Source organism: Microcaecilia unicolor, chromosome 1, assembly GCF_901765095.1.
Source record: "Microcaecilia unicolor chromosome 1, aMicUni1.1, whole genome shotgun sequence".
Taxonomy (NCBI): domain Eukaryota; kingdom Metazoa; phylum Chordata; class Amphibia; order Gymnophiona; family Siphonopidae; genus Microcaecilia; species Microcaecilia unicolor.
This window is the reverse complement of record NC_044031.1, coordinates 183,722,821-183,794,909: the sequence shown is the minus strand read 5'-3', so window position 1 is coordinate 183,794,909 and position 72,089 is coordinate 183,722,821. Positions and strand designations below refer to the sequence as shown.

The 72,089-nt window shown below is 43.9% G+C and overlaps 1 protein-coding gene across 1 annotated transcript; it reads left to right on the top strand.

The window, feature by feature from the left end:
* Positions 1 to 37,886: 37,886 nt before the first annotated feature.
* On the top strand, positions 37,887 to 71,852 carry LOC115470131 (retinoic acid-induced protein 3-like). Its single transcript, XM_030203070.1, has 4 exons — positions 37,887 to 38,121; positions 55,123 to 56,090; positions 64,804 to 64,865; positions 71,118 to 71,852. The coding sequence occupies exons 2-4, from the start codon at positions 55,169 to 55,171 to the stop codon at positions 71,208 to 71,210; spliced, it is 1,077 nt and encodes a 358-aa protein (XP_030058930.1). The 5' UTR covers positions 37,887 to 38,121; positions 55,123 to 55,168; the 3' UTR covers positions 71,211 to 71,852.
* Positions 71,853 to 72,089: the final 237 nt, after the last annotated feature.

Sequence of the window (72,089 nt, the reverse complement as noted above, 5' to 3'; positions counted from 1 at the left end):
ATAGATAGATAGATAGATAGATAGATAGATAGATAGATAGATAGATAGACATAGAAATATATCATTGTCAGTAAAATAACACAAATCAATGAAGCAATTGGTTCGTAATTATGTATAAGTGTTAATATGAATGTGGAAACTAGTGTTGGTACCAACAAGCATACAATAAAATATGAAAACACTCAGATGCGTGATATATGTGATCTAATATAACACACACAAAAAGCCTTTTTAGGAAAAGTAAGTGTAAATAGTATAGGTAAAATCAAAAAGCCTGTATAATACCTAAGACAGGTGTGAAAGGGTTTGTGTACCTATGCTAAACCCGTTATGATAATAGGTATATATGAGTAATATAGAAAGGAAACTGGTAGCTTATGCCCTCCTCTGTTTAGGAGGTATGTATATATATACATACACATTTTAGGACAACAAATCTGTTGCCACAAGTTCCGGAGATGATAATAAATTTGAAATGCCTGCAACAGAAATTTAAAATTGAATTTGAATTTCAAAAGGTACACTTCAGTTCTAAACATGTATTGCTTTTAGACCATAAGGTATAAAATAAGTAAATCATAACTTGATTATTGCTGGCAAAATCAGAAACCAAATTAATGCACAGAGTAAAAGATACTATGGACATAGGCAAAAGCAAAATTAAACCATGGTATATTTCCTTGTTATGGCATAACAAAAATCAGTGATCACACGCATGGCTAATGAAAATTAAAATGGTAAAAAGGGGTGCTCAATGGCACAAATGACTGTTGGTACCATGAATTCTAGGCACAATCACTACCTTAAAAAGAAAGATTTTCAAATGTGGTTTCAAAAATTGTTTTTTTTCTTTTACTTATTTTGCATCTGGCTGGACAGTGTAAACTTAAAGAAAAAAACAACAAGGGGGAAAAAAAATCAACAATACTGTGCTTAAATGTATAACACTAACAGGGCTTACTGGGTATTAATTGGTTAGTCATGGGACCACCCAGAGGATAGTGTTAGACATGACACTCTTTAAAATTAAAGAGAGTTAGGGCCCTGTTTACTAAGTCGCGCTGTAGGCATGATAACGTTTTAGCGCATGCTAAAAATTAGTGTGCACTAATGATAGAGACAACCATTATATTCTTATAGGTGTCTCTAACATTAGCGTGCGCTAAAAGTTTGCGTGCCTACAGCGCAGGCTTAGTAAAACAGGGCCCTTAGTGAATTAGTAATGTAAACTTTTTCACTCTCTTCTCAGGGTCTGAGATGTAGGCACAGAACCTCCCGATAGCTCGGTCCTCCTGTTGTGCGGTAATTAAATCAAATGAGGGTTCATCAGAGCAACAATGCAGCAGGGGATTGTTTGCAAGACATTTGGCTTGCTGTCAGGTAATAACTGCAACAGGGGCGGATCCCAGCTGTTTGCGTGTCCAGGGTTCCCCTGATAAAGCACTTTCCTTTGCTAGCTGATCAGCTAGATCATGCCCTATTCTGTCTGGGTGGTCTATTCTGGCATGCCCTTTTACATTCTTCTAATAAACAACCATGTTGTTGGTCCAGGGCCAAGGTGAGGCACCCCAACTAGTCAGGATATCTGCAATGAATATTCATGAGAGAGATTTGCATGCACTGCCTGCACTGCTGGCAAATCTCTCTGATGAATATTAATTGTGGATATCCAGAAAACCTGACTGCCTGGGGTGGCTCCAGGACCAGGTTTGGGAAACATTGACAGTGTGTATTCAATTGTAAACATCTAACTAGTCAAACTGAACACCAGCATAGTTGCTGAATTTGCTCTGGGCCTCAGTTAATGTGGCAACACACCAGGGTATGTCATGTCAACATATTACCTCAATTGTATTGAACATGAAGGACACTTTGTACTGTAGATAGCGTGGCTATATATACATTTTACTGGTCAACATAAAGGGAAAAATGGTCTATCTTATATAATAATTCTTACCTCCAACGTTCTAATGTGCCTGGGACCGTGGCTTCCTCGAAGGTGGTCTGCTAGGCAGCTTAGAAACGCACTGACATCAGTGACGTCACTGACAGCTGATTCCAAGGCAAGGGGAGGAGTAGTGCCCCCCCTCGGTGCAACACCCAAGCCCCTGCCCTGCAAAACCGCGAGCCAGGCAGGGGGAGGAGTAGGGACACATGTCACTGCCCCTGCAGGAAGACCCCGGAGGAGCGCAGCGACGTCAGAGGGGAGAGGAGGAGCAGCTGCAGAGACGACAGCCAATGCCAGATGGCTGTCTACGGAGCCATGTTTCAGGTTTAAAATCTTTTTTTGGCTTTTTTATTTTTGTACCGGCCGCTGCTGCACAACAGGAGACGCAGCAGCAGCCAGACAGCGTTAGTATTGGTGGCTGCAGGTGGTGAGGGGGTTGATGTGCCCGAGGGGGGCGGGTAGGGGCTTGGGTGATGCGCCTAGGGGGGAGGGGAGGGTCGCTGGACATGGGTGGCTGGAGGGGGCAAGGGGGAGGGGAGGGTCGCTGGACATGGGTGGCTGCAGGAGGGGGCAGGGAAGAGGGAGGTGGGGAGGGGGTCCTGAGACCAGATGGGTGGCTGTAGGGGAGGGCAGGGGAGACAGAAGGGATGCTGCGGGGGGGGCAGGGGGAGAGGAGGGTCACTGGACATGGGTGGCTGCAGGGGGGCAGGGGAGAGAGGTGGGTCATTGGAAATGGGTGGCTGCAGGGGCAGGGGAGAGGAGGGTCGCTGGACATGGGTAGCTGCAGGGGGGGGAGGGGGAGAGGAGGGTCGCTGGACATGGGTGGCTGCAGGGGGGGCAGGGGAGAGAGGAGGGCTGCTGCACATCCGTGGCTGCAGGGGGAGAGGAGGGTTGGTAGGGAGGGGGTCCTGAGACCAGATGGGTGGCTGCAGGGGGGGCAGAGGAGACAGGAGGGACGCTGCAGGGGGGGGGGGGTTACCTTGCTAGCGCCCGTTTCTTTGCCTACCGAAACAAGCCTTTTATACGGCATGGGGGGGGAGGGATTGCTGTGGTGATGGTGGTGGTGGTGCCACCGCTTCTGCTGCAGGCCTCTCTTCCTTTGCCACCATGGCCTGAACACACTGCTGAATAGTTTCATTTAGGGTCCCCAAGCCAGTGGAAATAGCCTCCTAGATCCCCTGCAGCTGCTACTATATCCCAAGAAGTCAGGCCACCAGCCTCTCTTGGGCTGTGTTGTGCTGCTCCTGCATAGCCTATAAGATATTCAGTATTGCTGCAGTAGCAGCTGGGGCTGGCACAGGTGGCTGGGGTTTCTGTCCCTGTCTCACGCCCAGCTGCACCTAGAACTCTGGAGCCAGTGGTAGGCTCTCCTGTGGCTCCTCCTGTGTCCCCAGGGAGAATAGGGACACAGAGTCCAGTGGAGTGCTCCTCTCAGAGGAGGCACAGCTGGTCTCTGTAGAGAGGTGGAGGATTATGTGGTCCTCCTCCTCCTGTGCTGCCTCTTCCTCCTACTGCTCCTTCTCCTGGCCCTGTGCCTCTTCTGGCTGTGCTGAGGCCAGAGTAGATAGGCCTACAGGTAGACTGGCCCCTGAAGAAGCAGATGCCTCACCACTGGGTCCTGTAAAAGAGAATGTAAAAAACAAATTCAGTCTTCAGAACCTCAACTGCTTTGGGAAATTACATGCATGACATATTTTTGGATACTGCTCATATATAATGAAGGTAACATGATATGGTCTGTCATCACTGCAATTAGCAGGCAGGTAAGGAATGACTTTTTTCTGGAGCCACTGGCAAGATCTCCAAAAACCAAACATTGAACATTGGAAACTGAGCAACAGCAGGGTTAACTAAGTTGTTATTACACACACACAAAAAAAAAAAAACACTAGGGGGGAATTGAAGATAGGTTGTCAAGGTCAGAGAGTGTTTTGCTAACCACTGTGCTATGCCTGAAGTCCTTTAGGGTCTGTGCTCTAAGTAGGTATCTAAAACAGGCATTTTACATATGCTACAAACAGGGAAGACACTGGTCCTACTGACACCCCCTGGATGTCTGGGTTAGCCAGTATATCTCAGAGCAGCAGATTTAGAGTTAGAACAAAAAGAAGGTGAGACAGGGGACAACCCTATGTTGTCACCCGAGTGATTATAAAATCCGGTGAATCTATGCCATTGACCATCAGCTGAGGCTGAGGGGATGACTACAGGGCCTTAATGACCTATATAAAGGCACAACAAAACCCGTATTTGTCCAGGACTGCATAAAGAAAATCCCAATGCACCCGGTCAAAGTCTTTTTCCATGTCAAAGCTGATAAGTAATGAATCCCCATCCTCCCGCCTGGGATATTCCATTGTGGCCAGGAGCTTATGAAGGTTCTTATCTATACAGCGACTGTGAACAAAACCTACCTGGGAGTCATGCAAAAGGGAAAGTAGTTTTGCTAAGCGATTTGCTATGATCTTGGCAAACAATTTCACCTCATAATTCAATAAGAAGATAGGTCTATAAGATTCGGGGACAGTGGGATCTCATCCTGGTTTGGGAAGTACAATAATTTGGGCCACGTTAAGCGATGGCAGTAGTGATTCAGATGTTATTACTACATTAAAAATGTTTGATAAAGGAGGCACCACTTCCTTTCCCCCCCAAATTTTTTTAATTATTTATTTAAATTTTCCAATACATCACCACTTAAAGTGAATATGCAATCGGCATTATTTAACATTAGGAAACAAAAGTAATAAGTATATATCTTTACAGCCCATTTGTCCACAAGTTAAAGAAATTTGATTCCAAGATTAAGGAAATTAAAAAAAAAAAGAAAGAGAAAAAAAAATACAAAAATTAACAATCAATAGATGCTTCCTCTGGTTCAGACCCCAGCCTGCTGATTAGGGAAGGTTTACTATATTCACATCAACTCTTGCATCAATAAACTCTTTCAACTGTTTTGGGTCTACAAACTGAAAATGTTTACCCTCAAGCATCACATTAGAAAAACAAGGAAATCGCAAGACAAAATTTGCTCCCAATGCCACCACCCTGGGGCGAAGTTCCAAAAAGGCCCTTCGTCTCATCTGTGTAGGCCGTGAGAGATCTGGAAAGATACGGACTTTGAGCCCAAAAACAGATTTTCTAAATGTCTCAACGAAAGCCGTAGTACGGCATTCCTATCAGGCTCCAGCGCAAAAGTGACAAGCAGAGTTAACCTCTGAGAAACTATTTCTAATGAGCTTTCTAGGAATGAGGTAAGATTCATTCCTTCCCCTATTACGGGGGGGGGGGGGGGGTTCCTACCACCACTCCAGTACTCCCGATGTAATAAGCCCGTGTAATGGGAGGGAGGGAGTCCTTGTCCATTCCTAGGATGTCCACCAAATATTTTTTAACCATCTCCAAGGGAGAAATTAATGGCGATTTGGGAAAATTAAGAAACCTAAGGTTAAGTCTTTTAGTCTGGTTTTCCAAGTATTCAAGTCGTTTATGTAGGAAATTATTGTCTTTAACCAAAGCTGTTTCTATAGATCCCATTTCTTGAATTTTGATATCCACACGTTCCAATTTCTGGGTTTGCTGTGCAGTCACTTGTGCTTGAAGCAGGGCAGCCTCAGAAAGAACTTCAATATCAGAAGAATTCTGCTTTAAAGTAGTTTGCATAGAGGTTTGGATATTGTAAACCATATCCCATAGTGACTCCAGCGTCACAATTGCTGGTCTAATCACTCCACTAGCCACAGGAGGAGATTGAGATAGACTATCAGCACGAGCTAAGTTGGAAACAATAGTTTGAGGCAATACCTTTGAAGCCTGTTGTAGTAATGTTTCCCAAAGTTGAGAATCTATCTCCTTTGCTGCAGTCACACCCTCGGACAGGACCAGCTGAGCCACTTCGGCGTCTGTCTCTGTTTGAACAGCCAGCAACTCTCCTCCAGGCTGGGGAGGTGCAATTCGCTCCACAGGGCTCAGGGAAGCCCCGTTTCCACTCTCGATCGTCTCCGAAGGGCCGAGAGCTGCAGAGGGGGTCGAAGTTCCCTGAGGACCCAGTTGCTGCCTGGGAAATTGCAGGGTTGTTTGTTTCATCGTCGAGGAGGTCACAGGAACCGAGGGATATTCCTTTACCTTCCCCCTCCGCTTCCCCATCGTTGACAAGGCTACAGAGGCACCGAGGAAAACTCACAAACACAGCAGCCTCCAGGAGCAAACACAGGTGCGTCCATTCACAGCGCCATCTTGGAATCCATTGTCTCCTTTCCCAAAATTTTATAGAATTCAGCACGATAACCCCTGGAGCCTTCAAGAGAGTGCTCTGTTGTATTTCCCATACACTTCTTCATGGGTTATAGGCGCATTCAGCATTTCCCTGTCTTTCTGACCCACCTTGTAGGCCATTTTATTTATCACACTTCTATACCATCTAATGATCCAAAGATAATCTACATGATTTATAGAATAAACAAGCATAAAATACTAAAACAGATTGAAATAATCCCCAAAACCTGAGAGGGAAAATCCATCCCAAAATAACAATTGTTTCCCGCACTACCTCAACGATCTCACATCTACACAGCCCATCAGTTGCTTTCCACTGGAAAAATCCCCTTCTCCCGTTGAAGCCCCAGAAGAAGCAGACTCCACAACCCAGGAGCCACTACTTAACAAGTCCACCTTTTATAATGTTCTAGCTGGCTCTCCTGAACTGTTAGCACAAAAGTTGACTTTCCTGACTACAGCAAAGTGCCTTTTTGGACGATACCACAAAATACGTCTTAATAAAAAGCTGCAGTAATAGATAATATTTTTAAAGAGCTACTGGGATAAATATTCAGGTACAATAAGTACTGGACTTATTCCAGAAATATGGGCCTTATACAGGTTTCTGTGGCAGCCTCCACCCCACTACTAATGATGGGAATGCCCTAATTTCTTGAGTACAAATAAACATCCCTAAGGAGTCACCAGCCGGAAGCTTCAATCCAGCCCCAGCCCTTGTTTTATTTTATATTCTCAAGTGCAGATGAGATCAGCCTAACAATAAATTCCTGCAGGAGAGACTCAACTAGCACCTTTCCCCAATAACCAGTTGACTTGAGGGTGACAACAGCACACACTGAGCTGTTGCAGTGCCAAGCGGAAAACATGAGTCATGCAAGTGATCTGGCACAGGTCCCAGGTATTGTTAGAATAGTGTTCCACAAGTAATAACTAGCAGTGACAATGGCTAGTCTCTATCAGATCCGACACGTGCAAAGATGCCAAAATGGAGTCTATCCCAAAGAGTGAGATTTCCCTCCCCACTGAGGGAGGAAAGCCAGAGGGTGAGATATTTTAGGCAATGTGTCCAAGATATAAATTCAGAGGGAAAGTGTTCTACTACATTGCAAATGCAAAATTGGAGGAGAAGAGCTTGTAATTTTTTTTAATGGGTTAGAGCTTTTTCTATAACCAGAACATTTATAGAATTTTCTAGAACCAAGGACTCCTCCTATTCATTTGGCAATGCTTCTTCCTTCCATTAGTTTAGATGCAGGACTAGAGAAATTTGTGGTAATTATAGAATCTCTCTGGCACCATTTCTGAATAATTTTTCTAGTATCCTGATGCAAGAAATATCATCAACTCCTAAATTAAGGAAATATTTTTTTGTTTGTATTGTTTTATTGATATTCTTTGTTTACATTTTCATTGCAAGATTTATCTTTCTATGACAAATTATGCTTGTAATTTTACAGACATTATACAAAAATTTTTTTTTTAAGAGTTCCAGGATGTTTGTCATTTTGATGAACTAGCAAAAATGTTGACACCCACCCCGCTCCGAAATAATGGGAATCTTAGCTCAAGCAGTGATCCACTTTTTGAGAGATGTGGGGCTCTTTTACTAAACTGTGTTAAGTACATAAGTGTCCTTTTACTAAGCTGTGGTAGAAGGGGCCCTGCACTAGCGGCAGCGGCTGCTTTTGTGCGTGCTGAGGCCCTTATTACCGCAGTGGGTAAAAAGGCTAAAAAAAAGAAATGGCCATGCAGTAAGAGTGCACAAACCATGTGTCCGTGTGGGTGGGAGCACTTACCGCCACTCGAGATGGTGGTAAGAGCTCCTGCACTAACCTGGTGGTAACTGGCCTGCGCACAGCACTGTATGATTACCGCCAGGTAACTCCCTGCAGAAATATTTTTCAGATATTTCCAACAGCGCTGGGGGTGGAACTACCACCGGCGCCAGCGTTGGGCCAGTGGTAGTTCCAGATTGTCATGCAGTAAGCCTGTGGTGGGCTTACTGCTGCTTTTTAAACGTCCCTTAATGCGTGGTGTGGTAGTTGCTAGCACAGAGCCACGTTAAGGGTCTTTGCAGTAAACCACATGTGAAGTGCTTTTGATGCTGGGGGTGTGGCATGGAGAGTGGGCATGGAAGACATTTACCAGTTAACTTGCTGTACTTACCCCACATTAACTAATATGTAGTTAACGTGAGACCAGTAGCGTACCCAGAAACGTTTTATAGGGGGGTGTCTCCACCCACCCAGTAACCCCTGCTCCCCCTGCACTGCCATTCCCCTGTGCACCACTGCTCCCCATCACTCCCTCCCCCGCCGCTGCCACCTCCACACTGAGGCTCATTTTCATATTTAAAAGTGATCTCTCCTGTTGTACAACCTTACAAATTTTTTTTTTTAATTTCCAGCAAAGTTAGAGATAAACCCTGATGATCAGAATTACAGGTATCTTCTGGTCCCGACCAAGTTGGCACAATCACAGAAAGGTTAAAGGACCAAGAAAAGAGGAGTGTGAGGGTTGTGGAGTGGCCTTTTTGAGGACACAGCCGGACAACCGGACGGATTTTGCCAGCCTGCCCATTTGTCTGGATTTCCGGACAAACAGGCGGGCCTAGTGGTGTCCTATCCTCCACTCCACTCCCCTTACCTTACTATACTGCCCTGGTGGTCTAGTGACCTCTTCGGGACTGTCAGCAAGGAACAGTATGCAGGCGCTGGGGGCAGGAAAGAGGGGGCTCTTTCCTGCCCCCAGCGCCTGCATACTGTTCCTTGCTGATGGTCCCGGCGCCAATTCGCGCTTCAACTCTCGGTGGCCATTTTGAATCAGCGCCGGGACCGGAGTCAGCAAAGAACAGTATGCAGGCGCTATGGGCAGGAAAGAGGGGACTCTTTCTTGCCCCAAAGAGGTCACTAGACCACCAGGGCAGTATAGTAAGGTAAGGGGAGAGGAGAGGACACCCTTAGAGGTGTGTGATGGGGGGGGGCAGGGTGTGGGCGGAGGCGTGGGGCACGTGTCCTCTTTTTGGGGGGACCAAATATGGTAACCCTACAGACAGGTATATAACTGTGAAGTCAAAGGCCAGAAACACTGGGTGCAAAAATCTTTACAGTTCAATAAACATTCTTGAGCAGGCCTCTGGCTGGCAGGTCAAACAGTCTGTGGCTGGCAGGTCAAACACAGCCCGTGTGGTCTCAGTTCCTCTGAGACCCTGGTCTGGCTTCAGCCACACCTCAAAGCAAGGCTTGCAAATCAAGCAGTAAAATTGGCTTTCCTCAGCCAGATCACAATTAGTACACAGGAACTATGGCAACATCTGCTGGGCTTCTAGCCTTCCTTCCCTGGGCCTCCTTAATCTCAGTCAGGCCCCATTTTATATACTTCCTGGTTCTAGCTCCACCCCTCCTCACAGCTCACTTCCTCTAGAGCGGAACTAGGGACTATTCTTAAGAGTGAGAGGCAGAGTTCTATAAAACCCCTCACAAGGAAACTTAGAAAGGGCCATGGGTAACCTGGAGGGAGAGGGGCCATGGAATGGGGGAAATGAAAGTGAAAGCATAGGAGAGAAAGGGGACCACTGAAGGATGCATAGAGGAAAACATGCATGAGTGAGATCTGCATACTCTGCATGGTCTGCTTGGAGCCCTTGAGAACGGAACTTGGACAAGCTTGTCCTAATGAATGCGCAGGAGAGATTTGCATACAATGGAAGAAGTAGGTATGCAAACCTTGCTCACGGATATTCATTATTGCAGGGTAGCAGTAAGTGTGTCTAATAATCTGCTCTATTAATCCATCATTGTCCTGAAGTTATCATCTAATTTCCCTGCGATAATGGAGCCTTCCTCTTAGTTCCTTCTTTTCCAGCTCTCACCATTGTTAAATCCAGCCATTATCATCCTCTCTTCATTATGACCCACACTTTTTTTTCGTTCTCTTATTTTTCTCTCTCTTCCTTACCATTTGCACCTTTCCTATGCTGAAAGCTCCTTAGCTGCACTTATTTATTGGTTGGTGGGTTGCTAGTGTTCTCCTCTTCCTGCCAGCTCTGGAAACCTCTGAAAAACTTTCTGCCCAATATTTAAAATCATGTAAATGGCCAGAAGAGGCTCCTAGCCATTTAAACGGCTTGCCTGTGGCTATCTGGGGATATTCAGTGACACCAGTGGCATACGGTACCAAGGGTGGGGCGGTGGCGGCGGTCCGCCCTGGGTGTCAGCAGGTGGGGGGGGGGGTGCTGCACTCTCGCTGCTCCCACCCAAAGGCCGCTGGCACCACAGTCCCCACCTGCCTACCCTCAGCTCCGTGGACAGACGACAACCCTCTTCTCCTGCCACCCAGCACCCTGCCCTTAAAAAAAATTCTGTGAAGCGGCAGAGCAGCGCCTAGCATCTGTGTGTAAAAGAAGCAAATCGCCTCATCGGGCCTTCCCTGTGTCCCACCCTCGCAGAAATAGGAAGTTATATGAGAGGAGGGCAGGATGTGAGGGAAGGCCCGACGAGGCAATTTGCTTCTTTTACATTCAGACGCGAGGCGCTGCACCGCTGCTTCACAGTTTTTTTTTAAAGGCAGGTTGCCGGGTGGCAGGAGAAGAGGGCTGCCGTCTGTCCAAGGAGCTGAGGGTAGGCAGGTGGGGACTGGGTTGGGGAGGGGGGCTCAGATGGGAGAAGGGGCCTGGAGCTGGAACTGGGGTCTGAGAAGGGGGCAGGAGGGAGAATGGGGCCTTGCCTGGGGCAGGTGTGAAAATAGGTCTGGGGCTGAAAAGGGGGGGGCCCTAATGCAAGGCATGTGGATGAAGGGGACTGGAACTGGGGGCTAAAAAGGAGGGTAGGTGGGATAAGGGGGCTAGTACTGGAACTGGGGGCTGAAAAGGGACAGGGGCTGAAACTGTGGGGACTGGGGGCTGAAAAGGGGACAGGGAGAAGTGGCTGGGGCTGAAGCTCGGGTCTGGTGGGAGAAAAGGGCTGGGGCTGAAACGGGGGACTGGCGGCTGAAAAGGGGACAGGGAGAAGTCGCTGGGGGCTGAAAGGGGGGGGGGCAGAGAGAGGGAACAGATCCTGGATGGAAGGGGAAGAGGGCAGACCCTGGATGGATAGGAGAGGGAGGGCAAATGGTGGATTGAAGGGGCAGAGAGAAAGGGCAAACAGTGGATGGAAGGGGGAGAGAGAGGGCAGATGTGGATGGATGGGACAGAGATAGAGGGCAGATGTGGATGGAAGAAAGAGAGAGGGCAGACAGTGGATGGAAGGGGCAGGAAGAGAGGACTGACAGTGGATGGAGGGGACAGAAGAGAGGGCAGACACTGGATGGCAGAGAGAGAGTGAAGACAGATGTTGGATTGAAGGAAGACAGTGAAAAGAAGGTGAGGAAAGCAGAAACCAGAGACAACAAACTGTAAATAAAATATATATTTTTTATTTTTTTGCTTTAGGATTATTATTATTTGCTGCATTTGTATCCCACATTTTCCCACCTATTTGCAGGCTCAATGTGGCTTACAATGTTACAAGGATAAAGTAATATTTTAGCTGTGTTAATAAATGTTTATAAATAGAATATGTAAACAAGAATCTATATATTGGACTAATTTTAATCCAGTTTGACTAACTTTCGGAGAACAAAACCCCCTTCCTCAGGTCAGGATAGGATACTATAACAGCACTATACTGTATTGACCTGAGGAAGGAGGTTTTGGCCTCTGAAAGCTAAATGTATTAGTCCAATAAAATGGTATTATTTTATTTTTTATATTTGTTTTATTTCTATTTGTTAATTTGTAAAGTGGTGATTGGTATTTGTTTTTATTTCAAATTTACATCTGCTGTCTTTATATTTTGCACAGTACTAGGGGACATTTTCTGTTTCTGTGGTGTTGCATTGTATGAAGAGTCTGGCATCTTGGGGGTTCAGTTTAATTTTTGTCTAAATAGAAAGTTTATGATTACTTATTCTATAGTGGATTAGGGTGTATCTGTGTTTGTGAAAAAGACATGGCTTTCAGTTGGCATTGACTGTGCAGGATCGACGATCTGTACTGTTCTGTCTGGTTTCGTTTTACAATAGGTGAATTGATGTTCTAGTGCTCACTGTAGTATTTAAGATGCTTTCCTTTTCCTTGTGTGACTCGTAGAAATTACTGCTTATGGTATGGTAGAATTGCTCTATAGGTCCTGAGTGTTTGGTATGCTCAATATGCCTAGTACTGGATTTTGGAGGTGGGGTGTTAAAAAAATGACCAGCCCTGGGTGTCAACTACCCTAGGTACGCCACTGAGTGACATTTAACTGGTTAATACAGCTGAACATCCCTGCTAACCTGCCAGGGAGGTTGGAAAAAAAACAGAAGGTAGGAGCATGCTTGGCTCATTCTGTGGGCTGAAGCCAGTAGGCGGAGCTTGTAGCCATATAGAGTCACCCAAATCAATAGGAAATGGAGTAGCCTAGTTGTTAGTGTAGCGGACTTTGATCCTGGGGAACTGGGTTAAGTTCTTGCTGCATCTCCTTGTGACTCCAGGCAAGTCATTTAACCCTTCATTGCCCAAGATATAAAATAAGTACCTGTATATAACATGTAAACTGCTTTGATTGTAACCACAGAAAGATGTATATCAAATCCCACCATCTTTCCCTTATTAGAAATAATAGACTGCCTATGCATGGTCCATCTATAAAAAGTCGGATAGGCAATGCCTTAAAAGGTGAAGGATAAACGATTTTATTATTTATTTGACATTTTTATCCCACATTATCCCAAGCAAATTCAGTGATGGGTTGTTGTTACAACCCCCAACATGCCAAATGTTGCCAATAAATAACTCCAAATGATCTTGGCTTACTATAAAGGTACACAGGAATCTCATTTGATATTCAGGTTTACCAAACAGGAAGTCATAGAGCATCAGAAAACTATCAATACAAATTATAAACCCCTGAAATCCAGTTTTATGAACTAAGTTTAACATAGACTTGCCTTGTCTGGACTCAATACCTCTCTTTTAAATAGTTGTTATAAAAAATATCAGGTGTATTTTTATAATATACCTCTGCATTGCACAAAACAAAAGAAGTAAGTTCCCACATACCATCTTTCTCTTTTGATCTACACACAGGAAAAAAAAAAAAGATTTTAAATGCTCCCAGGTTTCAACCTAATTAAGGTTTTAAAAAATCCTTTATACTTAAAAATGTATTAAGTTATGTCCAATAAAAAAGGTATCATCTTATTTTCTTTTCCATGTTTTATTTTGTTTGATTTCTATTGATATACTTAAAAATAAAAACTCTAAAAGTTGAGCACCTGATTCTCATAACATGATGTCTGTTATGGTAGCCTTTTACTAGGTAAAAAATCTCAGTACCAATACAAGGCCTGCCCCAGCATTGAATATCTGGGGTCAGTTCAGTGTGCAGCTGTGAGCGGCTCAGACCCCGCTTACCACTCTGTGCTGAATGTGAATGGACAGATATAAATCTCTAAATAAGTTTTTTTTAAAACCTATAGATTTAGAAGTTAAACACCTAAAGACAGAAGCTCTAATTAGGATGTGGGATGGACCCTTTCAGCCCTATTTCTCTATGGTGATTCTCTTGGAAGCTGCAATCACTAATTTAGTAATTCCCTTATCTCTTATTTGTCTTGTTTGTCTATCCTGATTAGATTGTAAGCTCTTTCGAGCAGGGACTGTCTCTTCATGTTTAAGTGTACAGCGCTGTGTACGTCTAGTAGCGCAATAGAAATGATAAGTAGTCTGGCATTACTTGCTGAGACACCCATCCAGAGTTCTGCATTCTATTACAATTTTATTATGATTTATGTATTATGGTTTATTATACTTAATACACTGCCTATTCTTGAGCAATAGCAAAGGGGTGTTCAAACTTCAAAATAGTAATGAGAGGAAAGGAACGCCATTTGTCACAGGAAAGTGGAAAGGCAAGAAAACAGAGATTAGTAAGGGGCTAGGTAACATGGAGCCAGCCATGAGGCTGCCGAATGTAGTAGTAGTCAGTAGAAACCACACACATCTAAAGGGTATAAACAGGGAGAGACTGCAGAGGTCAGTGGATCCTCAAGGCCAAAGTGTCGCCTGAGTAAAGGCCAAAAGCTTTTTCAAATATGTCAATCAAAGGAGGGAGGGAAACAGAGAAATCAATCTGGTGTACTGTGAGAGGCAAAGAATTCCAAAGAAAGGATAGCAAGGGAATGACCTGGAGGAAATAGATAAGTGAACAGAGAAGAAAAAGGCAGAACGAGGAAAGAGCGAATAAGAGAGGGAGAGCAAGAGAAGGAAATAGGGAAGGAGGGACAGATGATGGGAGATACTGGGGGGAGACTCAGAAAGAGATGAAGAGAAAAATAAATGGAAAAATATGGGAGAAAGGGAAGAAAGATTAACAGAGTAAGGAGGAGAAAAGAAGACAGGAAAGAGAAGAAAGAAGGGTGAGAGAGATTTCCAGAGAGAGAGGAGAGAAGCAGTAAGAAGGGAAGAGAACAAGGGAACAATGATCACGTGTAGAGATTTAAAAGGAATGAATTCTAATGTGAAACTTCTCTCTCTGTGTTTCCAGAGTTGTGAGATTCCAGAGAGATGCTGAATGCCAGCAGTCAGTGCTGCCTGGGTGTGGACAAGAGGCCCACAGTGAGTGACTCATATAAAGATGCATTCATTGAAGAAGGATGCCATGTGACCTGCACTTCTACATGCTTGTTTAATCCTGGCAGACTCAAAGACTGTGGAGCTTAGAGGGCTCCTTAAGGCTGGCTGGAAGGTGGCTAGTGCTCTTCACAGGAGGCTGTCCCTGACTTCTTACACTGGTGGCATGTACCATCACCTGGAATAAGAAAACGTTCACAAATTACATTCTGCTCTTAAATTACATCTGCCTCAGGGCAGATGCATCTCTCCACTGCTGTGTTCTGTGGGTGCCTGAAGGCGGCAAAAGTTAAAGCAACAGCATTACCAAGTTCGCCTAAGATAACTCATCTGTTTTATGCTTTGTTTCTCACTGCGTTGTTTCTTTTTCTTGGGTTACCTTTCAGTTATTGTTGAAGACTATGGCCCTGACACCTAACACTTGAGACTCACGCGAACAACACAACCAAAAAGATGTTCTACTCCATGTGGACACTGAAAAGAATAAGACCGTTCTTTCCAAGATCTGTCTTCCGCAGCCTAGTGCAATCACTCGTACTCAGCCATCTGGACTACTGCAACTCACTATACGCAGGCTGCAAAGAGCAAATACTGAGGAAACTTCAATCAGCCCAGAATACAGCTGCCAGACTCATCTTCGGAAAGCCAAAATACGAAAGTGCACAACCATTACGTGAGAAACTACACTGGCTCCCACTCAAGGAACGTATAACTTTTATATTTCAACGTTTTTTATTGAAAACAGTACAAGAGATAAATACTTCAGTACACTGTTTCTCAGTTCAATAACATCCATTAACATATCTTTGCTGCATTACTAAGCTTTTTTCTAACTGTCTCCAAGTTTTCCCTTTTCCCCCCCCACCCCTCATCCCCCCCCCCCCCCCCCCCACTTATTTTTCAGCAGTTTTTATTGATGACTTTTCCAAAAATACAATTCCCCCTTACCATAGTAGTCTCAAAACATTTATACAGAGCTCAGTGGACTAGCATTTCAAACATTCAGCTTTATATACAGCCATCAAATTGTAACATAACACTTATCCCTCCCTCCCCCCACATCTTCTTCTGTATGTAACGGAACGTATAACTTTTAAAGTATGCACCTTAGTTCACAAAATCATTCATGGTGAAGCCCCTGCATACATGTCTGATCTAATAGACCTACCACCCAGAAATGCTAAAAGATCATCCCGAACACCCCTCAACCTCCACTTCCCTATGTGCAAAGGCATAAAATACAAAGTATTGCACGCATCAACCTTCTCTTATATGAGCACGCAATTCTGGAATACACTACCACGCAACCTGAAAACGATCTGCGAATTAACCGACTTCCGCAAACTATTGAAGACTCATCTCTTTGATAAAACTTATCGCAAGGATCAAAACGCATGAAGTCCATACAAACTAACAGAAGTGCATCAACACACTCTCTTCTGAATTCTCTTCCCCCATATCCTCACCGCACTTAGAACTCTACCTATAGTTAAATCGCTATACCCAAATGTTTCTTATTATCGTCCTATCGCCCTTATCATTTTCCCCATTGTTACACTCCACTGTTCTCTTTTCCTAATGATACTTTGATTTTGCCTCCCATAACCCTTCATGATGTAACCCATAATTGAATTGTAACAAAATGTACCTCCTTTATTCACTATGTATTGTAAGCCACACTGAGCCCGCAAATAGGTGGGAAAATGTGGGATACAAATGCTATAAATAAATAAAGCTCCAGCGCTGAAGCGATCAGCGTCAGCCTCATACCACAGGAGCAGTGCAGAAACATGGCCCTGCAATGCTCAAAGTTAATGGCATTCAAATTATATGTGCGCTGTAAAAGCAAAAGCAAGGGAGAGGAATGTGTTTGACGCATGTGCAGATAAGTTTTGCAGTAAGCACAGCTCTTGTGCACATGTGCCAGGCAAACCTGAAAGCGAAGCAATGTCAGCCACTCTTCTGGACCTTTAAATACAAGCTTCTCAAAACAAAATTATATTTAAGGGCAGTGTACAGTGCTGCGTACGTCTAGTAGCGTTATAGAAATGATAAGTAGTAGTAGAAGAAAATAAATAAATAAATAAAACATGGGGGAAGCCACTGCTTGCCCTGGGATTGGTAGCATGGATTGTTGCTACTATTTGGGTTTCCGCCAGGTACTTGTGACCCAGTATTGCTATTCTTATGTGCTTTCACTTTCGGGTTTGCTTGGACTCGCACACATTTCTTTTTCAGTATCAGTGCTTAGAAGCTTCCACGGGCTTCTTTCTGCTTCTAAAACAAATGAAAACTGGCAGGTATTAAAATCACAAGAAATTCTCTCTCCAAACTCCTCAATGTCAGCTCTGAGTTGGCATTATTTTTCCAGCAGTAAATGCAGAGTTTACTTGTGCGCTGTCTCTAAGCACTGGGTGGGAATAGTAAATGACCTCGTTTACATCCGTTTGACTACATTTAAAAACAATTTCTGGCCATCTCTGGCACACGTTTCCAGCGCTACAGCCCTCTGAGCATTCTGCGCAGATTAACGCCAGTGCTAGTCAGCTCTAATGCCGCTGTTAGATTTTGTCTCCAAAACATAAACCAGAGATTTCTTAAAGTGGATACCAAGCAAGGAGGAAGGGTGTTTTCACATATATTTAAGAAACTGATCATCAAGGCTTTTGATGATTAAAGGAGAGAATATAAAGTTTCGGTTGCAAGATGGATGGATAAAAGAGCAATTAAGAAAGAACATAAGAGAGCAGTTGCTCCATCCACCTAAAGGAGAACTAACTGACACCAAATGAACATGATAAGTGCCTCTTTTGTGATAAGACCTTTATTAGGTCCTTTTTTGATAGTAGAGTGATAGAGGATAAGTGGCTCAAGAGGTGGAAGTGAGTGGTTTTCACATTGAATATTTTAAGATTATCATTCGAATGTTTTGAACTATTATTAGAGCACTATAGAGTGGTTTTGAGAAGTGTTGGTGTAAAAACAAAAAATAATAAAAAACCAAGGAGAGGTTCAATGATTGAGATGCTCAACCACCCCTAGAGTCTAAAGCAAACCTCCGCTCACAGGACAAATCCCTCCTCTCAGTACCCTTCTCCACCACCGCCAACTCCAGGCTCCGCTCATTCTGCCTCGCTTCACCCTATGCTTGGAATAAACTTCCTGAGCCCTTATGCCAAGCCCCCTCCCTACCCATCTTCAAATCCTTGCTCAAAGCCCACCTCTTCAATGTTGCTTTCGGCACCTAACCTTTATACCTTTCAGGAAATCTAGACTGCCCCTATTTGACTGACTGTACATTTACCCTTTAGATTGTAAGCTCCTTTGAGCAGGGACTGTCCTTCTATGTTAAATTGTACAGCGCTGCGTAACCCTAGTAGCGCTTTAGAAATGTCAAGTAGTAGTAGTAGTAGTAGATCTCCGAGAAAAATTGCTCTCACAATATATATGCCCCTTGTTTCTAAAAACCATCTATACTATAGATAGTCTGGCTGTTTGTCATGTATGTAGCTGGGCAGTGCTAACATGTAGTCTTTGAATATAAAAAGCTATTTGTATGCAAAATGCTGATGACAGAAAAAAAATGGCGGTATGTAATATTTATGTTTATATATGCGTACAGACTCAATACCCTTATTCCTTAGTTAATCAGGACACTTCTGTTATCTTCGCTCTCTGCTTAAATCTCATAGAAATGTGATTGCAGATAGGAGCCAAATGGCCCGTCCAGTCTGCCCAATGCCCATCCATGGCAACCACTATCTCCTCCTCTCCCTAAGAGACCCCACGTGCCTGTCCCATGCTTTCTTAAATTCACAGTCCACCACCAGAAGTTGATTCCATGCATTCACCACCCTTTCCTTGAAAAGGTACTTCCTTAGATTACTCCTGACCCTATAACCCCTTAACTTCATCCTATGCCCTCTCATTCCTGAGTTTTCCTTCATTTGAAAGAGGCTCACCTCCCGTACATTAATGCCACAAAGGTATTTAAATGTCTCTATCATATCCCTTGTCTCCCACTTTTCTTCTAATGTATACATATTGGGAGCCTTAAGTCTGTCCCCATACACTTTGCAACAGAGTCCACTGACCAATTTTGTTGCCGCCCTCTGGACAGACTCCATCCTGTTTATATCTTTTTGTAGATGTGGTCTCCAGAATTGCACACAGTATTCTAAATGGGGGCTCATCAGACGTTACTGTATGATATTTTCTTGGTCCTTGATTTCAAAGTTCCTGTAGACTGTGGATAATATTGTAATCCCCTTCTTTGTGAAACATTAGCACATTGTCCACATAGACTAGAATGTAGGTCCATCTGCTTTCTCTTTTAAATAAAGGTAAGGAGCCCAAGAGTATCTGATGCCCCAAGAAAACTTTCATCCCTATACCCCTCTCCAGAGATGGCTCAAGGCCCTACCCTCCCCCTCCCCATAGTTCAACATCTCCGCTTCCTTTCGATACCTTCCATAGTCCAGCATCTACTCTTTCCTTCCCTTCCCCCATAGTCCAGCATCTCCCTTTCCCTTCACTAGTCTCCACCAGATGTCCAGCATCTCATCTCCCCTTCCCTACTCCCTTTGTCCACTTCACTTGTCCTCCCCCCATAGTCCATAAGGTAAAATTATGTCTTACCTGATAAATTTCTTTCCTTTAACGCAGCAGATGAATCCAGGAACTGGTGGGTTAAGTCCGCCTACCAGCAAGTGGAGATAGAGATAAACAAACTAAAGGCAGTGATGCCAGCCGGCCAACCCCTTCCTCAGTTAGTATGTCATTCGTAAGCACTTACCAAGGCCAAAAATATGAAACCAATAACAACAAGAAACCATCTTCACTATCAAAAACAGAGAACCAAATAAGAACTGTGAAATAACTGCAACTTGATCCCCAAAACCGGAATCCTTTCCGTGTTCCCATATCTGTCTGAACTCTGCAAAAGAGAACCCGGAAGAAAAAAATAGTCACTCTGCATGGCAAATAAAATCAACAGTCGACTGACTAGGGAGGGATCCAGAATTCATCTGCTGCGTTAAAGGAAAGAAAATTATCAGGTAAGACATAATTTTACCTTCCTTGTCACTTGCAACAGATGACTCCAGGAACTGGTGGGATGTACCAAAGAATTCCTAAGTAGGGTGGGAAGCCGGCGTTCCCCGCGCCAACACTCCCGCTCCAAAACATGCATCCTCCCGAGCAGACACATCCAGCCTGTAATGCTTCAAAAAAGTATGACGAGACGCCCAAGTAGCCGCCCGACAAATCTCTTCCAGAGGCAAGGCAGATGCCTCTGCCCTGCAGCAATACCTTCCCCTTGCCGCCTGATTCTTTCTTCTTTAGGTTTACTGAACTGGCTGATTGTAAGTGCAGCATCCTTGTGGTATGTCCTGCAGTGGCGTACCAAGGGGGGGGGGGCGGTGGGGGCGATCCGCCCCGGGTGCCAGTGGGTGGGGGGTGCTCTGCTCCCGCCGCCTCCTTTAAACAAAAATCGGCGAAGCAGCGTCGCAGGCAGCGCCTCGCCTGCCCTGCTTGTGAAAAAATCAAATCTCCTTCTCCTTGTCTTGATGTCTTGACGTCGACTCGGGCCTTCCAGTCAATCACTATGTCCCGCCCTCCTCTAAGGTAAATTCCGCGAGGGCGGGCGGGAAATAGTGATTGATTGGAAGGCCCGAGTCGACGTCAAGACGTCAAGACGAGAAGAAGGAGATTTGATTTTTACAAGCAGGGCAGACGAGGCGCTGCCTGCGATGCTGCTTCGCCGATTCAGACAGTAGTGAGAACGGGACTGAGGTGGGGAAGGAGAGGGGCGAAAGGGACTCGGGTGGGGGTGTTCAGAGGGGAAAAGGGGAGGGGAGAAGGGGACTGGGGTGGGGATCTCAGACAGGGGAGGGGGAGGGGGAGGGGAGAAGGGGACTGGAGTGGGGATCTCAGACGGGAGAAGGGAAGGGGAGGGGAGAAGGGGACTGGGGTGGGGGTCTCAGACAGGGGAGGGGGAGGGGAGAAGGGGACTGGAGTGGGGATCTCAGACGGGAGAAGGAAGGGGAGGGGAGGGGAGAAGGGGACTGGGGTGGGGGTCTCAGACAGGGGAGGGGGAGGGGAGAAGGGGACTGGAGTGGGGATCTCAGACGGGAGAAGGGAAGGGGAGGGGAGAAGGGGACTGGGGTGGGGGTGTTCAGAGGGGAAAAGGGGAGGGGAGAAGGGGACTGGGGTGGGGGTCTCAGACAGGGGAGGGGGAGGGGAGAAGGGGATTGGGGTGGGGATCTCAGACAGGGGGAGGGGAGAAGGGGACTGGGTTGGGGATCTCAGATGGGAGACGGGGAGGGGAGAAGGGGACTGGGGTGGGGGGTCTCAAACAGGGGAGGGGAGAAGGGGACTGGAGTGGGGATCTCAGACGGGAGAAGGAAGGGGAGGGGAGAAGGGGACTGGGGTGGGGGGCTCAGACAGGAGAAGGGAGAAGGGGAATGGGGTGGGGGTCTCAGACAGGAGAAGGGGAGGGGAGAAGAGGACCGGGGTGGGGTGTTCAGAGGGGAGAAGAGGACTGGGGTGGGGGTCACAGACAGGAGAAGGGGAGGGGAGAAGGGGACTGGAGTGGGGATCTCAGAAGGGAGAAGGAAGGGGAGGGGAGAAGGGGACTGGGGTGGTGGTCTCAGACGGGAAAAGGGGAGGGGAGAAGGGGACTGGGGTGGGGATCTCAGACAGGGGAGGGGAGGGGAGAAGGGGACTGGGGTGGGGGTCTCAGACAGGGGAGGGGGAGGGGAGAAGGGGACTGGGGTGGGGGTGTTCAGAGGGGAGAAGAGGACTGGGGTGGGGGTCACAGACAGGAGAAGGGGAGGGGAGAAGGGGACTGGAACTGGGGGCTGAAAAAAGGGGCAGAGAGAGAGGGGACAGATCCTAGATGGAAGGGGGAGCGAGAGGGAGGGCAGGCCCTGGATGGATGGGAGAGGGAGGGCAAATGGTGGATTGAAGGGGCAGAGGGAAAGGGCAGACAGTGGAGTGGATGGAAGGGAAAGGGCAGACAGTGAATGGAAGGGGCAGAGATAGAGGGCAGATGTGGATGGAAGGAGCAGGGTGAGAGGGCAGACATTGGATGGAGGGGACACCAGAGAGGGCTGACACTGGATGGCAGGAGAACGAAGACAGATGCTGGATGGAAGGAAGATGGTTGAAAAGAAGATGAGGAAAGCAGAAACCAGAGACAACAAACTGTAAATAAAATATATATTTTTGTTTTTTGCTTTAGGATAAAGTAGTATTGTAGCTGTGTTAATAAATGTTTATAATAGAACATGTAAACAAGGTAATCTTTTTATTGGACTAATTTTAATACATTTTGACTAACTTTCGGAGAACAAAACCCCCTTCCTCAGTTCAGGATAGGATACTGTAACAGCACTATACTGTATTGACCTGAGGACGGAGGTTTTGGCCTCTGAAAGCTAAATGTATTAGTCCAATAAAATGGTATTATTTTACTTTCTATATTTGTTTTATTTCTATTTGTTAATTTGTAAAGTGGTGATTGATACTTGTTAGTTTTTTTCAAATTTACATCTGCTGTTATATTTTGCACAGTACTAGGGGACAGTTTCTGTTTCTGTTGCATTGTATGCAGAGTCTGGCATTGGGGGTTCAGTTTAATTTTTGTCTAAATAGAAAGTTTATGATTACTTATCCTATAGTGGATTAGGGTGTATCTGTGTTTGTGAAAAAGACATGGCTTTCAGTTGGCATTGACTGTGCAGGATCTACGATCTGTACTATTCTGTCTGGTTTTGTTTTACAATAGGTGAATTGATGTTCTAGTGCTCACTGTAGTGTTTAAGATGCTTTCCTTTTCCTTGTGTGACTCGTAGAAATGACTGCTTATGGTATGGTAGAATTGCTCTAAAGGTCCTGAGTGTTTTGTATTCTCGGCATGCCTAGTACTGGATTTTTTTTTTTTGGGGGGGGGGGTGTTAAAAAATGACCAGCCCCGGGTGTCAACTACCCTAGGTACGCCACTGATGTCCTGTCAATCTGGCTCCACTGCATCCTTTCAACCTCTACACATATAGTTTTGAACAGAGATGGTTTCATGTATTACCCAGTTTCACACACTTCTTGAAGGTAAGAATATATCAAGTGCTGCCTGCTTTCAGGGGGTAAAGTGGAAAACAAGGGATACTCTGTCCTTTCAACTCCTCCAATCTCTCATTCTATTTCACTCGCCTCTCTCATCACCTTTCCATTCGCCAGCCCTATCTCCATGTAGTTTTTAGTTTCTTCTTTTCCCTGTCGCCTCTCTCTTTCCCTCCCCCATCTACATCTCACCTTCTAGTTCCCGCTACCCCGAAGGTCCTCTATTTCCTTGATCCATCCATCATCTTCTTCTAGGACCCCACCCCATATTCCTAAGCCCACTTCCAGGTTTCTCTAATCACTCCTCTTTTATCCTATTGAAAATTCTGCATTCCTGGAACTCTCACATTCATATCTCCAGGGCAAGTATTTGAGACAGCAAAACATTTTATAAAGGAGAAGAGTGTGGTAGCCGTGTTAGTCCACTCTTAAGGTTATCCATAGAAATCAAACAAAATAAAACATGGAAAAGAAAATAAGATGATACCTTTTTTATTGGACATAACTTAATACATTTCTTGATTAGCTTTCGAAGGTTGCCCTTCTTCCTCAGATCGGAAATAATGTAGTAGATCTCAGGCAGCAAGCTCCATGCTGCAGAGCTACAGAAAAAAAAAAACCCACAAGAAATATGATCATGTTTCCCCACTCTTTTAAAAAAATCTCATTGGCTTCCTGTTGAGCAAAGAATTGTTTTCAAGACACTCATTATTTCCGATCTGAGGAAGAAGGGCAACCTTCGAAAGCTAATCAAGAAATGTATTAAGTTATGTCCAATAAAAAAGGTATCATCTTATTTTCTTTTCCATGTTTTATTTTGTTTGATTTCTATTGATAACCTATAAAGGAGAAGAAAGACTAATCTAACCCCAACATCCTCACCATTTATTCCAGTACTAGGGCCCCACACACAGCTCTGCCGATGCACCTCAGGCAAGGCTGATGCACAGGTAGTAGGTGCACTAGATGAATCTTCAGACTTAACCCTCAACTTCAACTCTGAAACCCACTTACTTGCTATCAGGGGTTTCAGTACTCTCCTAGTGGTAGTGGCAGCTCTAGCACAGCTCTTCCTTCCTTAACTTAGAGACTCCAACATATCATGCCTCCTCTCTCTATATCCCCACCCACAACCCACTTCCTTCCCAAACCTTCCCTCTTAACCTGAAACAACAAATTATTACTACATGAAGACACCCCATGCATACCTTCTTTCTTTAAACAAGAAATGAATATAGGTTATGAAAATTATTTGTTAACACATATGCAGACTTCAGTGTTCCAGCTGATAACAGGAAACTGCAACATCATATTTCCCTCCTGAATCTACGTCCTGAGGTTGTCACAATGATACTAGGAGACATTCCACACCTGCTGACAGTAACACCCATAAACAGGAACATCCACAATCCAGCAGAATGCAACTTGGGGATATTCATTGACAGTAACCCTCATCCACACTCCAGCAGAATGCACCTTGGGAATATTTCATTGACAGTAACATTCTTACAAGGCCCAGCAGAATTCACCTAGGGAATATTTCATTGACAGTAATACTCATACACATACCAGCAGAATGCACCTCAGGAATATTTCATTGGCCATAATGCTCATCCACACTCCAGCTGACTGCACCTTGGGAATATTTCATTGACAGTAACATTCTTACAAGGCCCAGCAGAATTCACCTAGGGAATATTTCATTGACAGTAATACTCATACACATACCAGCAGAATGCACCTCAGGAATATTTCATTGGCCATAATGCTCATCCACACTCCAGCTGACTGCACCTTGGGAATATTTCATTGACAGTAACATTCATACACAATGCAGCAGAATGCACCTCAGAAATATTTCATTGACTTTAACACTCATCCAGCCCCAGTACAATGCACCTCCGGAATATTTTATTGACAGTAACATTCATACAAGCCCCAGCAGAATGCACCTAGGGAATATTTCATTGACAGTAATCATCATCCATATGCCAGAACAATACACCTCAGTAATATTTAATTGATAGTAACAATCATACAAACCACAGCAGGATGCACTTCGGGAATATTTTATTGACAGTAACGCCCATCCATACTCCAGAAGATGCACCTCAGGAAAATTTACTGACAGTAACATTCCTACATACCCCAGCAGAATGCACTTTAGGAATATTTAATTGATAGTAACGCTCATCCAGACCCCAGAAGAATGAACCTTAGGAATATTTTAGAGACGGTAAAATTAATCCATGCCCCAGCAGAATGCACCTTATGAATATTTCATTGATAGTAACACTCATCAAGAGCCCAGGAATGCACCACTGGAATATTTCATTGACCCTAACGCTCTTCCAGACCCAAATGAATGCACCTCAGGAATCTTTCATTGACAGTATTGTTCATAGGCGTGAACTCTGTGAGTGCTTGAGCACCACCAATATGTTTCCCCGTAACTCTGTAGATCTCAGGCAGCAAGCTCCATGCTGCAGAGCTACAGAAAAAAAAAAAACCCACAAGAAATATGATCATGTTTCCCCACTCTTTTAAAAAAATCTCATTGGCTTCCTGTTGAGCAAAGAATTGTTTTCAAGACACTCATTCTTGCTTTCAAAGCTTATCACGTAGTTCATCCCTCTTACTTAGCCAACCTTACTGTCTCTTACTCCCCGTCATGTCTTTTTCGCTCGATAAATGGTCACCGGTTGTCTCCTTAGTCCTCATTTTGCTCAACTGGAATCCATTAGGCATAAGGCCTTCTTTTTCACAGCCCCATTCTTATTGAATTCTATGCCGCTGTCCATCTGTTCAGAACCATTGTTTAAAAAATTCAAAATAGCTCTCAAAACCTGGTTGTTTCACCAAGCATTTAGTCCAACCTAAGGCTTTATTATCTCCCACCCAGTTTCCTGCAATACCCTCCTTCTTCTCCCTTTTCCATGACTGTATAAGTGATTGTGTTGTTCCTATCCTATAAATTATTGTAGTTCCCTTTCTACTTCTTTTGGTTTCAGAATTATACACCACTGTGATCTGCAATGTATCTAATGGTGTATAACAAATGTATTATTATTATTAATTACCCTTGTACCCCGCGCTTTCCCACACATAGCAGGTTCAATGCGGCTTACATAGTAAATAGAATTACAAAGTCTTGAAGGAGAATGTTGCAAGTTGTAGTAAACATAGTAGTAGTGGGGTTTTGAGGATATGTAAATTGAGCATGGAGAGGTAAACAAAGATAGGATGAGCAAAAGGAGAATTGATTGGGAGGGTTAAGAAGTAGGAAGGATGGAGAGGAAGAGATTGAGGAATGAGCATAAGCAGATTGTGAGACATGGTCAAAGGTATAATAATCGTCGGGGCAGGAATCATGTGGGTGGGCTTAAAAAGTTAAGTTGGGTCATTAGGGTAAGCTTTCTTGAAGAGATGGGTCTTCAACATTTTTCTGAATGGTAGATGGTCGTTGATTGTCCGGATGGATCTTGGCAGAGCGTTCCAAAGCTGGCTGCCCAAAAAGGAGAAACTGGATGCATAGGGGGTCTTGTATTTAATACCTTTGCAGTTGGGAAGGTGTAAATTGAGGTAAGTATGAGAAGACGATGATCTATTTCTGGTTGGGAGGTCGATGAGGTTATTCATATAGTTAGGGGATTCTCCATATATGATCCTATGAATCAGAGTGTGGACTTTAAAATTTATTCTTTCTCTGATGTAAATAAACGTACAACGTGCTGCAACGTCAGACTCCGAAACTGGATGCAGCTTTGAACAGCACGAGGACGAAAAAGAACTTCAAAGACTTCGGCTCAGCTGGCGGGGGTTGGGGTCCCCCACCAGCTGAAGGAATATTTTTAAAGGCAGCAGCAGGAGGAAGCAGACCTTGGCTGGCGGGGGTTGGGGTCCCCCGCAAGCAAAGGTAAGTGACGGCAGGGGAGGGTTGACGGCGGTAAGGGGGTCTAGGCCCCTGTGGCCCCATGCAGATACGCCTCTGGTCTCTTCATGTTCAGTGTACAGCGCTGCGTACGTCTAGTAGCGCTTTAGAAATGATAAGTAGTAGTAGAGATGGGTGGAGTTTGTTAGGTGGTAAGAGGTTCTTGGTTTGGTTTAGCCCTGGCTTTCCATTCACACTCCCAGCACAGCTCTTCCTCAGACTAGCTTTTGGGGTATGTGACCTGTGTGGTTGTGCAGAGCACCATGAATGAAGGGGTGCTGCTATAGTGGTGTGCCACCCCCCCCCCCCCCCCCCAATATCCTTCCACATCATGTGAGCCAGGGGAAAAGGGGAGTGGGGGATAATAGTGCTGGGCAGAGAATGGAGAAGGGGGTGTTTGGTAAAAGGAGAGAGTAAGAGGGATGTTGTGCTGGAGTCACTGCTATTAAAGGAGGGGACAGTATGCCAAAGCTGTTACCACCAAATGAGGTGCCAGTTTCCATTTTTGCAGATGGCACCAGAGTCAGTGGTAACTTAGCTCCCCAAGCCAATCACTTACTCTGTGACTGCTTGAACTTTAACAAGTGGGCTGGCACACAGTGGGCTGATATGAATGCATGCCTTTGGATTCACTGATTTCTGGGGGGGGGGGGGATATTAAGCATCCTACCCCAAAACAAAAGTCAAACTGCACTGGGAGAAAGAAGTGAGGGAAAAACAGATGAGAGGAGGAAGAAGACATTAAGGTGGGGAGAGAGTGAGAAAGAAGTGGGGAAGGTCTGACAGAACAGAAAGTTTATGGTGTGCACAGGTTAGGTAGGGAAGAGGGACTGTTGAGGACTAGCTGACAGTAGGAGAAAATGGGTTATATAGATGGGCCAGGGTGGACTGGAAGGCATTGTGTGAGTGTGGTGCAGTGGCATAGCTATGTGGGGCCACGGGGACCTGGCCCCCCTCCAAATTTCCTCTGGGCCCCTAGTTTTGCTGGTGGGGGTCCCCAACCCCCACCAGCTGTAGCCTTGTCCAGTGCCAGTCTCCAAAGCCGCCACGTTGCCTGCCCTGCTGTGTCTTCCCCTCACGTCTGGCACGCTTCTTTTAGTGAAACTGAGCATGCTCAGGGGGAGGGGATGGGAGATGCTAGACACCTCGGGGAGGGAAGGTAGGCATGAGGAATGATGGACACCTCAAGGAGGGGAGGTAGAGAAGGGGCGAGAGTTGGGGTAGGGAAGCAAAGAGATGCTGGATACCTTCTTGGGATGCCTGTTCAGGTGGCCCTTGCCCCACAGCCAGTACTTTCAAATAGGGCTTGACACTTTGTGAAATAACACAACCCCCTGCAGAAAGACACCCAAAATCTACACTGAAAACTTATACCATAACAGCCCTAACCTACATATGAAAAGATGGTGCTATAAATATTACAGTAGGAGTTAGAGAAGTGTTTCCTTAGGTGGTCCTGGAGTACCCCCTTGCCATTCAGGTTTTCAGGCTATCCACAATGAATCTGCATGAAAAAGATTTGCATGTAATGGAGGCAGTATATGCAAATCAATGTCATGCATATTTATGGTAGATATCCTGAAAACCCGACTGGCAAGGGAATACTCCAGAACCAACTTAGGAAACACTGCCCTAAAACACAAAACTTATCACACCATGACAGCTCTAACCTACCTATGAAAAGACAGTGCCATATATATTACACTGGGCACTGGAGCACCAATATGCCTACTATTGGGAATCTGGAACAAACTGCACTGTTACACATTCCTACAGACACTAAATGATAGCAGAATCTCTCACGTCAGTCACACATGCAGAACATGGACAGACTCTCATATATAGATGTGCTAGATGGACCATTGGTCTGACCCAGTATGGCTACTCTTTTATATATAGATGCCATACTGGGTCAGACCAATGGTCCATCTAGCACAGTATCCTGTTTCCAACAGTGGCCAACCCAGGTCACAAGCTCCTGGCAGAAACCCAAATTGTGACATTCCATGCTACCAATCTAATACAGAATAGGGAGCAACAACAACAACAACAACAAAACAACAATAACAATTGAAATAGAGACCACCTCCTCTCTGCCCAAGGAAGCCAGATTCTACAAACAGTGCAATGCTGGTAAAAAAAAGAAACAAATGCATTTTCTCCTGAACCTGGCAAAATAAAAATAGAAAAAAATGTATCTTTTACAAAGCAGGTATATCTCAGTCCTTACAAAGTATTAAATAAAAATAGAAAAAAATGTACCTTTTACAAAGCAGGTATATCTCAGTCCTTACAAAGTATTAAATAAAAATAATTTTTTTTCTACTTTTGTTGTCTGGGAATTTGGCTGCTCCCAGTCTTGTTTTCCATGATCCATGAGTCAGCCTTACAAATTCTTTTCAAGGTTGGCCTTTCCATTTCTTCTCTCTCCTCTTGTCTTCTTCCTTTCCTTCTCTACATCTGTTTGGCACTGATCTTTTGTTTTATGTCCCCATTATCAAATAGCTGTGCATAGAGCTGCCAAGTGATCCAGTTCCAGAAAGGAGATTTTTCAAGCAGTCCTAGTGTGAACTCACATCCCAAGTTCATGTGGGATTTGCAGTCCCTGATTCTACCCATCGAAATCTGAGCTGCAGTACATCCAAAATGACTTAAGAAAATGCACTCGGACCCCTGCAGGGTTACTAATTTGAAGACATCAGAGATGTGCATTTTTAAATACTGTCATATTCCTAATATCAAATTCAAAATAAAATACCTTTTTCTACTGTTTGAACAATTTATTTTCTCATTTGCTGTGGTCCCACTGTCTCTTTTTTTTTTTTTCTCTGTTTCTTCTGCCTTTACAGGTTCACTTGCCCATCTGACATTTCTTCTGTCTCAAAGTGCACCATCCTTCTTTCCTCTGCACCATTATTTTCCTGTCCAGTATCTCCCTTCTGTGTCCCTTGTCCCAATTCTACCCCCAAGTTCAGCATCTGCCCTTTCTGTGTCCCCATTTCCCCCCTTTTTCAGCACAAGACTACCTTGTCCCCTCATCTGAAATACAAAATTATGTGGTAACCCCATAATTATTTTATTTTAAAAACATCATCATACACTGTGTGGAAGTAAACAGTTAAAATTTTAGTTACTTCTCATTTTTTTTCAGAAGCCACACACAACTTACTCAAGCTTGTGGTTAGCTAGACCTATATTCTACTTGAAAGGTAATTTCTAAGTTATACCACTAAATCACTTTGTATTTGTTTATACCGGAATTGGCGATCGCCTTTACGGTACTGTGTAAGCCACATTGAGCCTGCAATTAGGTGGGAAAATGTGGGACACAAATGTAACAAATAAATAAATCTTCCCCTTTTCTAGTATCTGCCCTCCTGGTGTCCCCATCTCTCCCTTTTTCTAACACTGTCCTGTGTACCCATCTTTCCCCCTTTTCCAGCATTACCTCTTTCTCCCCATCTCACCCTTTTTTCACCGTTCTCCCCATATTCCCATTCCTCCTTCTGGCGGTGCCCCTCTGTGTCCCTATCTCCTCCTCCCCTTTTCAGTAGTACCCCTCTGTGTCCCTATCTCCTCCTCCCCTTTCCAGTAGTGCCCTTTCTGTGTCCCTATTGCCTTACCCCCTTTCCAGTAGTGTCCCTAGCTCCCCCCCCTTTTCAGTATACCCCCTATCTCCCCCCCCTTTTCAGTAGTGCCCCTGTGTTCCCATTTCTTCTTTTTCCAGCTCTGCCTCTTTGCATTCCAATAACCATACCCTCTCCCTGTCCAGTATTGACTCTGTGTCCTTCTCCTTCCCTGTCCAGCATTTACTATATCCTTCTTTCTCCCCATGTTAACCTTCTTCCCCATCTCTTTCAATGCTCCCCATCCTCCTTGGGGCCACATATCTCCCTGGCCTGCTCTCATGGTCCATCCTCTGGCAGCTCCAAGGAGGTTTAATAGACAAGAGACCAAATGATGTCAAAATGTTGAAACCAGTTAGGCCAGTCTCAGTTTCCCCTTCCCCACTCAGCTGTCATTGCCCTACTTTCAAAATAAAGCAAGCAAACCTATGAGATGCTGCATCCACGTTGTCACTCTTTATTGTTGGTAGCATTTGTATTTAATCTCACTTATATTTTCAAACATGCTGATTTGTGCAGTATACAGATGTACACAGAAGTATAATAACGGAATAACTTTTCATAGGTAGAGTAGTAATTTGTTATAAATCGTAATCAGCGTGTCATTTGGAGGGGCTGGTTATAAGGACACTCTAGCACGTTATATTCATGCAGAGATTTTTTTTCTCCTGGTAAAAGCCACTAAAACAGACATCACGTTATGAGAATCAGGTGCTCAACATTCAGAGTTTCTATTTATTACATTTATATCCCACGTTAAACATGAATTAGGTTGACACCTGGGAGCATTTTTTCCCTGTGCTTACATCAAAAGAAAAAGATGGCTGTGCAAACTTGCTCCTTTTGTTTTGTGGATTTCAAATGTATATTATAAAAATGCATTTGATATTGTTATTACTATTATTTAAAAGACAGATATTGAATAATGCGGGAGAGCTACCTTCATGCAGAAGTCCAGAGTCAGTCTAAATGTGCCAATATTGTCCAGTTCAGCACACTATTAGCAGCCACGTTCATACAAAGTTAATTATGTTCAGTGGAAAATAAATCTGTTGGCTCAGTCTGCCTGCTATGTGAATATTCCATCATTGTTTCATTATTGCTACCCCATATTACATTTGGGCATTTGCTTTAAACATTGATTGTTATAATTTGTTTATCCAGACCTTACATACACATGGTTTGCTTTTTAAACCCAAAGGTGAATCCTAAGGGAGGTTGAACAATTAGGTATAAACTGTGTTGTTTCTGGCTTTACTTGTTTTGGACTGCTTTGGGTCCTGCTGATCTGCACATCTGCTGTCTGGAATTTTGGGAAGACAGAAATAAGGAAATAAAAATTAAATTTTGGATGTACTCTGTAGAAGTTGTTGTTTATTTTTGCAATGTGATGGGTGCCTGTTCTGGTGTATGCATGTGATAATCTTTGAATAACTGTCTTTATTTATGGCTATGATTTCTGAACATGTGGTTATCATTAAAGGACAAACTTTTAAATGCCCAGTTGGGTATATATGCTAATCTCAACTTTGTTAAAATTTTCAGACATATCCAGCTATTTGTTCCTATGATATAAGTGAATTCTATTTTTCTGTCTCACCATATTTTCAAATGTAAGCCACATTGAATACGACTTCGTTTGGGATAATGTATGATATAAATGTTTTTTTTTAATCCTTTATCCTCCACCTTTCAAGACACTGCCTATCCTGCTGGATAGTGATGGCACAAGGAAAGCAAATTTGGTCCAGTGAAGCCTAATTCAAAATAACCTGTTCCTTAGATGGGCCCTAGTATTACCATATTAAAAATGCAGTCATACCAAGCCTCTATGGCTATGTTCCACTAATGTTAAATGATTAACTGGGTTTCTTGAAAGGATTATATAAACGTAGAATGCATGACTAGGGACACAAACATACATTTATTCCATATCACAATTCCTCATGCACAGCCACAAAACAACTTTTTATGGTGGACAGTGTTCCTTTTATTATTGACCAGAGATAAGAGTTTTCAGTTCTGGCACAGTATAAGTCATCACAAGCACAAAATATAATAAAACCAGTGGATTGCATTAGAGGCTTATTGCCCATTTATGTTTAAACAAAAGAGATCTGCATGAAACCAAATTTTGATTTATAAAACCACTTGCGCCTGAAACATGTTGAAAAACTGAATAATCCATTTGTGTATCTAAATGAACTTAAAATAGATAAAGATGTGATTCCATGTGCCCCAATGAAAGGGAAGTTTAATTCTACTTCCATTTAACTTCTATGTATGCTCTTACCTTTATAACACCTGCCTTCCCAAGGCAGATTACAACAGTTAAGATGAACCCATCAGGAACCAGGATATCCTCACTGAAATCTGGACACCTGTATTGTGTAGAACAGTGAAAAATAATGAACGCAACCTATAGAGTTTATAATTGTAGTTTCTACCGGCTACAATGATTTTTGAAGCTGTTTTAGTGATATTCAATTGTTATTTCTTTTCTCCTCCACCTATTAAGGCACTGCCTATCCAACTGAAATCGCTTTAGACTTGTTACAGATGGACCAACAATGAAAAATTACAAGGTGGATGCAGCAGCTCATAAGTTTGCTTGCTTTGTTTAGAGTGAATGGCAATGACGGCTACGCAGGGGAGTGGAAACAGATTAACCGCTTCCTTGCTTACAATGGACTAGAATAGATAGGCTCACTTCCACTCCTGTGTATTAAACCTCCTTGGGCAACTCTTTCTCCCTTCTGTACCCCTACACCCCTCCCCCCGGGGCCCCGAGTCTTACATCTTTCGCGTTTCACCCACTCTGTACCGTCCGTGTGGTCACCTCCGCTCAGCCCTTTGCCAGGGGCGGGGCCTCATGTCATGCGCATCCCGCCTACTAACGCAACTTCCTGTTTTCCGCAGAGGCGGGACGCGCACGCGGCTGAGGAGAGGCCCGGATGAGCCCCACCCACCTACGCCACGGAGCTTGCTCATTATTGTTCAGCGGCACCCACACAGTTTGTAGTTATGGTTGCAAAAATATCAAAGACGCTCGAGTATTATCAATTTCTGTCACCTGTGAAATGTTGAAAAGACAAATGGGGTTCACATGCTCCACAAGGACAGAACACAGCAGTAATAGGGTGGAAAGGAACCAATTCCAAGTGATCAGTCACCACACCAGGATAAGATGCTCCAATGAAATTTTATTAAGACCCTTTGAAATGTGCCCTCGCTTATGTTTCACCTGAAAAGTTCTACAATGTGGTTTCCCTCCTGGAGCAAGGAGCCCTTGTTGAGGTCTGGGGCAGTGAGTTTTGTCAGCTGTGTTATGCTGGAAGAGCTATTTGTGGCCCTCAAGAGGTCATTGTGGGGTTTCCTGAAAGTGAAAGCTGGTGCGGAGCAGTGTACCCTGTGTGGAACGACGCTGTGGGAAAGAACTTCAGTATGCTTATGCTCCTCCTTTTAAGTTAAGTGTTGCTGGCAAGCTTGCATTTTTGGACATATTTGTATTTTGCAGAACCCTTTCATTTGACACATTTATACTCATTCTCTTAGGACACATTTGGATTTTTGAATAGAAACAACAGATTTTTTTTAATCAGTTGTTTTTCTTCTGTTTGGAGTTTTTCACACTGATTCTTTTTTTCCAAGTCTCTGATGCCATTGACAGCAATGGAACTCCCTATGATAGAAGGTTCTTCATAGAGTAACTATTGTCCCCAATCGGGAGCTTTGAGGTGTCCGTTGTTTAATTCCATAAGAACTTTAGGTCGTTTTAAGTGACTTGAGTGTATGGTGTAGTCATCAGGAGCTTAGCACATAAGTTGCCATCTAACTTGGAGCTCACCAGCTCCCCTCTTCATCCTCTGATAGGAAGTCTTTATGTCTTCTGCTTCACTCACTAGTGTTATCTGGTATTGATTACTGTAAATCTCTCTTTCATGGTCTTCCTCAGTTATGACTTGCAGGTTGCAAGTTGTTCAGACTACATCAATAAAATTACTTTTTGGAGCCAAAAAATATGGTAGGGTTTCACTTCTTTAGTCCATGGAATATTGTCTTCAAGTAAATTATAGGATACCTTACAAAATTCATATTTTGACTCATGGAGCTTTCATACTGGAGCTTCTTCCATTTTTATGTAATTTTCTTATCCTTTATGTACCATCAGAATCCTTACAGTTTTCAAAACAACACCTACTAGTATTACCTACCCATATGAATTTACGTCTGGATTTGGTATGCCACGCTTGTTTTCAGGTAGTTGCACCTATGCTGTGGAACAATCTGCCCCTTTTTATTCATTCTGAGGTTTCAATCAGCAAATTTAAGATGACACTAAGGACTTGTTTTTATACACAGGCATTTTTATCCATTTTAGTTTACCTCTATGGAGCTTTATGCTCCCCTCCCTCCCCATTTGCATAGCTTTGAGTTTAATGCTTTTCCATACCCCCCCCCCCTTTTTTTTTAATTAATTGTGCTTTTACAGTATATTGGATTATTGTTGTAAATTTAGCCCTTTTGTCTGTCCCCTGTTTGTTCTGTTTTAGTCCTTGTCCACTCCTATGAATTTATTTTGTATTGTATCATTGTATTGACTTTGCAGTATCCTTTTTAATAAAACGCACCTCCAACATTCTGAAGCTGACTGCATGGCTGAGGCATTCCTGCTCTCTGTATCCATCTCCTGAATTGACATCACTTACTTCTGGGTTTGTCACAAGCAGAAGTGACCAACCACATGAGGTTTCTCGGCTTCAGAATGTTGGAGGTGCATTCTATTAAATAGGATTGGTCAGTTCCTTGAAGCATAGCCAGAGCTCAGTGTCCTGTACAGTAACGCTCAGACACCAGAGAGAGAGGGGGCCTGACACCAGAGAGAGGGAGGGAGGGGGGCCTGACAACAGAGAGGGGGGGAGGTATCTCTGTCACACACACACTCTCTCTCACACACTCTCTCTCTCTCTCCCTCACAGTCAATGTCTTTCTCTCTCTCTCTCACTCGCACACACTCTGTGTCTCACACTGTATCACATTCACTCTCTATGTGTCACACAGTCACTCACACACTCTCTTGGTCTCATACACTCAGTCTCACAGAGAGTTTGTGTCTCACACACTCTCTCTCTCTCTCTCTCGCACACACTGTATCTGTGTGAAACACACTCTCTCTCTCTCTCACACTGTCTCACATACACACTTGCACACACTCTCATTCTCACACACACACTCTCTCTCTCACAGACACACTCGCACCCAGACTCACTCTCTCTCTCTCTCACACACACACTCGCACATTCACTCTCTCTCTCATACACAGTCACTCTCTCATACACTCTCTCAAACATACACACTCCGAGGAAAACCTTGCTAGCGCCTGTTTCATTTGTGTCAGAAATGGGCCTTTTTTACTAGTATCAAATAAAGTAACATACATAGTAACATAGTAGATGACGGCAGAAAAAGACCTGCACGGTCCATCCAGTCTGCCCAACAAGATAAACTCATATGTGCTACTTTTTTTGTATACCTTACCTTGATTTATATCTGTCATTTTCAGGGCAAGTAGATGATGATTTTATTTTATTTATTATTTGTACCCTGCGCTTTCCCACTCATGGCAGGCTCAATGCGGCTTACATGGGGCAATGGAGGGTTAAGTGACTTGCCCAGAGTCACAAGGAGCTGCCTGTGCCTGAAGTGGGAATCGAACTCAGTTCCTCAGGACCAAAGTCCACCATCCTAACCACTAGGCCACTCCTCCACCAATAAACATCTCAGGGGGAGGGGATGGGAGATGCTAGACACCTCGGGGAGGGAAGGTAGGCATGAGGAATGCTGGACACCTCAAGGAGGGGAGGTAGAGATGGGGCGAGAGTTGGGGTAGGGAAGCAAAGAGATGCTGGATACCTTCTTGGGAAGGCTGAGGTGGTAAAGGGGAGATGCTGAACATCTCAGGGGCAGGGAGGGAATGGAAGACAAAGAAAACCTAGGGGACAGGGAGATAGTGAACAGCTCAGGGGTAGGGAGGTAGGGAAACAAAGAGATGCTGGATACATCAGTGGGGGGGGGGGGATGCTGGCCACCTCATAGGGAGAGGTAGGGAAGCTGAGAGATGTTGGATACTTCGGAGGAGGGCAGATGCTGGGCACCTCTTAGGGGGAGGTAGGGAAGCAGAGAGATGCTGGACTACACAGAGGTAGGGAAGTGAAGAGGAGGGTACAGTTTCATGCTCCCTAATGCTGCTGCTATACCTTGAAATAAGCCCTGTAGTTTTTCCTTACCCTACTTCTGGAGAAGTGAAGTATGGGGAAAGACCACAAATGATGATCCCAGGGGAGGCAGGGAAAGACTGACTGTGACTCTAGTGGGGGATGGGGGCTGAGAAACAAATTAAATGGGGTCCATGGTAGGGGCCCACAAATACAGTGCTAATGCAGCTCTGGCTCATGGTGATAGCAAGAAGAGGAGCGGGGAGCTGCTTCACCTGTTGGCTGTGCTCTCTCTTCAGCTGGTGGGGCTTGCAGATCATTGTGCTCCATCTTGCAGCACTGCTTTCTCTTCAGCTACTGGGCCTGGGGATCCCTGCTAGCCATGCTACTCTGCCCGATTGCTCCACTCTGTATTTGTTAGGAGAACCCCAGAGCAGCATGGTTTTACCACTCCTTAAATTCTGGCACTATGGATGGCTGCCTAGTTCACCTAATAGTAAAGCCCGCCCTGATCTCAGTCCTGGCTTGCTGCACCCCCTGCTATTCTGATAGACTCATTCACAGCTCTGCCAAAAGCATCTCAGTCCTGACCTGCAGCACACCCTGCTATGTATGTTTAACAGGAATGAGGAGAATCACAGAATAAGGAGTAGAAAGCCAGCTGCACAGAAATACCATGCAAGGGTTGTGTATATTTATGCATGTTAACAATGTCTTGTTATTTTTATTGATGTACATAAATAATGTAGATATTGTATGTGGTTTTCTTTTTTGGACTAGGTAAGAAATAAAACATTTTCAGTATGAAGTCCTTACACATAGCTCTACTAATGTCATGGCCTGCAGTGCTCCCTGTCATTTCAGTGCTGACCCCCCTCCCCTCCCCCAGCTCTACTAATATACCTCAATCCTTCCCAGCAGTGCCCTCTGTTATTCCAGTATTGAAACCCACACTGTTGTATAAATACACCTTGATCCTGCTCTGTGCCACCCCTTGCTATTCCAGTGTAACGAGCCTGAGGAACAGCATGAGAAGATTTTGCCTCCTCCTTGATAGCTTACGTCAGGCCCTCACACTCTCTCTCTCACATCCTCTCTTATTTTCCCAGTGCCACAGGTAGCTGTCAGACTGGTCCAGGTGTGTCACCTCCACTCCCCCTGTTTCACTGAGTTTTTATAGCTGCCTTCCTCAGAATTTGGCAGAAAATCTGTTGCTAGCACTTAGAGGTGTCACAGAGATCACACATACCCTCATACTCGGGGAAAGGATTTCAAGCAGATTTATTTCATCCTGTTCCTGCTACTGAAATTTCAACTTCAGAATCAAATTAGAAGACAGCCGTGCTGAGAAGGTAAAACAGCATACATTGAAAAATGAATATTGAAATTCTCTGGTGGCAATATTGGTTGATAGGATCAGTTATATGATGCAGAAGGCTTAGATTTAGAATTTGATGGTTGCATGGAATAGCCAGCCAGTGGAGGTGGAGGCAAAATCAATACCCAAGTCGTGAAAACTTAAGACAGGCACAGAGGATCCCTGGGGACCAAGAAACAAAGCCAGAAGTCAACTGGGATCTATCTGCAAGAGGAGCTAAGTTGGCAGACTAGCTTAGCCTGATGCTCCTGTTCTGCTCTCATATTTTGTCTTTCTATTGTAGATGGAGTTTAAGATCAACATTTTTTGCTATCCTCCTCTTCAGTGTAGTGGCAATTATCCCCCACCTTCTTTCATGTGGGAGACTGGGCCTCCATGTCCCAAATTTGGAAAAAAAGGAAAGCATTTCTTGAAAGAGTAGACCTAGGAAGAAAATCAGGAAATATTTTTGACAGAAAGGGTGATGAATGTGCAGAATGCTCTCCCAGAGTGGATAGTGGAGGTTAAAACAGGACAGGGACAACCACAAATTGTCATCTGTGTGTGGGTTTCAGTATTGGAATAACAGAGGGTACTGCAGGGAAGGACTGAGGAACATCGCAGAAGCATGGCCTATTGGTGCACCTTTAAGGGGTTAAAATGTTCTAGTCAAATAAATCATCAACTGGTTTGTGATTGCTAGAATGAACAACACAGTGCGAAATATGAAGCATAAAAAGTCCTAGGGGAAATGCGGGTAAGGGACTCAGGAGGTCAGAGGTTTGGGCAATGATCACGCTGATATAACTAGCTATTTAGGTGACTACAAAGTTTTGTGGACAGACATAGGAAAGGAGGGATATCAGGTATGAAGAGGGGGGTTTTTTTATGCTCAGATGATGAAGTACTTATGAGGAAAGTGACAAAATCTGTCCTGGTTAAGGAGATAAATCTTACAAGCAGTCATATTCTGGGGCTGGCACCAGGGATATATCCTTGGCAGTGTGAACTGGAATACCTGGGCAGACTGTTTGGTCTTTTTCTGCCATCATCTACTACGTTACTTTACACCTGAACAAGAATCAAGTATTCCCAGGACTCACTGGAGTGGTGGCACTGTTTTTCAGGCTGGAGTGCTGGAATTCAGACAGTTACTACTCAAAGCACAGGTATCATGTAAAACAGATGAATAACTCTGTGAGCAGATCTACAAAGAGAAGACAAGAAACTGTCAGGAACACCATTTTGATTTTGATTACTTTCTTTTAATGAACATTTGCCATGAGTAGTGAGTAGCTGTCAGACTGGTCCAGGTGTGTCTGGCAGGTACTGGGAAGGCTGGGAGGTGGTTTTGGGTTGGGATTGAGGAGAGAAGGAAGGTGCTGAGGTTGCTGGTATGTAGGATTGTGTAGTTTTATTGTATATGTTTTAGATTTTACTACCTTTTTTCTACGGGCTTGGCCCACTTAACACAAAGTTAACCATTGGCATTTAACTTTTTGTGTATATTCAGCAGAGATTACCATTTAAATGGTGCTGCTGAATATTCATATGAACGGAGACTGCATCACTGCTCGCACACTTAATTTAGGCCTGCAAGTTCTCTAGCCTAACATACCTGTATAAATTATCTAGAGAGTGGCTGAATTTCGCCATTGTCTGGATAACTTTTGTGCCAACCTCTAGCTCATCCGTAACCGCACTCACTTTACATATGGATAAACACCAGTACATAAGGATTTATGCAGTGGTATTTAATTATACAACTTCCACAGATTTTTTTTAAAAAATGTAACTTATGCACACTGCCATGGGCCAAACAAACGGCTTTGAATATCGGGCCCTATGTTTCTAGATTTTGTTATTGATTTGCTGTGTACATTGCCTTAGGTAGTCAGTTTCTTATTGGGATAACAGCTGATAAGTCTATTAAATAAATAAATTGCCGCTCATCAGCTGTTTATATGATTTATATGTAATAAAATATGAACAGAACATTAAGGAATGGTGCTAAGTTCTTTTCTTGCATGTTTGATAATAAAAACCTACATGACGATGGCAGATAATTTCCAGTGACAGTTTCAGAGCTGCTCTCTTCATACATTCATGTCCTGAGTTTTCATGCTTGCTGAATTGGTTTGCGTCACTTATGTTAGCTTATAAACCATGTTAATTTCTTCATGGGAAGGTGATCCAGAAATATTAATAAACAAATAAATACTGGAATACTGGGGAGGCTGAAACAGGAAAAAAATTATTTTTTTTAATATATATATCTACAGGGCAAGGCAAAAAAAAGTAACCTCTTGGAGGTTTGTGCCATTTTCTCAGCAACTGCTTTGAATTTCAACACCAAATTTTACATACTTATTTAGTCATCACACTTACATATTACTATTAAACAACATTTAAATTATCCTAAGCTATGTTGATGTTACTGACATTGTAGCATTACTACCTAGTGATTTTGCGGGTTAAAAATTTCAAGCTAAAACACAGTAAAAATAATGTCATTCAAACGATACAATTAACAATGTGTCAGAATTTCACAGTCACTGTGAATGCTCCGAGTGTCCACTCCCAACTTTAACACAGGCCTTCAGTCGCTTTGGGAAGTTCTTAACAACCTTGTCAATCGGACCCTGTGGCAGACTGTCCCAGATCACCTGCAAAGCTTCCTTGAGTTTAACAATTGTTTGTTTTACAGTGCAAACATTTTTAAACACACAAAAATCGCTGGGTGGTTACACTAAAAAGTCTGTAACATTGCCTTATTTAAAGATAATCTCATTCCACTTGGCTCATAAAAGTAGACAGGAATAGCAAATAAAGCTGTAAAAGTTCACTTTGAAAAGTCAAGAGGTTGCTGAGAAAACGGCAAAAAAAACTTAAGGGGTTACTTTTTTTTTTTTTTGCCTCACCCTGTATATATCTAGAACTGCAAAGCAACATCAAAGATGGGGATTAAGGGATGTGGGGGAGGGGGTATAGAAGAGTGGGATGTGTCTGAGGGGGTGGTGGGCTGAGTGTATATGTTTGGCTGTGAGTGTGGCTGAAGGGGATGGCAGTGTATAAGAAGTCTGCCTCGCCTCACCCTATGTTTGGAACAACCTTCCTGAGCCCTTACACCAAGCCCCCTCCCTGCCCATCTTCAAGTCTTTGCTTAAAACCCACCTCTTCAATGCTGCATTCGGCACCTAACTCTTACCGTTCAGTAAATCCAGACTGCCCCATTTTGACCGCCCCTATCGGACTGACCATTCATTTGTCTCTTAGATTGTACGCTCTTTGAGCAGGGACCGTCCCTCTATGTTAAATTGTACAGCGCTGCGTAACTCTAGTAGCGCTTTAGAAATGTTAAGTAGTAGTAGTATGGTATAGGAAAATCTTCACTCCCTTCCCCTTGCAATCTTCAAGCACCCCTTTTTACACTCTCCCCTGCTCTTCTGTTTCATCAGTGTGACAGACAAACAACAACATAAGCACTAAAAAGAAACCATAAGAAAATAGCAGGCTAGATGGGTATATGAATCTATATATGTATAGAACAGATGTCACCGAGTGGCCAGAGCCCACAGGGACTCCTGGGGCATAGGTCTGGATTTGGACTCTAGTGCTATTTGACTTTTTCCTGTTTATTCTTCTGTCTAAGCTTATCCAGCTGCAAGGAGATAATAAGAGTCTTAACAATACTAATAGTGACGATAATTTATCTTGTCCCTTCTCCCTCTTGGAACAGCATCTCCAAATTGGTTTGCTCTGAGCACAACATGACAGGAATGAACCACCCTCTTAGCCAGTCTGTGTTGGGTAAGATCTCAGTCTTGCAAGGTTAATCGAGTTTTTCTTAGTACTTGCATTGTACTAATGACAGCTTCCTTCTGGAGTTCACAGAGTGTAATACATAGACACAACCTAGCAAGGTGCATTCGGAAGATCTTTCTATCAGTACATAAGTATTGCCATACTGGGACAGACTGAAGATCCATCCAGCCCAGCATCCTGTTTCCAATAGTGGTCAATCCAGGTCACAAGTACCTGGCAAGATCCCAAAACAGTACAATACATTTTATGTTGCTTGTCCCAGAAATAAGCAATGGATTTTCCCCAAGTCCATTTTAAAAATGGTCTATGAACTTTTCCTTTAGGAAGCCATCCAAACCTTTTTTAAACCCTGCTAAGCTAACAGCTTTTACTACATTCTCTAGCAACAAATTCCAGAGTTTAATTACACGCTGAGTGAAGAAATATTTTCTCCGATTCATTTTAAATGTACTACTTTCTGGCTTTATTGCGTGTCCCCTAGTCCTAGTATTTTTGGAAAGAGTAAACAATCGATTCACATCTACCTCCACTCATTATTTTATAGACCTCTATTATATCTCCCCTCCAAGCATGTCTTTTCTCCAAGCTGAAGAGCCCAAGCCGTTTCAGCTTTTCCTTATAGGGAAGTTGTCCCATCCCCTCTTATCATTTTTGTTGCCCTTCTCTGTACCTTTTCTAATTCCACTATATCTTTTTGAGATGCGGTGACCAGAACTGAACACAATATTTGAGGTGTGGTCGCACCATGGATCAATACAAAGGCATTATGACATTCTCATTTTTATTTTCCATTCCTTTCCTAATAATACCTAACATTCTATTTGCCAGCAGTCCCCAATACAGTTGGGATAACATCTGTATTTCTGATATTTGAGGAGCTTCTTTCTTCCACAAGTCATACAGACTAGACATTTGGTAACAATGCTTCTATTAACGAAGCAATTAGTTCTCCTTTATCACTGCAATGTGCCTGGTTTTCTTACTCTTGAGCTTTTTATCAGTGGGGAATGGAAGTGTCCCAGATGAGCTCAACTTCTTCATTCTCTGTAGCTCTGTCAGGGTGTTTACAATTTCCAGTGGATTAGCCATGTTACTTTATTATATCTTTCTAAATATAGGTCTTCTGACATCAGTACGTCACACTCAGCAAAGAGATATGTAACCGTTTCCAGTTTTGTGCTACAGAATCTGCATTTATCTGTTTTTTTATTGCTGGCTGTGAATCATCTAGTCTGCTGTTGCCTTCTTCTCTTCAAATCTATCAACAGGATTTGATCTATATGTGCTTGCTGAAGTAACTCAGTATATCTCATATTTATTCATTTGACATTTGTTTTTTCCTGTTTGCTGGTTCAGCTCTTTGAAAATATTTTTCTCTTTGCAACAGAACAGTTTCCTGGTTTGCTTTTCTAGAGAGAACTCACTATATTTCTTTTTTTTTCCAGTTCAGGACTCTGCTTATGACTTAAATCAGCATTTGAGGTTAAAATCTGTGTCTTCATAGATTCTCACTTAAGTCCACATTTCACAACTTAAGGCTCTTCACATTTACCTGTCGGCAAGGCGTTTCCAATACATAGTTCAGAGGCTAAACTTGCTTTTTGCACAATAAACAAGCCTTAGTCCCTTTTACCTCTCAAATGGCCAAACTGAATGCCTCATTGAATTCCATTTTTCATATCACTCAAACAAATCTCCTCTTCCCAAACAGTTTGAGGTTTTCACTGTAGTTAAAACTATTCCAGTCAATGCCAGGTGGACAGTTACCTTCATTTGAGTTAACAGTTCCCACAGTCCTCTGGAGCTCTTCCTATACTGGAACTCTTGACAGAGGTGCCAAGTTACCTAGGTCCAGGCTGGAAACCTTATGGCCAGTCCTGGTTTCGAACTTACATCCCAAAGCAGTGTGGGATTTGTAGTGCTTGATCCTGCCCTTTGAAATCAGTGCTGCAAGTCCCATAATGCACCAGGATTGTCAGAAATCCAGGTCTGTCCCAAAATCTCCAGCCTGGAATTAGGTAACTTGGCATGTCTGTGTTGAACCTTCAAGAGAGGCACGACAATGTTTCTCATATCTTGTTTTGCAAATTCAGTTGCTTCTTTCTCTGTATGTGCAGGTGGATTCTCATTCATTCCTTTTATTCTTCTGAACACTTGCCCAGAATTAAGGGTAGAGATTGATTGTGGTCATTTATTTTCATACTGCAGCACTTGTTTCAATCTTTGAGACCTAAGGTAATTGTTCTGAATTTTTGTGAGAACCATGCCTTCTTCATCCTTGTTTTTATAGACCAGCTGTGGGCACGGAAAGGTTTTCTTCTTACATACTAATTGTTAGTATGTAAGAAGAAAACCTTTCCGTGCCCACAGCTGGTCTATAAAAACAAGGATGAAGAAGGCATGGTTGAAGAAGGCATGTTGAGAGTTTTCTGAGGCTGGCCTATGATTCTAAAACTGTGTGAGGATCGCAAGTTGATAGGTAGCTTGTATATTACTCCTTTCTGCCAAAGCTCTTTGCTGATATTTTCTCTCCGTGATTTGTGATTGATGCACCTTAACCTACTCCTAATTATATATCACTTCCTATTCAAATTCTTTTATATTACACCCACTTCTATCTTTTTCTGTCGCTGTAGATGGCATAGAGGGGCATAATCGAATGGAAACGCCTATCTCCATGGGCGTTTATCTCCGAGAACGGGTCCGTGAAGGGGCGGGCCGAACCGTATTTTCAAAAACATGGACGTTTTTGAGCTGGGCGTTTGTTTTTTTTAGCGATAATGGAAACTAAAAACACCCAGCTCAAAAACGTCCTAATCCGAGCCATTTGGTCGTGGGAGTCGCCAGGATTCGTAGTACACTGGCCCCCCTGACATGCCAGGACACCAACTGGGCACCCTAGGTCAGTGCGGTGGACTTCAGAAAAAGCTCCCACATGCATAGCTCCCTTACCAAGAGTGCTGAACACCCAACCCCCTCCCCCAAAACCCACTACCCACAAATGTACAACACTACCATAGCTCTTAGGGGTGAAGGGGGCACCTACATGTGGGTACAGTGGGTTTTGCAGGCCTCCCATTTACCAGCACAAGTGTTACAGGTGGGGGGGGGAATGGGCCTGGGGCCACCTGGCTGAAGTGCACTGCGGTACCCACTAAAAGTGCTCCAGGGACCTGCATACATGCAGGCCTCTAGGATTTGTTGCTGCTATATAACATTGGCACACCAGTTGACACCTGAAGACTAATCTCTCCGAAAACGTCCTTTATTGGAATAACCGCCTTTACTCACAGTTAACTGCAGATCAGAGGTTGTGCCCCACTGGCAACGAGTCTCCCTTGTACTGAGATGAGCAGTAGGTCAGAGCTGGCAGAATGCTGTACAATGCCCTCTTTCAGCCACCAAGTTCTGTAACGTGGCTAACACAGGAAAGGGAACTAAAACTGGCTTACAAAAATGGCCACTACCGCATGGACTACAACAGGAAACACAACAGGGCACACTCTGACCCAGTAGGCAGGGGGAAAAGCACCATGGGAGAAGAGCCTACCAACTACCAACATCGTGAGACTGTAGCACAAGCTAATGAAATCACGGAGCCCAATACCCTACACCCACCACAATGCAATGCTGATGTGACCCTGTACTGCACCCGAGAGCCACATCTGACCCAGGGAAAGGCTGTGAGAGGATCGAACACATTCTGCTGTCAGGGAGGTGGGTATGGCATTTGAGGCTGGCATATAGGCTGGAAAAAAAGTTTTTTTAAATTGGGGTTTTTTTTGGTGGGAGGGGGTTAGTGACCACTGGGGGAGTCCGGGGAGGTCATCCCCGATTCCCTCCAATGGTCATCTGGGCAGTTGGAGCACTTTTTTGGGACTTGTTCGAGAAAAAAATAGGGTCCAAAAAAAGTGACCCAAAATCGCGGTAAAAACGCCTTTTTTTTTCTATTATCAGCTAAAGACGCCCATCTCTCCTCGGCTGATAACCATGCCCCAGTTACGCCTCCACCACGCCTCCGATACGCCCCCATCAACTTTATTCGTTTCCGTGACGGAGTGCAGTTGGAAACACCCAAAATCAGCTTTCGATTATACCGATTTGGGCGCCTTTGCGAGACAAACGTCTATCTCCCGATTTAGGTCGCACTACAGGCGTTTTTTTCTTTCAAAAATAAGCTGGATAGTCATCCTTCCAGTTCCCTTGGCTCATAACCTTGGGGTCATCTTTGATACATCTCTCATTTTCTACACATATTCAATACACTAGTAATGTATATCATTTCTTTCTCTTTAACTCTTTCTGAGCATGTTCTTCCATTCTCTTATCACCTCCTGCTTAGGCTGCTGCAACTTGCTCCACTATCATCTATTCAAAATTCAACTGCATGACTTACTGTATTTGTCTTCAATGTTGCTACAACTTTGTAACTCCTCTCTTTAAATCATTATATTGACTTCTCATCTGCTTCTGACCGGGGCCAGCTCTTCCAATGAGTGACTGTGGTACTTTGCATATGGCCCCACTATGGACTTATACAAATGAAGGCCAACAGTGAGTCTGTGCACATGGCCCCACATCCCTTCACATCTCTCACAAGCCACCTCTGCTTCTGCCAAGGGTCCAGCTTCTTTTACTCACAAATACATTCACTCAGCAGCTCCTCATTGCCTATTTTCTTTCTCTCTCTCTCTCTCTCTCTCTCTCTCACTCTCTCTCTCTCGCCAACCTTTGTTGTGAACACCATTTATCAGGCAAGTCACCCTTACCTGTGCCCATCTCCATCACCACCTCCCAACTACATTCTTTCCACCTTGCCTGAAACAGAGTCGGTGTGTAAAGCTCCTTCTCTAGCCATATTCAGATCCAGGCTAAATCCTCGTCTTTTTGAGGTTGTTTTTACTTTTTAAACAGTTTTTATTGAACAAATGAATGAAAACTGCATACTGTTACAACATACATGTATGGTTCAGTGTTTTCAACCATTAACCCTCCACCATCTCCACACACTCCCCAAAACCAAACACAGCTTTAATTCTGAAGGACTTGGACTCTTACAGCTCTTCAGGAATCAAACAATATGAAACCTAATCTTTATTCTTCCCCTCTAGTCCTACAACCCTCCCATCCCCCTTCCAAAACAAATCTATAGATAACTAGGAAATAAAAAGACTTTCAAACCTTAAATAATTAGATTGTGACACATTGTATTGGAGTTGATGAGAGTATTTCTCCTATCTGATTCAAAATATAACTACATGCAGATGAATGTAATATCTGAATATATAGAGACCATATAGCCATAAAACGGGATTGTTGCTTAAAAGTTACACTTAACTCTCTTAGCTCCATCAAAAGAAGTTTGTGTAACTTATTTCGCCAATGACAGTAAGATGGTGAATCTACTTGTGTCCAATATTGCAAAGTACAAAGCTTCCAAACCATATAGACCTTTGTTACCCACCACCTAGAACCTTCCCCCTTAACACCAGCCAGTGAAGCCTGTCGTAACACAATGCCCAAGGGTTGAAAATGCAGTGTTGTATTGATAACCTTTTCCAAAAACCCCACTATCGCTCTCCAAAATGTTTTAATTTAGTGAGAGTTCCAGATGTTGTGGAAAAAACACAATGGGTTATCCACCCCCCCCCCCCCCATCATTTTATATCATTTGAGATTCAGACATATAGGCCCTGTATAGTATTCTATACTGACATTCTCTTAAAGATACACTGCTCACGTTCCTCGGTATTACCTTTAATTCTGTTTTTAAATCTTGACCGTTTCTCTATAATGAACACATTGGGGGGCACAATCGAACGGGGACGACCATCTCTAAGGACACCCATCTCTGAGGATGTCACCGTGAATGGGCGGGGCATCCCGTATTATCGAAATAAGATGGGCGTCCATCTTTCGTTTCGATAATACGGTTGGGGACACCCAAATCTCAACATTTAGTTCGACCTTAGAGATGGTCGACCTTAGAGATGGGCAACCTCGGTTTTCGCCGATAATGGAAACCGAGGACGTCCATCTCAAAAATGACCAAATCCAAGGCATTTGGTCGTGGGAGGAGCCAGCATTCATGGTGCACTGGTCTCCCTCACGTGCCAGGACACCAACCGGGCACCCTAGGGGGCACTGCAGTGGACTTCACAAATTGCTCCCAGGTGCATAGCTCCCTTACCTTTGGTGCTGATCCCCCCACCCCAAAACCCCCTCCCCACAACTGTACACCACTACCATAGCCCTTAGGGATGAAGGGGGGCACCTACATGTGGGTACAGTGGGTTTCAGGTGGGTTTTGGAGGGCTCACATTTACCACCACAAGTGTAACAGGTGGGGGGGGGGATGGGCCTGGGTCCACCTGCCTGAAGTGCACTGCACCCACTAAAAACTGCTCCAGGGACCTGCATACTGCTGTGATGGAGCTGGTATGACATTTGAGGCTGGCATAGAGGGTGGCAAAAATGTTTTAAAATTTTTTTGGGGGGTGGGAGGGGGTTGGTGACCACTGGGGGAGTAAGGGGAGGTCATCCCCGATTCCCTCCTGTGATCATCTGGTAAGTTCGGGCACCTTTTCAAGGCTTGGTCGTGAAAAAAAAAGGGACCAAGTAAAGTCGGCTAAATGCTCGTCATGGACGCCCTTCTTTTTTCCATTATCGGCCGACGCCCATCTCTTAACCACGCCCCTGCCCCGCCTTCGGTACGCTGCTGATATGCCCCCGGGAACTTTGGTCGTCCTCATGACAGAAAGCAGTTGAGGACGCCCAAAATCGGCTTTCGATTATGCCGATTTTGGCGACCCTGAGAGAAGGACGGCCATCTCCCGATTTGTGTCGAAAGATGGGCATCCTTCTCTTTCGAAAATGCCCCTGATTGTCATCCACACTCTTATTTGATATGTACATTGTAAACTCCATGAAACAGAGATTGTCTCCTACGTTAATATCCACAGCACTGCATATGTTGAGTAGCAATTTAGTTTTACTTAATTTTCGTATAAGGAAAGTGGCCTTAGAATATTTGTTCAGGTTGAATATCACCATCGTGTCATCAGAGAAGCTTTTAATTACTTGGGAGTTGTTCTACTAAATGATCAACACAGGAACTGTAAAACTTCAAATTATCTACAAATAGTAGGTGCAACGTAACTACAGCTTAGTAACTTTGGGATTAAGGCTAAACCCATAGCCCAAGGAGTTAATAAGAGTACTCAGTGGATTTAGTGTCAAAGAAAATAATGTGGTGACAGGGAATTTCCCTGAAATATTCTTCACTTGATCCTGGTGTTAGGAATGACAACTTTCTCATCTTCAGATGGAGTATAGTTTGCTACATTTGTATGGTAAATTTGTTGTACTCAATCAAACCAGTGTATAAGTATTTGGTACATTTCAAGGCCATTTATTATTCCATATTTATGTAATATCGTTTCCATTTCTGTGCTCCTAACAGGCTACAACAATAACAAAGGTAACTTATAAAACATAACACCAACATTTAACACCAATAAATATCATAATTATTCCAAACAGAACTTAAAAAGACACTGTGGGGGAGTGAGTAGTACAAGGCAGGGTTTCCTTAAGGCCACTCCCTCATTGAGGCTGGAACTGAGCTACCTTAAGGCAGGGAATAGCTTAGTCTGGCCAGGAGGGTGAGGCTCAAGCAGAGAGCAGAAAGTTACAGTCCCACTGGCAGAACAGAACAGGGAGGCCCTGAGCAAGAGGAAGGGATCCTCCCTGGGTGTTCCCCACTGAGGCTGCAGTACTTGAGGAAGATGGAAACAGAGTGGCCTTGTGGCAGATGCCTGTATCCCTCAGCTGTAAGCAGCAGAAGCTTATTCTAGGTAGGAGAAGGTTTATCTGAAACCTATGATTTATTAATCCTTGAGGCCAGACTAGAGGTGGGCTTGGGTATGTTTTATTGTAGAGCCTGTCAGGGGCAGGGCTGGGAGACGTTTACAGGAACCCTGAGTGCATATTGAGACTGTGGAACCTGTGGGGGGGGGGGGGGGGGGGGGGGGGGGGAGGACAGGACTATAGTAAGACTGCAGGAAATTAAAGACATTGCTTTATTCAGTTTGTGAGCTAAACAGGCTTGTATGCATGAAAATACAATAAAAAGTGTTTTTGTTTTGCTTCCTTCCCTTTGGCTATAATTCTGAGGATTCCAAAACTGGCCATGGGTCCACGTTACCATAGCTACTTCTAGGGATGGGCAGCCAAGTAATGTTTGTTTCGGGGGGTTTTTCATACCAGAATGAATGTCATCAAGAGTGTGCATTCCTTTTGATGAAGTGCGCACTATCCCATGGATTCTATATATGGCATAGAAATTTAAGTGCGTGTCAAAATGCATGCACAAATTAATTAGCTAACAAGATAGTAACTAACAGTAAATTGATGTTAACAATCAATTATGGCAGTTAATTGACAGATTTTGCATGAGCATATTCCTGCATATTATTCTATAACCCGGCACACCTAAATCCCCTAACGTGCAACGTAAAAGGGGATGTGGCCAGGGGTGTGGTAGAGATTTTCCAAAAAATTGCATGCAGAGTTATAGAACACCACCATTCCCATGCCTAAATGCCAAGAGTTGGGCGTCAGCTAGAGGCCAAGCGAAACTGCTTTTTTTTTTTCAGTGTCGGCCGAAACTGAAACTGCTACCGAAACTGTCTAAACACTTTTTCGAATCCGAAACTGCGGCCGAAATATATCACCCAGTTTCGGCCGAAACTGAAATTAAAACTGAAAACTAAGATTGACTGTGTGAATATGAGCTAATAAGGCCCACTGGGGATTGTCGGAGCTTGCAGTGGCAGCCCTCTGCTAAACCCACAAGAGATTATTACTCTCCAGTCCTAGGAACTGCAAGCACAGGCTGACAACTGGGAGAGCCATTTTAATAAGGACTTCTCAACAAGTCTAGCACATTTAAGTTCTCAAGTCAATGCAGACGTTATTAAATATCTTCTGAGACAGGAACTTTGTGAGAACTTGTTAAAGAAATCATGATTACCCACTTTTTATGCTTACCCAAATTGTGCACAAGTAACAAGAGAAAGCAGCACTGAGAGATGTTTCCCATTTTGTATTTAGTTGTAAAACTGATTAAGAACAAGCACAGACACTGGTCTATACTGTAGACATTATACCAGCCTGATGCACAATCCAGAATAAACAAGCACATTGACGTTACTGAATGAGAGGACTATATGCTCTGAAAAATTAAAATCAAGAGCAATACATTTCTCAATTTATTTTCTAATATAAAAACTTCATTTCGTTGTATTATCATTTCCCTACTAACACTAAAATCTGACCTGTACTTCTACTTGAAAACAATCACCATTAGTTCATCTCATAGAATCTAGTTTCTGCACGCCACAAATTTGATTTAAATGTTGCATCTTCATCATACCCAACAGAGTCTGGAAATTCTTTCACCCAATAGTATCCAAGCCAGAATATATTTAAAAATTTAAATAATGAAAACCTATTTTACCTCCAAGTAAAACAGCATCCGCACGCATGGACCTCAGCTAATGAAAACTGAGGGGCCCTTTTACTAAGCCGCATAAGTGTCTATGCACGCCATAATGGAGTTACAACACGGCTACCACATGGCCCTTGTGATAATTTCATTTTTGGCGCACGTCAGAAAAGTATTTTTTATTTTCTGGCGCCCAAGTTTTCCTGAGGACGTCCTCGCAGGACGTCCCCGCGAAGGGGCGGGGAAACCCATATTATCGAAACAAGATGGGCAGCCACCTTTCATTTCAATAATACGGTCAGGGACGCCCAAATCTCACCATTTAGGTCGACCTTAGAGATGGTTGTCCCCTATTTTCGGCGATAATGGAAACCGAGGACGCCCATCTCAGAAACGACCAAATACAAGCCATTTGGTCATGGGAGGAACCAGCATTCGTAGTGCACTGCTCCCCCTCACATGCCAGGACACCAACCGGGCACCCTAGGGGGCACTGCAGTGGACTTCAGAAAAAACTCCCAGGTGCATAGCTCCCTTACCTTGTGTGCTGTGCCCCCAACCCCCCCCCCAAACCCACTCCCCACAACTGTACACCACTACCATAGCCCTTAGGGACGAAGGGGGGCACCTAGATTTGGGTACAGTGGGTTTTGGAGGGCTCACATTTACCACTACAAGTGTAACAGGTGGGGGGGATGGGCTTGGGTCCACCTTCCTGAAGTGCACTGCAGTACCCCCTAAAACTGCTCCTGGGACCTGCATACTGCTGTCATGGAGCTGGGTATAATATTTGAGGCTGGCATAGAAGCTGGAAAAAATATTTTACATTTTTTTTTTTTTAGGGTGGGAGGTCATCCCGATTCTCTCCGGTGGTCATCTGATCATTTAGGGCACATTTTTGTGGCTTGGTCGTAAAAAAAAAGGACCAAGTAAAGTCGTCCAAGTGTTCGTCAGGGACACCCTTCTTTTTTCCATTATCAGCCGAGGACGCCCATGTGTTAAGCATGCCCCAGTCCCGCCTTCGCTATGCTTCCGACACGCCCCCGTGAACTTTGGCCAAAATCGGCTTTCGATTATGCCGATTTGGGCGACCCTGTGAGAAGGACACCCATCTTCGAAAGATGGGCGCCCTTCTCTTTCGAAAATAAGCCTGCAAGCGGCATTTGGTGCATGTAGGTCATTACCATCCGGTTACCACGTGAGACTTTACCTCTAGGTCAATGGGTGGTGGCAGTAAGGTCTCAGGTTTCATTTTGCCGCGTGTCTATTTTTGGCAAAAATTTTAAAAAAGGGCTTTTTTACAGGCGTCCTGAAAAATGGATTGGCACGCTCCCAAAACCCGTGCCTACACTACCGCAAGCCATTTTTCAGTGCACCTTAGTAAAAGGACCCCTGAAACTTAAAGCCACAAATTTGGGCACGGGAATGGGCTCTAAGCATTATTCCATAAAGAGATCTCAAGTCGGAGCACTGTTTGTCCTGTTTGTCGGTCCTAATTAGATTGTAAGCTCTGTTGAGCAGGGACTGTCTCTTCATGTTCAAGTGTACAGCGCTGCGTATGTCTAGTAGCGCTATAGAAATGATAAGTAGTATTAATAGTGTTTATAGACTAGCATTCTGTGCTGATTTTTTTCCTTCCATTTACTTATCTGGGCCTCTGTGTAAAAGAGGGCACACTCTGACTGCGAACTCTTCCCAATAGTTAAGAAGAATACACCCTCTTTACACATAGGGCCCTTTGTACCAAGGGGCAGTAAAAGGGGCCCTGTGGTGGTGTCAGCTCATGGCACCCCCCCCCCCTTTTTTTACTGTTGCCCGGAAAAAGGAATTTCTGGGCAGGGGGGTGGAAATGGCCATGAAGTAAGTGAAACACTTGCTGTGCAGCCATTTCCCGGGGGAACCCTTACCGCCACCTAGTTAGGAGATGGTAAGGATTCCTGTCTTACCCCGGTGGTAACCAGGCAGCGTGATTACCGTCAGGTAAGCCCCTGGCACAGGGCTCGCACTTAGTTCCTCACTTCCCTCTCCCCCCAAACCCTGATCACACAAGGATTTCTGATTATACGGCCCTCTATATAAAAACATTCATATAGGCTGATCACAGCAATTCTTACTGTCTCCTCTTAAGGTGGTGGTAAGATCAGTTGTGCTAGTGACAGTCAGGATAGCTAGTGCCTGGTAAAGACTGGTGCACTAGCTGTCACAGCTGGCCTCACCTCTGCCCACCCTTGTCACGCCCAAAACTGGCACACTCCCACTTTAGGCAGCTAAAGCAGGGTTTTTAATGCACAAGATTCCATTTTAGTGTTGTACATATTTGGGCCTGCGCTGCTGTCTACTGCAATGAAAACCCCATATTTGCTAACACAGCTTAGTAAGGGCTCCTTACCGCAGCTTAAAAGGACTTACCACTGGTCGTGCTGAAGTGTCCCGCGTTAAATTTGCAATCTATGCACACATACTGCACACTAAAAAATAAATGTAATTTTTTCACACAGGGGATGTGTCGGGGGGGGAAGGGCGGAGAGTGGACATTTCTGCACTAATCAGTGAGCGCGTCTGCAGTGAATTTGTGCTGATTCGTGCATGATTAGCGCGTGAGCGCTTACTGCCTACAAAATAGGTGACGATAAGGGCTTGTGCGCTAAATTTTGTTAAGGGCTGCACACTAATGGCAACATTAGCACATGCGAATACAAAAAAGAACCAATTTCCACAAAAATATAGCCCAGCAAATAACCAAAAATGTGGAGAAATGTGCACTGAAACACACAACTTCTTAATTGGTGTAGTTCTGGCTTACTTCATACAAAACCACCCTAATTATTTTTCATTATTTTTAATGCAGTGAGGGACCCTTTTACAAAGGCACGGGAGGGCTAAGGCGCGGGTTGCGTGCACTAAACCGGCACTACTGCCGGGCTAGTGCATGCACCAGGCAGTAATTTCGAGTGTGGCGTGCTCCGAATCCTGTGGTAGAAAATAATTTTCAATTTTCTACCACGGGGAATGTTCCCAGTGGTAATCAGCAGTTGGCGCAGGTAGCATGTGAGCTCTTACCGCTAAATCAATGGGTGACGTTAAGGGCTCAGGCCACAAATAGGCGCACGCTATTTGCCGTATGCCCATTTCTCGGCCCATTAAAAAAAAACTTTTTTCTAGACGCAGTAGGTTTTAGATAAACAGTCCACTAGTTAAAGGGGGGCATTATTTGAATCTCCCTTTGGAAGGAGAAGAGTTCTTCCTCTTGTTAGTCATTTTTATGAGCCAGAGTAATAACAATAATACAATTATTTCTTATTCTTTCTCCCTATGGATGTTGTCCTAGTGACTCCTTCCTTTACTCCTTCCTCTGTCTCTCTCTAAAATGCTGTAATTCCTAAATGGCTTGAAAGACATTGAATATATTCCCAAATTATTTCACTTGGCGATATGTGGCCAATTCTGATCATTTGGAATTTTTTTCTTTTTTTTTTACTTTTGCAAATCTTTGTTATATTTTATTTCTTGCACATTGATTTTTTTTTGTACAAATGATATGTACTATGGTTTTTTTCCTATGCAGTTAAAACATGCGAATAAAATTACTTCTTCTTGCAAATATACTTTGTGAATTCATGAATCATCCAGAATTAACCTACTTATCTTTTTCTCTTCCTACAGGCTTCTCTGGAAGATTCTCCTGGTCTGAGCTACCTTCTTTAGCTTGATGGCTGGGTGTGGCGCTAACCTCGCATTAGACTATCAGTTCCTCTGTGACAAAAATGCAGCATGGGGTATCGTTCTTGAAACTCTGGCAGCAGCTGGAGTTGTCGCTACCATCCTCCTTCTATTAATTCTCTTTTGCCTTATACCCCGTACCTCAAATTTTAACAAGCGCTCCATTATCCCCATCCAAATAATTTTTCTGCTGGGAACCCTGGGAATTTTTGGCCTCACCTTTGCCTTCATCATCAGAATGAATGATCAGACTTGCCCAACACGCTTCTTCCTCTTTGGAGTTCTCTTTGCCATTTGCTTCTCCTGCCTCCTGGTCCATGCCTTCAAGCTGATTAGCCTCGTAAGAGGTCAGCAAGGGATCGGTTGGTGCCTGATGTTAATGGCTGTCTTTGCCCTGTCGATGGTCCAGATCATCATTGCCATTATATGGGTAGTAATTGAACTGGCAAGGAACGGGATGCCATGCAACTTTTTAACCAACTCTGAAGAAAACTACATTCAACTCAATGAGAACTTTGTATATATTCTCATCTATGTCCTGTTCCTCATGGCCCTAACTTTTCTTGTCTCCATGGTAACCTTCTGTGGGTGCAATAGCAACTGGAAGATACATGGTGTCAACATCTTCCTCACTATGCTTTTCTCCATATGTATCTGGATAGTCTGGATTGTCATGCTTCTACGAGGAAACAGGCAGTTGGGCCATGGCCATATGTGGGATGACCCTGTCATATCTATCGCCCTAGTCTCCAATGGCTGGGTATTCATCATCTTCTATCTAATTCCTGAGTTCATCTACCTCACACGGAATCCCGCTGAGTTCCCAAAGGACTGTGCCCCCACCCAGCCCCATCTCCTGCGGCAGACAGGTGGAGTAGAGAACCGTGTCTTCGGACAAGATGATTGCCAAGGTAAGGTCATGTCATGCTGAAGTATCACTAAGAAATTCCCCCCTGGTACAAAGTTACTGACATTTGAAATTGATTATTAACCAAGATTTTCTCTAGTTGATAATTGCAGTGAATTTGAGAGATCCTTGGATATTGTAAAGTATAGTTTATGTTGGGGTGGTCAGCTGGGGTTAAGATGTAAGATGAAGATTAGGGCTGATGTGTTCTGTTTGGTTGTATTTTATACTACTATGATTTTGTTTTGATTGTTTAGAGTGAATTTTTAGAGTTGGGATGGAATAAGTGTGTGGCAGAGTTTTAATTATGATAATAATGTATTTATCATATCTATTTTGTTTTGTTACATTTGTACCCTGCACTTTCCCACTCATGGCAGGCTCAATGTGGTTTACATATTGTATACAGGTACTTATTTGTACCTGGGGTAATGGAGGGTTAAGTGACTTGCCCAGAGTCACAAGGAGCTGCCTGTGCCTGAAATGGGAATTGAACACAGTTCCTCAGTTCCCCAAGACCAAAGTCCACCACCCTAACCAATAGGCCACTCCTCCACTCCAATAGTTTTGTATTGTACCAATACTTCATAGTAATTGGTGAAGCATGTAATCACTTGCACATTCCAAAGTAATCAAATAAAAATGATCACAATTTTTTAACCTAAAGACCTTATTCTATAAAGGTTATGCTCCTAAAATTTATGCTCCTCTAATTTATGAGTATAATTTACGCTCCTAAATTTCTACTCCTAAATTATGAGCGTAATCTATTTTGGAACATAGAGTATGCTCCTAATTTAGAAGTATAAATTTAGCAGCATAACCTTTATAGAATAAGGCTCGTAGGACCCCTTTTACCAAGCTGCGGCAAAAGGGGGCCAGTGCTGGCATCGGTGCGTGTTTTACATGTACACTGAAGCCTCCTTTTACCGCAGCTGGTAAAAGGGAAAGTCTTGCTTTCCTGCAGGAAATGGCCAGGTGGCAAGTACATATAAGCACATAAGCACTGCCATGCGGGGAAAAGACCAAAGGTCCATCAAGCCCAGCACTCTGTCTCCAACAGCGGCCAATCCAAGCCCCAAGAACATGGCAAAAACCCAAAATTTAATAACAATCAATGGACTTTTCCTTCAGGAATCTGTCCAGACCCCCTTTAAACTCAGCAAGGCCCACTGCCGTCACTACCTTCTCCGGCAATGAGTTCCAGAGTCTAACCACGCGCTGAGTAAAGAAAAACTTTCTCCCCACATTCTAATTTCATCTTGTGTCCCCTGGTTCTATTATTGTTAGAAAGCGTAAACAAACGCTTCACATCTGTCCGCTCTACCCCACTCATTATTTTGTAGACCTCTATCATATCACCCCTCAGCCGGCCATTTTGGAGGGGAGCCCTTACCGTCACCCATTGAGGTGGCATTAAGGGCTCCCGGGCTAACCCGGCGGTAACTGGGCAGCATGCGGCACTGCCCGATTACCGCTTGGTACTGTCCGGCGCTACAAAATAAATAAATTTTCGTAGTGCCGGATATGACGGTGCGGTAGGGGTGGGATGTACCGCCGGGCTGCTGCGGTAGCTTGGCAGTACTTTCGTTATAGTGAGTGGTAAACCCGCATTGGGCTTACTGCCGCTTAGTAAAAGGAGCCCTTAATGGGTGGGTCATATCCATCTGTCTGTAACCATTTGCAATTGCAGTAGGATTTTTTTTTGTCATCCTTTGAGCTTATGTGAGCTCCTTCCTGTCACAATTTGAATTTCCTCAGTTTTAAGGCTGTCTTCGAAGGCCATTGGTTGTCTGGCAGAGCATAAGAGCCAACTAGGAGAGAGGGTAGCCAGGGATGCAGAAAGGGAGAGAGGTCAGATACTAGATGAGAGCAGCAGGAATAGAGATCCACTCCTGGAGAAATAAGATGAAAATCCCTACGGTGTGTAATTGTCTAGGACATGATATGTGTGCGCTAGAACACCACTCCTAAATGTGTACACTTGGTGGGAGTACATTATTATTATTATTAGCATTTGTATAGTGCTACCAGACGCACGCAGTGCTGAACACCTGATACAAAGAGACAGTCCCTACTCAAAAGAGCTTACAATCTAAATAATACAGACAAGACAGTTACGGGTGAGGGAAGTAACGGGTGAGAAGGAAGGAAGGGACAAGGGAGGGCAATTGAGTAGTGGCTAGGAGCTAAAAAGCAGCAGTGAAAAGGTGGGTTTTCAGCATAGATTTGAAAACAGGTAGAGATGGAGCTAGATGTATAGGTCCAGGAAGCCTATTCCAGGCATAAGGTGCCGCGAGAGAAAAGGGGCGAAGCCTGGAGTTAGCAGTGGAGGAGAAGGGGGACGACAAGAGAGATTTGTCCTGTGAGCGGAGTTCACGGGGAGGAATGTAGGGAGAGTTGAGAGTGGAGAGGTAATGGGGGGCTGCAGAGTGGATGCATTTAAAGGTCAGTATGAGAAGTTTAAACTGAATGCGGAAGCGGACAGGGAGCCAGTGAAGTGACTTGAGGAGTGGGTAGTGTGGGTATAATGATTCTGGCAGAAAATAAGTCGTGCCACAGAATTTTGGACAGATTGGAGAGGGGAGAGATGGTTGAGCAGAAGACCAGTGAGAAGTAAATTGCAATAGTCCAAGCGAGGGGTGACAAGGGTGTGGATAAGGGTTCTGGCAGCGTATTCAGAAAGGAAGGGGCGAATTTTGCTAATATTGTAGATAAAGAAACGACAGGTTTTGGCGATCTGTTGAATATGCGCAGAGAAGGAGAGAGAGGAATCAAAGATGACTCCAAGGTTAGGAGCCGAGGAGACAGGGAGGATGTGAGAGCCATTAACAGAGATAGAGAAAGGGGGAAGAGGGGAGGTGGGTTTAGGGGGAAAAATGAGAAGTTCAGTTTTGGTCATGTTGAGCTTTAGATGGCATTGAGACATCCAAGCAGCAATGTCGGACAAGCAGGCTGAGATTTTGTCCTGGATCGAGGTTGAGATTTCAGGGGTGGAGATGTAGATCTGAGAGTCATCAGTGTAAAGATGGTATTGAAAGCCATGGGATGAAATCAGGGTACCAAGGGAAGAGGTATAGATGGAGAAAAGGTGGGGTCCAAGGACAGAACCCTGAGGCACACCAACAGAAAGCGGGATGGAAGTTGAAGAGGATCCACTAGAGTAAACACTGAAAGAATGAAGTGAGAGGTAAGAGGAGAACCAGGAAAGAACAGGGCCCTGGAATCCAAGCGAGGACAGCGTATCCAGAAGTATAGTGTGGTCAACAGTGTCGAAAGCAGCAGATAGGTCAAGAAGGATAAGGATAGAATAGAGACCTCTGGATTTAGCCAGTAGCAGGTCATTAGAGACTTTGGTAAGTGCAGTTTCAGTAGAGTGAAGAGGGCGAAAACCAGATTGGAGGGGTCAAGAATAGGTTGTGAAGAAAGAAAGTCAAGACAACGGTGGTGAATGACATGTTCAAGTAATTTGGAGAGGAAAGGGAGAAGGGAGATGGGGTGATAGTTGGAGGGACTGGTAGGGTCAAGTGAGGGTTTTTTAAGGAGTGGAGTGACAACAGCATGTTTGAAGGCCATAGGAACAGTTGGAGAGTGAGAGATTAAGGATGTGACAGATGACTGGGATGATAGTAGGAGAGATAGTGTTAAGTAGATAAGTGGGGGTGGGATCAGAGGAACAGGTAGTACATTTAGAGGAGGAAAGAACAAGGGCAGTCTCCTCAGTACAAACTTCTGAGAAGGAGGGAAAAAGAAGGAGAGGAAGGAGAGTAGGGGTGAGGACTAAAGGAGAGAGAGGTGGGGAGAGTTTGGATGAAAATTCAAGGTTAATCTTACGGATTTTATTGTGGAAGTGTTCAGCTAGGGTCTGAGGAGAAAGAGATGGGGGAATTGGGGATGGAGGTACCTTGAGAAGAGAGTTCAGTGTGGCGAAGAGGAGTCAAGGGTTGGAGCCAAGGGAATTTGTCAATTGGGTGAAGTAATCCTGTTTGGCAAGTGAAAGGGCAGACTGGAAGGAGTTAAGCATGAATTTGAAATGAATGAAGTCAGCAAGGGTGTGGGATTTAAACCAAGAACGTTCAGCAGAATGGGCACAGGAACAAAAGTAGCGGATTTTAGAGGTCAGCCAAGGCTGGGGTTTGGTACACCTGGTAGGATGGGGCATGGGAGGGGCAAGAGTGCCCAGTGCAGAGGAAAGAATAGTATCATAGGAGGAAACAGCTTCATTTACAGACTTTGATAGAGTGGTGGTAGAGAAAAGGTTAGAGACATAAGAGGATAGAGTAAGGAGTACATCCTTTCAACTTGCTCTTATCTCTTCTACATCACTGATAATATTGTAGCTCTCTGTACTTAACAATGTGTAGCCTCCATAAACTCCAGTGGAATCAGTCTCATGCATGTTCAGAATTCGATTACAGAGGGCACTAATGAAATCCACACAGTCATACGAATCAAACCAAAGAAATGGAGGAAGCCAACCACAATGTTCAGGGTGACCAAAGTTTATTCTCCAAATAATTGCTGATAGAATGACCCAACACGGACCGTGTTTTGACAAACACATTCTTCATCAAGGGTATCTTAGTAAAAACAGATAAACAAAATACCTTTTCAAATCAGCAAGTTATATGTTATCATATTCAGATTTTCATAACAGCATTCCTTTATAAAATATTAGAAAGGTATTGCTGCATTATATTTCAGTTCCTTGTTGTTGTGTGTGTTTCTCATATATTTTTTTATTGAATATTATGCTATTTTATGTCTGTCTGGTTATTTATTTATTGCATTTGTACCCCACATTTTCCCACCTATTTGCAGGCTCAATGTGGCTTACATAGTACCATCAAAGGCGTTTGCCCAGTCGGTGGATAGAAAATACAAAGTTGTATAGTGATCGTATGAGGTATAAGTGGAGGGTCGGAATGGATGAAAATTGCGTGTTGTCCTGTTCGATCATAGTCATGCTGTGTTGGTAGGTGAAGAGGGTTACGTGGGGTCGTTGGGGTAAGCCTTTTTGAAGAGGTTGGTTTTTAGTGATTTCCTGAAGTTCAAGTGGTCTAGAATTGTTTTCACAGCTTTTGGGAGCCCATTCCATAGTTGTGCGCTTATGTGGGAGAAGCTGGCTGCCTAAGTTGTTTTGTATTTCAGTCCTTTGCAATTTGGGTAGTGTAGGTTTAGGTAGGATCTTGATGATCTGACTTTGTTTCTTATTGGTAACTCTATTTGTATTTATTTATTTATTTTATTCATTTATATTTTTTAAATCTGTTTTTACTAAGATACCCTGATGAAGACTATGAGGCCCTTTTACCAAGCTGCTATAAAAGGGAGCCTGCACTGCCATCAGCGCGTGTTTTTCACGCGCGCTGAGGCCCCCTTTTACCGCAGTGGGTTAACGGGAAGTCCCTCTTTCCTGAGGAAATGGCCAAGCAGCAAGTAAAGCACTTGCCGCGCAGCCATTTTAGGGGGAAGCCCTTACCTCCACCCATTGAGGTGGCGGTAAGGACTCCCGCGCTATCCCAGCGGTAACCAGGCAGCACGCGGCACTGCCCGATTACCGCCAGGCACACTCTGGCTCTACAAAAATAAATATATTTTTGTAGAACCGGATATGATGACGCGCTAGGGGTGGGAAGTACCATTGGGTTGCTGCGGTAGCCCAGCGTTATTTCCTGTTTAGCAAGCGGTAAGCCCGCATTAGGCTTACCGCCGTCTTGTAAAAGGGGCCCTGTTGAAACACAGCCCATGCTGAGTCATTCTATCAGCAATTATTTGGAGAATAAACTTTGGTCACCCTGAACATTGTGGTTGGCTTCCTGCACTTCTTTGGTTTTATCAGAATTAGATTATTACATCATGCCATCGAAGTTGAGGAGGATCATTGTTTAACGCAGTGCAACTGAAGCCCACATCAAAGCACTCCTCTATACAAAGCCTCAGGAACGCTATAAATATTGGCAGCTCCTGCTTAGCAATTTCTCCTCGCTTGGAGGCTGATATTCAGTGCGGTATATCCAATTAAATTGACCGGATAGCTTATCTCCTTAACTTTAACCGGGTCAGTCACCAACTTTCAATATACCTGGTTAAAGTTAATTGAATATCCTTATCCAGTGAACTCCCAGGCAGACATTTACTCTGACTAGATTTAACTGGATAGTGGGAGTAACCAGCGCTATTTTTAACAGACTAGAGTGGAATATTGTCACTGGTTAAATCAAACATGTGCCCCCCCAGCACACGCAGATAACTGGTCAGCAGCCCCAAAATTTCAAAAGTAAGGATTTATCCAAGTAACTCCTGAAATTAGCCAGGAAAATACTTTGTATATCAAGCCTATAACATTGTTTTGTTTTTTTTGCCATTGGTAAGCTGCTCAAACTTTGGCCTCATTCATACAGAAGCCAAGTGAACACAATTCCTCTTTAAGCTATGAGAACAACAGATTAGTATCAATTCTCCATTCAAATGCTGGATATAAAATGTGAAAGAAGATGAAGAACCAGCTTAAATCAAATGGGGATGCCCTGCTAACTCAGCAGTCCATTTATTAAGCTGCGCAAGTGCTACCACGTGCTTACTGCAGCAAAAATTGGCGTACCGTCTGCTCACACTAAAATATATTTCTGGGAGGGGGCATATCTGGGGGTGGAATCTGCATTTATATTACTGTGTGCTACCTGATTCGCACAGGATTACCTACAAAATAGATGGTGGTAAGTGTACACTCATGGTGACAGTGCAGGGCCCAGTAATTCACAAAAACTAGAAAATTAGCCATTTTCCAGCTGCGATAAAAATGGCCTTAGCGCATGGGAAAAACCCACAGAAGGGTGGGCTAAGACCACTTTAGCACAGCTCAGTTAAAGGACCTCTCAGACAGAAGAGTCGCTCCTACAGCTCTGCAGTAACATATTTGGTTTAAAGTCATAACACTTGTGTGTTCAAATCTGAGACCCCTGGATAGGGGAGGGCTACAATGGGCCTGGGACTCTCACATGGAAACTCTGTCCTTCCAATCTCATGATCATATTTGGCAAGAGAATTCCTGCTGCTCCAGTGAACTTACAGGTGTAGTCCCAGTTTTATAGGGCTACCCTCCCCTTTTTTTTAGTATTTTTTGCATGGTATGAAATAAAGTCACACCTGCCCTTGCTAGCTGTAAGAGACATGCCTGTGTGAGTCCTCACCTCTGGGTGTAGTGCTGAAAACCTGAGGTCTAACCCTCTGAAGGAAAACCTTTATGTCACTTATACCTCCAGATGTACACGACACCTAGATGATATTCCCCACATAACCTATAGAGGCACAAATGTAGGCGGTCTACCCTCGAGGAGAGCTTCTCTGCTAATCCATTGTTCAGAAAATACCACTAGGAGAATCTGAGTTACCTTTCCACTTTTACCAAAATTAGCCTTGGCAATGGACATGCCCTTCAATTTCCAGTCACTTAGGGACCCTTTTACAAAGCAGCGGTAAGCCCACTGCAGGTTTACCATGTGCCAATCTGGAATTACCTTGGTAATCGGGCAGCACCATACACCACCTGGTTACAGCCAAGTTAGCGTAGGAGCCCTTACTGCCATCTCAATGGGTGGTGGTAAGGGCTTCCTCCCCTGAAATGGCCACACGGTAAATGTTTCACTTACCGCACGGCCATTTCTTTTCCACAAAAACAGACAGCCTTTTACCCACTGCAGTAAAAGGGGGTCTCAGTGTGCATCAAAACCATGGGCTGATACTAGCGCAGGCTTCTTTTTACCATAGCTTAGTAAAAGAGTCCCTTAGTACCCTTCCGTGTACACTAGATACTCACAGACATACAGATCCTTAAGTGAGCACTTGTTGATATCTGAATCTTGAAGTGCACATGCTTATTTATTTATGTGAAAAGTCTTTTATCCCACACGATCTGCAAATCTAAACAGCATACAAAGAAAACAGACTCAAGAAAAATGTCAGGAAGTATTTTTTTCACAGAGAGAGTGGTGGATACTTGGAATGCCCTCCCGCGGGAGGTGGTAGAGATGAAAATGGTAACGGAATTCAAACATGCGTGGGATAAACATAAAGGAATCCTGTTGAGAAGGAATGGATCCTCAGAAGTTTAACCGAGATTGGGTGGTAGAGCTGGTGGTGGGAGGCAGGGCTGGTGGTTGGGAGGCGGGGCTAGTGCTGGGCAGACTTCTACGGTCTGTGCCCTGAAAGTGGCAGATACAAATCAAGGTAAGGTATACACAAAAAGCAGCACATATGAGTTTATCTTGTTGGGCAGACTGGATGGACCGTGCAGGTCTTTTTCTGCCGTCATCTACTATGTTACTATAATTAAGATAGAATTATATACAAAATAAATACAAAGACACAATAAAGATTATAAATCAACTTCACAGCTGTCTCAAACAAGTACTAAAATATCCAAAAATTCAACCTCAAGAAAAAACCTTGCAGAAAAAAATTGCTTTTAGTTGCTCTCATAAAGTAAGCAACAATTGACTCAGCCATAGGCAATGTGGTCCACGGCTTCGGGCCCACAAGAATAAAAAGGTAGTCTCTACATTCTTCCAATCTAATATACCTGAATGAAGGAAAATCAAGTAGGCAATTATTTATGGACCTTAAGGCTTGTGTTAGTGTATAGATCTTAAGGACAGCATCAGTACCAGTCTGTGTCTCAGAACTTCATCCCCTGAATCCCTGTTTCTGTTCTTTAGATGACGACTCTGGCCGGTGCTCTCCATCTTCTCAACCTCGCTTTGATTCGCTGCAGATGAAGGTAAGCGTGGACATACATGACTATTCTTAAGACAAAAATTGCTTGTTCTTGTATTCGTGTTCATTTTGATCAGTGTTATACAAAAATGCTGGACTATTTTGGATGAGGAAGCAATGCTGAGATTCTCTTTGGTTCAAGATCCTCAGGAGACAGTGCCTTGACAGAAAGGCTACAATTCCATCTGATCATATAGAATTATTATAATGGATTATAAATTGTGACTAGAGATCAGAAAAATCCCCCCAAAACATACAAAACAAAACACGAAGCCCTATTTGACACAGGGGCTCTACTTGGGCAGGACATTCACATTCCCCAGTATTTTATAAAAAGCTCTGCCACATGTAGAGTCTTTCGTAAAATAGATATAAGGATGTGCTGGCACATACAGCTGACATATTCATTTTTCAAACCTACATATGCAGAAAAAAAGTGGTATCATTCAAGATCTTTACACATGTAAGTACCAACAACAACCCATATAGGCACCTACATTTACCTCCCCAAATACCTGCCACTCAACAATATATTCCACTCATAACAATATGTTTGGGTTTATGTCACTCTCTTTATGTCATACATGAGTAAGAGTGGATCTCAGAATCATAGAAAGCCAATGCTGATGTTGTTGCCATACAGGTTACAACACTGAATAAGCTGTAAACCAACCAGCAATGTTCTATTTCATGCCATCAATAATACACCCTAATCAATGCAAGAACATAAAAGTGCTAACCTCAGTGCACAATGTCCAAATAATTACTTAATTTACTAAGACTAAAGTGCATAACACAAAATGGCACTTGAGAGTCCTCCACTGCATGGTAGTACTGCTCAATTTGTCCAAAAAGTTTTTGATTCGATTCACTCATATGAATCGATTTATTTTTAAAATTCAATTCAGTTCTTTAAGGCTACTATGTTGTCTGGTCTTTTAATTCTTGTTATCATGTTGGTCCCAGTCTCTGGTTTCTGCTCTCTTCTGTCTTCTCTTAACTCTTTTGCCAGGCTCTCCTGATTCATTTGGCATTTGTTCTCTTTCCACATCCATCAATCAACTGCCCTCTGTATCCCTGCCCCTAGCTTCCTGTCATATTGAGCATCTCCCTTCTCAGTATCTTTATTCATAGCCTGTCCAGCAGCACTCCTCTATAACCCTATCCCCCCCTCCCCATGTCCATCACTGGATCTCTATGGCCCTATCCCTCCTCATGTTCAGCTTCTTCCCTTATTCCTCCTTCCCTCCTGTACCCTTCCCTCTTGTCCTTCCTCCTCCAGGACCAGAATCTCCCTTCCTTCTCTCGTCTTTTCCTCCCCCTTCTATCCAGTATCTCCCCCTTTTCATCTAGCATCGGTCTCCTCTTTCTCTCCCCCTTCCATCCAGCATCTGCTCTCCTTCTCTCCCCTTCAATCCAGCATCTTCACTCCTTCTTTTTCCTCCTTCCATTCATGGTTTGCTCTCCTTATCTCCCCCTTCCATCCAGAATCTGCTTTTCTTCTCTCCCCTTCAATCCAGTGTCTTCCCTTCTTCTCTCCCCTTCAATCCAGCCTCTGCCCTCTCTCTCTCCAGTACCCATTTCTTCCATCCAGCCTCTGTCTCTTCTCTGTTCCCCCTAATCCAGCATCTGCCTCCTTTCTGATCCCCCCTCCCGCCCTGACACCCCTGCCACAGCTGCAGTTGCTGCTACTGTTGTTTCTCTAAATGAGCAGCAGAGGCAACAAAAGAAGTTAATGACCATGGAGACAGATTCTCCATTGTTGCAGCCGCTGGTCCCACCCCCTTGGACATCAATTCCTGTTCCAGGGCAGAGCCAGCAGCCTGCACAAATGTTGAGTACGGTCCCACAGTGAGTAACTACTTTTACCACAGTTGCTGCTGCTCTAGAGAAGCAGCAGCAGCACCACCACCACCTTGGGTGACAGTGGGAGGGATGTAGGAAAAGTCCTGATTTTTTCCCAAATGAATCAATTCATTCAAAGTGAATTGGCAAATCGGACAGTACTACTACGTGGTACAATCCCCTCAGCTTCATTACATAAATCACTGACTTCATGCTGAAGTTTTGCTTTCTATAGCTTTGTCAAGGGGTAATTTATTTATTTATTTGTAGCATTTGTATCCCACATTTTCCCACAAATTTGCGGGCTCAATGTGGCTTACATTTGCCGGAATGGCGGTTGCCATTTCCGTGTAACAGGTTTACAAATGGTATTGCGTTAGGGTGTATACATACATGGTAACATATAAGGAACAGAGTATATAAGAAACATCTTATGGTGTGAGTATATACAATTTGCAAACATATTTGGTAAGGGAGAATACATTAATGAGGAGGAAACCTTCAGTCATGAAGAAACCTCATCATTTAAATATGGTGTCTAAGGATTTTGAAATCCCCCTGCTGGCAAGAGACAGGAAGTGACGTCTCTAAAACAGAAACACATGTTAAACACCAAGAACCCAAGCATAGGACAAAATCGCAAACAGTACTGTTGAATATCTAATATTTCTTATATGATGAATTGATAGAAACCCACCAATCCCCCCCCCCCCCCAAGAAAACTCTTACAAAGTTTACAGGGATGGGGGAAGAGATTTTGTATTTAGTTCACACCTTTTTCAGTAGTAGTTCAAGTACGGTAGTAATTAACATGGGCAGGCATGAATTTCTCCCGCCCTTCCAGTAGAAGAAAGTATTAACCCAAAGAAGAGGATGCAATAGGTGGTGATTAATGGCTGCAGCTTTATTCTTCATTTCAAGGAGAGCAGAGGGTGGTACTAAACAACAGCCTGAGCTATGAAACCCAGTCTTATTTATATCCCATCACCCTCCACACACTCCAGCCACTTAATGACTGATGGACATTATCTGAGACATACAGGTGATCCACTGAAGGCCCTCCAGGTTGTCTCCTTCCGCACTGTGATTTTTTTGAGATAGGCTGGATTCTGCCATGCCCTCCAAGTAGTGCACCACCATTGAGACAGTTCCTTCCAGGAAGCCTGCTATGGGATTTTAGCTAGAGTAGATGAAAGTAAGAGGAAGCAGCTGAGCAGAAGGCAGGCATTTAAATCCCTCACCCTTTGATTTCCTCTCCCTATCACCGCCCCCTGGCCACTCTCCTACCCTGCAGGATATCATGATAGGCCCAACCCAAACGGCTGTGCGTTGGCAGGCTGGGTGCAAAACTCAAGGGAAGCTGATGTGGGGACATGTTATTAATGGCCTCACACACTGTGGCTCAGGCCATGGCTCTTTCCTGTCTCCAGAAGGCTTACAATATAAGTTTGTACCTGAGGCAATGAATAAGTTGTTTGCCCAAGGTCACAAGGAGTGACAGTGGAATTTGAAACCTGGCCTTCCTAGTTCTCAGCCCACGACTCTAACCATTAGTCAAATGTTAGCACAGTTGTCTCCTGAGTCACTGGTGGTGACCCCAGGATGTTGGCACTTTCAGAGCAAGTGCGAGGGCTGACGTAGAAATTTCTTAAAGTGCATGTGCACTCCCTTTGCATACTAGGAAATGCAAACATAGATTTTCAGCCCCTACCAAAACACACACCCTCAAAATCTCTGTATCCTGGCCATCTACACATTAAAACAGGGGCTTTCTAAAATCAACCTTGGCATATGTAGTCAGTCTAGATGTATATATGCTGCTATGTACACATGTAGGTGCTTCTAGAACAGATTCTTCACTCAGTCCTCGGAAAACACCCAGCCAGTCAGGTTTTCAGGATTCCACAATGAATATGCATGACGACACCCAGCTTTACCTCTCCACACCAGACATCACTGCCGAAACCCAGGCCAAAGTATCAGCTTGCTTAACTGACATTGCTGCCTGGATGTCCAACCGCCACCTGAAACTGAACATGGCCAAGACCGAGCTTATTGTCTTCCCACCCAAACCCACTTCCCCTCTCCCTCCACTCTCTATCTCAGTTGATAACACCCTCATCCTCCCTGTCTCATCTGCCCGCAACCTCGGAGTCATCTTCGACTCCTCCCTCTCCTTCTCTGCGCAAATCCAGCAGATAGCCAAGACTTGTCGCTTCTTCCTCTATAACATTAGCAAAATTCGCCCTTTCCTCTCTGAGCACACCACCCGAACTCTCATCCACTCTCTCATTACCTCTCGCCTTGACTACTGCAACCTACTCCTCACTGGCCTCCCACTTAGCCATTTATCCCCCCTTCAGTCCATTCAGAACTCGGCTGCACGTCTTATCTTCCGCCTGGACCGATATACTCATATCACCCCTCTCCTCAAGTCACTTCACTGGCTTCCAATCAGGTACCGCATACAGTTCGAGCTTCTCCTACTAACCTACAAATGCACTCGATCTGCAGCCCCTCCTTACCTCTCTACCCTCATCTCCCCTTACGTTCCTACCCGTAACCTCCGCTCTCAAGACAAATCCCTCCTCTCAGTGCCCTTCTCCACCACCGCCAACTCCAGGCTCCGCCCTTTCTGCCTCGCCTCACCTCACCCCATGCTTGGAATAAACTCCCTGAGCCCATACGCCAGGCCCCTTCCCTGCCCATCTTCAAATCCTTGCTCAAAGCCCACCTCTTCAATGTCGCCTTCGGCACCTAACCACTTTACCTGTATTCAGGAAATCTTGACTGCCCCAACTTGACATTTTGTCCTTTAGATTATAAGCTCCTTCGAGCAGGAACTGTCCTTCTTTGTTAAACTGTACAGCGCTGCGTAACCCTAGTAGCGCTCTAGAAATGTCAAGTAGTAGTAGTAGATACATTTGCATGCACTACCTCTATTGTATGCTAATCTATCTCAGCCTTATGCATTGTGGGTATCCTGAAAACCTGACCGGTCAGGTGTGTCCCAAGGACTGGGTAGAGAACCCTCATTCTAGAATGATCTCCTTAGGCAAACAAATAGGACAAAGAGCATTTTGAAGACTTTTCTCTTTATTTCTTGATAGTACATCCAACCTATAATGATGTATGGGTTTGTGTATTTTGAGAACTTACCTGAACCTGTCTCTAAATGCAGTATTGCCTTCTCTCCATGATGAGAGGCTGGGATTAGTTTGGAAGATGAAGAAAGTTTTCGTTTATCTAATACCTCAACAGCAGTACAGTTGCATTGTCTCTCCTGCTCTTAATGACCGGGGTTCCTGGGATCACACGGTTCTTCTCTTAGGGAGGTATTTGTGAAATGCATTGAAAATTTTGAACATCCTGCTGGCCCGGGCATCCTAAACAAAATTGGACTTTGCATGGATTAAATTAGTCCAATAAAAAGATATTGCCTTACATTTTATTATGTGCGACCCTTTATTTCTCGTATCTCAAGTCAGCAATATGGGCAAGGAGAAAAAGCAGAACACCCTGTGGAAGGGTCATGAGTAAATGTACATTAGGGGAATGCAGTCATTTGATATGACATAGGAAATGCCAATGACATATCTTATCTTGTTTTATATCATTATCAAAAGGGAACAATAGATCTTTTGGGGCTGAAGTATGGATGAAAATTATGCTGCTCGTGCATAGTGCTGAGCCGCTCACATGCAAAGTTCTGATTTGGAAATCCATAGTGGAACGTTCTTTGCCAAGGGGTGTGACCCAGCTCTTTGATTTTCTTATTGCATTGAAGTTGATAGTTTAATAACTGAAAAGAACCTCTTCTGTCTCTGAGGCACAATGGAGGAATACCATTTGCCTCCATCATAAATACGAGAAGGAGGCAGAGGACAAGAGAGTTCTGAATAAGAACATAAGTATCCCAGAAAACAACAAGGCAGACGATCTGCAAAATCCAACATGGAAAACAAACCAGCAGATCAGTATAATATCCAAAACACTTTATTGGAGATACCGTATGTGAAAAAAAGGTTTTTTGGATATTATAAGAACATAAGTATGTCACAATCCATTCTTGATGTTATTTTCTTTTTCCTATGTTTTTGTTAAAATCAAATTTAATAAAGAGACTTCAACTCAAAAGTGAATAGAAATATAAAATCAAAATTTCAGTTTTTTATTGTCATCAATAGCTCATGAGATTCTTATACAATGTATGCTATATATGAATAGAGTGTGCTAGTAACAACGAGAAATTCTGAAATAAAACACTTCTTAAAATAAAACAAAATCAAAGGAAAAAAGAAGACAATACAAAACCATATCAAAATAAACCATTTTCCATTGCACGCCCCCCTAATGGATATGACTGGCTAGAGTCCTGCTTTCACACTAACTCATTCCTTATCTCTTCCAGGACCTTGAAGACACCAAGGAGTTTACCATCCCTCGGCCCCACCCTGTCCCGTGGGTCCAGTACCGGACACATGACCACACACTAGGAAGATGAGAGAAGGGAAACAGCACCTCCCTCCTCTCCCTAGCTCCTTCCCCATTCCCAGCTCAGGAGACCACTGTACAGAGACTCTCTCATCATCCAGCTCGTGTTGTTCCATTCCTATCACAATGATCTCAAGGGTGCCGGCAGCTGGCTCAGCTTCTAGAGCTTCCAGAACGCCAGGGTCAGCCTTGGTTTTGTACAGACACATGGAAGAAGACAGCAATGTAGAAACCAAACGAAAACAGCAGAGTGTAATTTATGTGGCTGGTTGGGCAGTTCTGGTTTTGTGCTTAGGCTTGACTGAATTGAATGTTCCTGGGGAATACAGTACCAAGATATATTGCCCATATGGGGCCGGGTATACATACATCTTGAGCATGTAAAACAGTGTTTTATACACTCAAGTAGGCACTGATAAAAGTAAGCACGCAGAAAGAATAGGGATAAATATTCAGCTGCTGGTGGTCAGCGGTTTTTGGTGGCCATCAACATTATGTCCGGATTTTCAATGCCAGGTCATGCCTGGGTGCTGGCATTGAATAACTGGGTTTTTCGTACCTGTCTATCCCTTATCTGGTTAAGGGTCCCTTTTACAAAGGCACACTGAAAAATGGCCTGCAGTCATGTAGACGCATGTTTTGGGTGCGTGCAGAATCATTTTTCAGCGCACCTGTAAAAAATGCCTTTTTTAATATTTTTGATGAAAATTGCCATATGTCCATTTTGGGTCTGAGACCTTACCACCAGCCATTGATCCAGAGGTAAAGTCTCAAACGGTAACCGGGCAGTAATGACCTATGCATGTCAAATGCCACTTGGTGTGTGTCCAATACGAGCATCTGAAAATTGGATGTGCGTATCGGATGTGCACCAAAAATAAAATTACCA

Excerpts from the sequence above, each read along its gene's own strand:
- LOC115470131 (XM_030203070.1), top strand. The coding sequence starts at position 55,169 with ATGGCTGGGTGTGGCGCTAACCTCGCATTAGACTATCAGTTCCTCTGT. Across the intron at positions 56,091-64,803 it reads CGGACAAGATGATTGCCAAG|ATGACGACTCTGGCCGGTGC; the intron begins GTAAGGTCATGT and ends TCTGTTCTTTAG. Across the intron at positions 64,866-71,117 it reads TTGATTCGCTGCAGATGAAG|GACCTTGAAGACACCAAGGA; the intron begins GTAAGCGTGGAC and ends TATCTCTTCCAG.